The sequence below is a fragment of the Diospyros lotus genome, chromosome 3, assembly GCF_014633365.1.
Source record: "Diospyros lotus cultivar Yz01 chromosome 3, ASM1463336v1, whole genome shotgun sequence".
Taxonomy (NCBI): Eukaryota; Viridiplantae; Streptophyta; class Magnoliopsida; order Ericales; family Ebenaceae; genus Diospyros; species Diospyros lotus.
The window spans coordinates 19,846,380-19,918,468 of NC_068340.1; the positions used below are offsets into that span (position 1 = coordinate 19,846,380).

The 72,089-nt window shown below is 36.9% G+C and overlaps 1 protein-coding gene and 1 non-coding gene across 2 annotated transcripts; both read right to left on the minus strand.

Moving 5' to 3' along the window:
• Positions 1 to 8,127: 8,127 nt before the first annotated feature.
• On the minus strand, positions 8,128 to 8,234 carry LOC127798556 (small nucleolar RNA R71). The gene has a single exon (XR_008022420.1). It is a non-coding gene; the product is annotated as a small nucleolar RNA R71 (small nucleolar RNA).
• Positions 8,235 to 28,238: 20,004 nt separating this feature from the next.
• Positions 28,239 to 38,020, minus strand: LOC127796860 (uncharacterized). Its single transcript, XM_052329266.1, has 4 exons — positions 37,996 to 38,020; positions 36,488 to 36,714; positions 32,734 to 32,790; positions 28,239 to 28,457 (listed from the first exon to the last, which is right to left on the minus strand). Exons 1-4 carry the CDS (start codon positions 38,018 to 38,020, stop codon positions 28,449 to 28,451), a joined length of 318 nt encoding a protein of 105 aa, XP_052185226.1. The 3' UTR covers positions 28,239 to 28,448.
• Between the last annotated feature and the right edge of the window lie 34,069 nt (positions 38,021 to 72,089).

Consider the following 72,089-nt stretch of genomic DNA (forward strand, 5'->3'; position numbering starts at 1 on the left):
TGTACTCAAGATCTCAAGCGACGCTCATGTTGATTCCTTATGGAAAACATTCCATCCTGACAACCAACGAGGTTGCTCAATTAGTTGAAAATTATCGTATTCCCTCTTCTTATCATGTCAAATTGTCCGAGCTGGATGAATCTTATGCCCTTACTATGTCGAAAGGGTGCATAGTGATTCATGAAATAAGTTTTCTCCTAGGATTTCAGCTTTGACTCAACCCATTTGGCATCAAATTTCTCAATGGAAGTGGGATAACCCCAACCCAGCTGCATCCTAATGGTTAAGCCTAATTAGTGGGGTTTTTTTTTTTTTTTTATTCCGAGAAAGGGGGTACCCTCAACAATTGATCTCTTTTTCTACTTTTATCATTTTCAACTTGGATAGTCCCGCTGCCACTTGTATACTCTCTATAGGGAATGCGTCATGGATTGTTTGTTTGAGGGGATCCCACCTAGGGCACATTACTTTGATTCTCATTGGTTCATCATGAATCCCCTAGTAAGATGGTGGTTTACCCCTTGAGGTTAGTGTTCGAATGATAGAGTGGCTAAGCCAATTCTTTCCAAGCCAGTTCCTAACCTCCAAGAGCAATACAAGGATGAGCGGCACCAACTCTTGTGTAGAGGTATGGTGAACCTCCTAGACCTTCTCTCTAAGGACAATTTGAGGAGAGCTAGCTAGGTACTCCACGGAAGAGAATCATCAAGGTGTAAGGGTCCTTCGAAGCTTCCCCTATGACCCTCAGCTCCTCCTACAACTGATGTCTTCTAAAAAGGAGGGACCATCATGCCGCATGAGCGGCCTACTCCTAAGGGTTTGGATTCTCCTAACTGTTCTTCTTCCCTTTCTTTTTGATTCATAGGTTGTCCACCTTTATTTCTTTTTTTGCTCCATATATGTCCTTCCACGGGTTCAAATTTGGAGGTTTTTCTTTTTTGTAGGTATGAGCTAAATGCTACAAATCTCTCGCCAATAAGCTACCGAGGGAGGGGCCAATGTTGGGCCCCTACTACCTCCTATTGATCCTCCTGAAGTCCCCCATCCTCCTTCCAAATCCCCTACTGCTATTCATAAAGAATGTGTTGGGAAACAAGCGGGGCACATCATCACCAGAAGAGGAGTATACGCCACCAAGTAGAGGTTGATCCCAACACTATACCACTCATTACTAACCTTACTTTCCCGAAACTTGCACTGACTCACATATCCAACGCATTGCCACCTGTGGAGCCTACCCCATATATTGATTTATCTGTCAGGTGTGCCCCTACTACTGCCCTAAATGGAGTTGGCCATGGTGGGGTTAGGCAAGGTGCAATGGGATGTAGGGGAGCCGATAGTGGTTCAAGTCCTCCAGATAAGCAAAAGGTTGAGGTCACATCATGCCTAGACCAGGCGGCTATCAATGATGCCCAAGCTAGTAGCCGAGGGTAGTTTCATCGTGGAGCGATCAACCCTCAACGTATCAAGTGTTGAATCTTGCACACCAAATAGAGGGTTCAAGCGAGAGGGTTGGGTCCCTTGTTTCCTGTACCTCCTCATCCTCACCACAACGCCATTGATTGGGGAGACAGTCATTGGGCCAGCAGGGAAAACTTTAAGGTGCGTCCAGGGGTTCTGGATACTAATACGATAGACATGTCTAGCATCGATCGTGCCTTATCTATTGTACCATCCTTTCTTGTGACAAGGATCAATACTTTTAAAGCTTCTTAGCAGAGATGGATGAATTTAAGCGTTATCTTGCTATTGTAAGTTCTTCATCTTCAACATTTCTCATAATGCTAGTTGCTTATTTATTTGATCTTTTATTGGTAGGGAACTGAGGGTATAGTGGTTACCAACACCATGAATCAGTGCGTATGACTCGTTAAGAGGCAGAAATCCAGCAATGGATGCATTAATCCTGGAAGTGAAAAGAGAAGGAGCAAATCAAGGGTATGCAAGTCAGGAATTTGGAGTCGGATAAGTCATCTCTTGAGACTCAGGTTTAGTAACTCTAATTCCAGCTTAACAATCTATCCACCAAGTGTCAAGATGCTAAATTTGATCCTTAGGGGTGGAAGGAGAAATCAGAAGGCAAATTGAAAGCATATGAGGAGATGACTTTCTCCTTTTCAGAAGCCTGGGAAGATAATATCTATTTGACAAAATCCCTTGCGACTATTAAGAAGCAGGCAACGTAGGCTCAGTAAAAAACTGTATGAACTAGAGCTAAAGTTACACGTCTAGAGAGGGAAAGGTGGCGAGAGATTGATGAGGCTGTTTGAGCTTATCACCTCTCCAATGATTACTTCCGGCGCAAGGAAGCTTATGTGATTTGTTACTCCAAATTTGGTTTTTATCTTAGTTGTAGCCTTTTAGAGTCTCGACGGCTTGGAGAATTATTTTCGAAGATGGTTTTCTCAGAGACTACTTTAATTGATCTCCTCATAGGAGAAAATATGAACCCGATTCCCTCGGCCCTGACGAGATGGTGAAGTCTACCTTGGAGGATGACCTGGTTAACCCTTTTGGTCCTTGGAGTCAATAGGTGCCTGATCTTGAGGAATTTTTAGGGATGATCGAGGTCATTTAGAAGATTATGAATGGATTGGATGAGCCGTTGGGATACATGCCAGAGGATACCTCCCTGAGCCTGCTTTTTGAGCATTTAGAGAATTTTTTCGCCCCTCGGGTTATTAGAGACAAGTGATGTATTTTTTTGTCTTTTATAGATTTTGGATTTTGAAAATGCTTGTTATATTCTTGATTCAGGCTATGCTTACAGATGATTCATACATTTTGTATAATGGGCATATATTTCCTTTGGCTAATTTATTGGTCCTATGTCTTTTTTGAATGCACTGATGTTATATGGGAAGCATCAATTTGTTATTTACACATATGTGTTTCCTTTTTAGTAATATCCAAATGTGGCTTGTTCCTTATGTTTTCCAAGAGGTTGAGTGGCTAAATACACATTCTTATACCCTTTCCGAAGCTCAAGATCATCCTTATTACTAGAGTGAATCCTTCATGTTTTAGCTTTTTTCTCATAGCTCTCACCTCGGGTCTACTCGCCATAAGGAATTAGGTTAGCTATTGAACCTTTAGCTGGAGTGCATGGTCGGGTTTGCTAGGTATAGTACCAGATTTCTACCTTGAATCCAAGTTTACTTAGGGACTTGACATCGGATCAACCAAGGAGTTTGGGTTAACCCACAGGCTTAGCACTAGACTTTTGTAAGGAATCTAAGTTAGTTGTCGGGCATAGCATTGGGTTATCCTAGGGAATTTGCGCTTACCTTTGGGCATGGTGCTAGACCATTTCAATGGTCTTCTAAGGTCTAATGGCCTAACTCTAGATTCTAGAGACAAGTCTTATAACTTAGAGCTAAGGCTTTCAATTAAGTCATCTTAGGTCGCTGCACCGAATTTTCGTATGGGATCCAGGTTTACCACGAGACTTAGCTCGAATTTACTTTTGGGATCTAGGTTAACCCAAGGGCTTGGTACCAGACTCCTATGGGAGATCCATGTTAGCCTAGGGACATGGCACCAGATCGTCTTCAAGAATCTAGAATTGCTATCCTATTTAAGAGTCGTTTGCCTCATTATAACTTTATGTTATGCTTTGTTTACCCAAGTTTGTTCACTTCAGAGAATCCAAGTTTGTCCAAGGCCCTGGTGTTGGATTTCTATTGAGAGTCCAAGTTTGCCTAGAGGCTTGGTACCAGATCTACCATGGAGTCCAGGTTAGCCCATGGGCTTAGCATAAGACTTCTACGAGGGATCCAGGTTAGTCTCTTAGCATAGCATCAAAGCACTATAGGGAATGCAGGTTGGTCCAAGGTCATGGTTCCAAATTACTGCTGAGTGACCCTCTCCTTGGGACCATAGTCATAGTGTAGCTTAATTTTCAACTGATGGGCAGTGCATCCACCTTGCTCAGTTGGACTCAGGATACGACACCTACGTAAGGTTTACAAAAAACACATAGTGTCATAGTGCTAAGGACATTTTATGTGGTTCGGCTTATAATTCGCTTACATCCACAAAAATATATGGGGGTACTCTTTGAAGGGAAATGCCAACTATTGGTGTATCAATACAAGAGTTTAATTGGTTTTCAAAAACATTTTCTAAAAACTCAAATAAAGTAACATAAACAAACATCAAAATCAACTTGCAAGACTCGTTTCCAATAACCATATGCAATACAAGACTAAACCATTCCATAGGGGGTTTAGTATATATACCTCACAATAATTTAAAGGTTGATACGGAGGTTGGAATCCTTACTAGACAACAACACCTTGCTCCTAAATAGCTCCCAAACAAATCCTTTGGTTAAATCAAACCAACCCCCGAAAACATAGGGGGCCTAGTTAGTCTACACTCCTAGGGATGGATGAATCCTTCAAGTTACTCTATATGCTAGCTAGAGAGAGTGAAGGAGATTATGTTGAAAATGGGTTCAAAACATAAGTTCTCTCCTCACTCAATAGTCTCACTATTGAATGGAAATAGCTACTCTAGCAATGGGAATTAGGAGTAATGGAGAAAAGGGGCTAGGGCTCTGGCGATTAAGAAGAAAACGAGCAAGGCCGAGAGAAAATGTTATAACAATTGCAAGGAATTCATTCTTCTCATTTTTCTTCTCCCAAGCTTATATATGGAACATACAAAGCCCTAAAATAACCCAAGAAGGGGGAAAATGACAACGAACCAAGAGGGGGCAAAAGAGAGAAAGAGGAAGGCGCACCAAGGATGCACGTCGTCCTTCCGTCATCCTCTCTTCGTCTACCTTTGCCACACATACCCCTTTTTCGTTACAGATACAACAAATCAATAGACGATTCATGACCCTCTACAATAGAAACGGTCGACCATTTGGCTCAACTAGTTGATAGAATCGCTCAATAGCCTTCAAGGGTTGTTGACCGTTTTTCATCCCATCTGATCAAGTTTCCATAAATTGCATCTAGGATCGCCATTAACACTCAATGATTCTTTCACCATCCCATGAAGAAACCGAGACCCCCATTAACTTTTAATGGCGTGCTTCTTAACTCTTAACGGTGATGTCATTAACTCTTAATAACGATTTTAGCTTTGATCGCTTAGTCAACCACCATACTCAGATATGTGTGTAACCTTCTAGGTTCACTACTAAGTAGCAATCAGGACACATCAAACTCTTTAATGTAAACCAAATATTTTGGTCTACAATGAGGATCTCTCCATCCCCTGAATGTACCCCAAAAGACCATGAGGGACAACTAGCATTATGTTAAGATGATCCTACTAGTAATGAAGTCTTACTTCAGAATAGAACATATTTGGGCTTTCAATTCCCATGTACTATAATCCTCCATCGATTATCATCCCGATTGAGTGAGAGTCATGGACTAATCAAACTCACTAACTCGATAACTATGCCAAAATCAATGTGATAGGATTGAGATGACCAAAACTCCTTCCGATATTGGAACAGTTTCCAATCAAATGTACCATAGCCAAGGGTTTCTTCAATTAGAACCACCACTGATTGCATAGGATGTTCACCCCACATCGGAGGTCGAGGGATCCCATTAGCAATCACATGTCTCCATACGCTACTACACGGAGACCACACAATGCATTTCCCACCTGGCAACCAGATGGTTCTTAGTAACTGTAAATCCTTGACACTGACATATAAGACAACTGTGTTGCCACCAGTCTAAGGACCAGTAACACAATTGAAGCATGTGATAGATCATAGATTCTCTCATCCATATGATCTATCACGTGTGTCACATTCAGTAGATGTTCCACTAGCATTAGTCACATGTATACTATATCCATCTCATGGATTATGGCATCCGACTCACCATCCTTTATCATTAGCATCCCATACTAATCAACTATAGTATTCCATGTGACAGTTCGTACTCAACTAATCATAGTCCCTTTCTGAGAAGTCTAAGGACTAAGAATTAACACTTAAGAATAAGACCTTTAACAAGAAATCTAGGGACTCATTCACATATATAATTAATGATTGGAAAGTTATGAATGAAGATATGACCTTAAAATATGAAAACATATTTTATTATATTTGCAAAAATTACATCATTAGTCCCACTATTTCAATTGTTAGATGCCATCTAAATCTAGTATTAGGGCACTAACACTAACAATCTTTATTTATGAGGGAGGTAACATTACAAGAGAGATTCTAAAGAATTCCAGTCTCCAAGGGAGATGGGAAGTACTTTTTCAAGTGCATGGTGTTCCACGTCTTTCCAAGCGTCTTTCATTGCTATGTCTGTATAGCACATATGTTGGCCCCCAACATTTTCTGGATCATGTAGAGCCCCTTCCAGTTAGGTTATAACTTCCTTTCTTCCCCGAGGGCATTAGTAATGGTAGATTTCCTGAGTACTAGATCAGCTTCTTCAAGTGCCCTATGGTGAACCCTTTCATTGTAGTAGCTGGAGACCCTTATTTGGTATGTTGCCAACTGAATAACTACCTTTTTCCTTAACTCATCTATCATATCTAGGTTCTTCCTTAGCTGATTAGAATTCCATTCTTCTTGGAATGCCATAACTCTCGGTGATTTGAGATCTACCTCCATGGGGATGAGAGCTTTCATTCCATATACCAGACTAAATGGAGTCTCCCCTATAGGTACATGGCTGGTGGTCCGATATGCCCATAAGACATTGGGGATCTCGTCTGCCCATCAGCCCTTAGCCTTCTCCAATTGAGTTTTCAATCTGTGTAGGATGGTCTTGTTACTCGCCTTTGCTTGCCCATTTTCCTATGGGCAGGCTGCAGATGCCATCCTCAAACTGATTCCCCATCATTGGCAAAAAGTCTTAAACGCCCTAGAATCAAACTGTGTACCACGGTTGGTGTTAAGGATGTGGGGAATGTCGAAACGAAAAATGATATCCTTCCACACCATGTTTTCCACCTTCTTCTCTGTTATTGTAGCCAAAGGTTCAGCTTCCACCCATTTCGAGAAGTAGTTGGTGGTTACAAGTAGGAACTTCCTCTGAACTGAAGCTACTAGGAATAGGCCTAATTTGTCTAGCCCTCACTGGGCGAATAGTAATAGTTGGAATATAGGTTGGATAGAAGAAGGGGGTCTTACTGTTAGTGAGGTATACTGATAGGGTATTTGTGGTCTTGAATCTAGTTGAATAGATAATTACATAACCCATATTAAATGAAATCTAAACTCTAGTGCATTCATTAATTAATTTTTCTCATAAAGAATTCAGTTTTCCATTTATTTTTTTTATTTATGCGATTAATTATTTAGTTCAACTTAGGCTAATTAAAATTATTTTGGTATTGTGATCTAGTCCTCATGGGATCGACACTCTTTTCATCACTATATGAATATTTGACTAGGGTACACTTGCCCAATTTAATTGTGCATAAATCACACATCAAGTTTTTGGCACCGTTGCTGGGGACTAATTTATTGCATATCAAAATTGCACAAGTTAGCCTTAGATTGAACATCTTTTTGTTTTCTTTCAGGATTAGCAATTTTAATTTTATTTTATTTTTTATTATTTTTTTCATCTTTTAGAAATTTTATTTTTAATTTTAAATTTTTAGTATTTTTCTTTTTCTTTGTAGGTTTCATGGTGCATGACACACATTAGTGGTGGAGAATTGATATCCCTTGATCAAGAAATTGAAAAAACTTTGAAAAAGCAAAAGAAGAACAAAAAGAACAAGATGTAGTAAGAACAAACAACCCAAACTAATCCAAGGGCATTGAGCTCATATGCTACACCTACTTTGGATGGCACTACATCAAGCATTAGGAGGCCCAATGTGCAAGAAAACAACTTCGAGATCAAGCTTGCAATTATTTAGATGATCCATATGAGTGTACAATTTTCTGGCCCTAATGATGATCATAACTCTCATATTGCTAATTTTCTTGAAATATGGGATACTTTTAAGCATAATGGAGTTAGTGAGGATGCAGTTCGACTTAGATTGTTTCCCTTTTCCCTAAAAGATAGAGTAAAAGAATGGCTTAATTCTCTTCCTGCAAGTTCTATTACTACATGGAATGATTTAATACAAAAAAATTTATCTAAATATTTTCCACCTGTTAAAATGGCTAAATTAAGGAATGACATAACAACCTTTTCACAATTTGGTAATGAATCCTTATATGAGTCGTGGGAGAGATTTAAGGAATTGCTTAGGAAATGTCCTCACCATGGTTTACCTGTTTGGATGCAAGTGCAAACTTTTTATAGTGGCATTAATCAATCTTCTCGTTCAATGTTAGATGCAACTGTAGGTGGTACCTTTATGAGGAAAACTCTTGAAGAAGCATATAAACTTTTTGAGGAGATGGCAGGCAACAGTTATCAATGGGACAATGAGAGAGCAAATAAAAAGGGAGTTGGAATTTATAATGTTGATTCTATCACTACCTTATCTATTCAAATTGCTGAATTAAATAAGAATTTGGGTAATTTGGGGGTTTCAACTATGAATGCTTCTTCTTCTTCTTCTTCTTCTTCTTCTTCTCATTTTCTTTCTTTTGAGCTTTGTGGGCAAGGGGGACATGCTAGTGTAGATTGTCAAGTAGGAAATCCTTTTTTTTTCTTATTCTTTTTAACAAGCTAATTTTATTTCTTATGATGGCAACAGGTCAAATTTTAATCCCTACTCTAACACTTACAATCCAGGATGGAGGAGCCATCCTAATTTTTCTTGGAGTAATAATCAACAAAGAGTGCCCCCCCGGCTTTCAACAACAACAACATCAAATTCCACAAGAGAAGAAGCCGAATTGGAAGATATGATGGCAAACTTTATCAATAGTACAGAGGCAAGAATGCAAAGCTTGGAAACTCAAATTGGACAACTTGTCCAAGCAATTTCAGAAGACCACAAGAAGGGTTGGCTAGCAATACTGAGAAGAATCCAAGGGAGCATGTAAAAGCCATCACTTTGCGAAGTGGAAAAGAATTGGAAAGTAAAGAAAAAGATGAAGAGCATTCAAAAAGGAAGAAAGCCAAGAGCTTAAAGCCAAAGAAGAGGATCGTGAGTTATCAACAGAGAAAAAGGGAAATTCTTCTTCACTTAATTTAAAATCTTACAAACCGCCTCTTCCTTTTCCTAAAAAATTTTTGAAGGCTAACTTGGATAAACAATTTGCTAAATTTTTAGAGGTGTTTAAAAAGTTGCATATTGACATCCCTCTCCTTGATGCTATATCACAGATGCCAAATTATGCCAAATTTTTGAATACATAATTGCAAACAAAAGAAAGTTGGAGGAATTTGAGATGGTGAAACTTAATGAAGAATGCTCTGCAATTCTACAAAATAAATTGCCTCCAAAACTTAAGGATCCGGGGAGTTTTTCTATTCCTTGCACTATTGGTGAAATTAATTTTGATAAGGCTTTATGTGACCTTAGTGCAAGTATTAATTTGATGCCCTTTTCTGTTTTCAGGAAACTTGGATTAAAAGAACCAACACCCACCATTGTTTCTCTTCAGTTGGCTTATAGAAATATCAAATATCCAAGAGAAGTAGTGGAGGATGTTTTGGTAAAAGTAGATAAATTTATTTTTCCTATTGACTTTATTATTCTAGACATGGAAGAGGATCATGATATGCCCCTAATTTTGGGGAGATCTTTTCTCACCACCGAGAGAGCTTTAATTAATGTCCAATAAGGAGAACTTAGCCTTAGAATTAATGATGAAGAAGTTGTGTTTGATGTGTTTAAGGCTATGAAACATTCAAATGGAAATGAAAATGAAGTCTTAAGGATATATTGCATTGATGATTTGGTGGATAGGAAATTTCATGCATTTAGGTTAGATGACCCCATAGAAAATTGCATTGCTAACTCTTTTGATGTGAAGGATCAAATTTTAGATAAACAACACAAGGAGGCCGTGGGCTATTTGGGAGAAAAGCAAAAATTCAATCCATCTGTAACACCCGGTGTAACCGGTGTTAAGAGAACAGGAAATGAAGTAAGTAAACTTCCAAAAATGCCCTTGACGAAGTGATGATCCTTGAGATTGAGAATGCCCATGAGAAGGGTATTTTGGTAATTTGGATAGAGAAATCCAATAAAGGGTATTTTGATAAATTAAAAATAATTCCTATGTGGAATTAGGTGTGTAAGTGAATAAAAATCCCAATTTAGTATTTATGTGGAGATATATGGGATTAATAAATTCACGAAGAGTATTTGGGAAATTTGGAATTTAATTCCATAAAGGAAATTTAATTTTGAAAATAGGGAAAATGGTGGATATTAAATTATTTGAGGAGAATAATTATATTTTCCCTAAGTTGTGAATTAATGTGGTAATGCCACTTGAAGAGATGAGATTAAACTTGGAACCCAAGGTTAGTGTCTTGTTGTGACACTTGGCATTTTGTGGTTCAAGTATAAATGGGAGATTTAATTAAATGCAAAAGAAAAGTTAATTGGTCTTTCAAGCATTTAATGAGAGGCATAATTATATGGATTAAAGTAAATCCAAAAGAAAATGGTAAATGGTCACCATTAATGCCTTGGAAATTATGAGAATTAAATAAATCTAAAGCAAAATGGGAAAATGGTCACCCATTAATGCTTGGAAAATATGGTGATTTATATAAATGAAAAATGAGGGAATTATGTCTCTCAAGTGTGATGGATGTGAAATTAGTCCCATTAATTTAAATGGGAAAGAAATAGAAATTAGTCACTCATTTATGAGTGAAAATGGGAGGATTTATTTAAATGAGAAATAAATAGAAATCTCCAAGTGATCCAAGGGTTAGGATCAAGTCTTGAAAGGGGTGAAATATATCCAATGGCTTGGATTAAGTCTTGAAAATGACATATAATTGTCTCATTAAAGTAAATGAGAAAGAAAAGAAATGTCCAAGTGATCCAATGGTTATGCTTAAATCTTGAAAAGGCAAAATAATCCAATGGATGAGATTAATCAAGATGAAGAGCATGGATTGTGTTTTCTCCAAGAGAGGAAACTTGTTTATTTGAAATGAGTGGTGGAGATTTAATTCTCCTTAAGCACATGGATTGTGCTTTGAATGGATGGTGGAGATCCATTCTTGAAAATGGGAAAAGATAGTATAAAAAGGCAAGTGTGGGAGACTTGTCTCCCTTTTGGCCATTTGTAGAAATGAAGAAGGAAGGAAAGAAAGAAAGAGAAATAAGTCTTCCATGGAGGGAAGAGTGAAGAAAGAAAGAAGATAATGAAGAAATCAAGGTAAGTATGCTTTCTTCTCTTCATTTTTTTGGTATGCTTGTATGCAAAAATTTAGTGGCTTGTTGAAATACCATTTTAGATGGGAGCAAATGAAGAGGGAAGCTCTCTTGAGAAGAAGAATTAAAGCTTCAAAGAGAAGATTGTTAAGGTAAGGGATGGCCCCAAGTGGTGGAGGCCTTGCATTGCATTGTAAGTAGGTTGCATAAATCTTTATGTATCTCTTTGCATGTTTTATTTGTACATGAGACCTATGGCCATGGGGGTGGGAAAGAAGTGGTGGGTTAATGCCTCAAACCATGTTGGGTTGTGAGGATGGAATAACCTAACCATGCTTGCATGCATTTGCTATTACATAGACTTGTTATGCTTGTATCTACTTTGCATATGCACCCTTACTGAGCTTTTGAGCTCATGAGGTTTTATCCTCCCCTTGTAGGTTGTTCTTATGTCAAAAGAGAGAAGAAAAAGTGGCAAGCCTGTGGGTGGAAGCTCATGGTGTTTATTTATTTTTGTTGTAAATGTATGGCTTATGGAAGCCTATGTTATTGTGTCTGATTCATGAGATGGAAATTTTATTGGGTTGGTAATGGCTTGTTAAAGCCTAAGACTATGAGTGTATATTCCTTTGAAGTGTTGATTTTTTTTTAGTGAATGAGATTGAGGCTTATGGCATGTTGAAGCCTAGGCAAAAATCTCACTTTGGTATGAGTTGTTGTGGAAGCATCAAGAGCATAAATTTAAGCCTTAATTTTGGAGAAAAAGAGGCTAAAATTAAAGGAAAATGAAGTTTATTTATTCATTTTAATTTCTGAAAATTTTGGGGTTAGGAGGCCCCAAGAGGAAGAAAGAAAAAAAAAAAGAATAGAAGTGAAGGTGCAGCCAGCGGCCAGCAGCTGGCTGCTGTAGCAGGCCGCAAGGCGGCCGCGCCCGCAGCCAGCCGTGCGGGCGCGCACGCATGGGTGGCTGGGCGCGCAAGCGGCCACGTGCGGGCAGGCGCGCGGGCGGCCGTGCGTGGCATGGGCGGCCAGCCTGCGCGGCCAGCGGGGCCCTGCGCGGGCCAGCGGGCCCCGCCAGCCAATTTTTTATAAAAAATTGAAAAAATTGAGGAATTTTGGGGCATTTCTTAATTGAATTTGGGCCCTAGAGGAATTTTCAAAATAAAGGGAATTTTTGGGCATTTTGGAGATTAATGCCGAAATTTTGAAAAATTGAAAATGATGAGTTTTCCTCCAAAATTGGTGATCCATCAATGGATTGGTTTAAATGGTGATTTTTGGAGCCCGGTAAAATTCTTGGTCGGAAAAGAATTAAATTCAAATGAGAAAATAATGATTGGGCGTCTTCGCGAGGTTTCTTTTTAACCAAACGCGGTGTGGTTTAAAGCCCAATTCTGCTAGTAAATCCTGGGGTTTAAGGGAAGGGAAGGACGAGCCTAGTTCCCACCTAGGGCGTTTCTTCTTGAAACATGGTCCGCCCTTCATCAAAGACTGGGCAGGTGGACAATTCGGGTAATTGTTCACGAGTAACACCCGTAAGTGGGAGCGGGGCGTTACACCATCCAACAGAGACAAATTGCTACCTTTGGATGTTCCTCTTCTTCTTCTTCGAAAGCCAGACCATCAATTGAGAAGCCTCATATTCTTGAACTTAAACCTCTTCTTCCCATTTAAAATATGTTTATATGGGGGATTCATCTACCTTACCTATGATTATTTCTTCTTCTTTGATAGGTCTTGAGGAAGAAAAGTTGATGAGGGTGCTTAGGGAGCACAAAAAGGCATTTGGATGGAGCATTGCTAACATTCATGGAATAAGTCCATCAATTTGCATGCACAAAATCTTGATGGAAGAAGGATTCAAGCCTATGGTGCAACCCCAAAGGAGGTTAAATCCTAATATGCAAGAGGTAGTAAAGAAAGAGGTGATAAAATGACTTGATTCAGGTATTATCTTTCCTATCTCTGATTCTTCTTAGGTAAGTCCTGTGCAAGTTGTGCCTAAAAAGGGTGGGATTACTATGGTGAAAACTGAAAATATTGAATTAATTAATTCTCACAAGAACAGTAATAGGATGGAGGGTGTGTATTGATTATAGGAAATTAAATTATGTTACTAGAAAATGTCATTTTCCCCTCCTCTTTATTGATCAAATGATTGAAAAACTTGCGGGTCCAGAATTTTATTGTTTTCTTATTGGTTATTCTGGTTATCACCAAATTCCTATTGCTCCTGAAGACCAAGAGAAAACTACTTTTACATGTCCATATGGAACATTTGCATTTAGGAGAATGCCCTTTGGTTTGTGTAATACTCCTGCAACATTTCAAAGGTGCATGATCTCTCTCTTTTCAAACTTCATTGATGATTTTATGAAAATTGTTATGGATGATTTCTCTGTTTTTGGATCTTCATTTGATGCATGCTTGCATAATTTGTCTTTGGTGCTCAAAAGATGTGAGGAATCTAACCTCGTTCTTAATTGGGAAAAGTGTCACTTTATGGTTAGAAAAGGGATTGTTTTGGGCCACAAAGTGTCATCTAAAGGCATTGAAGTGGATCAAGCTAAAATTGAATTAATTGAAAAAATTCCTCTTCCTAAATCTGTAAAAGAAGTAGAGGTTTTTTGGGACACGTAGGTTTTTACAGGAGATTTATTAAGGACTTCTCTAAAATTGCCAAGCCTTTAACTAATCTTCTAGTAAAAGATGCATCTTTTCAAATCACTGATGATTGTATACATGCATTTAATTGTTTGAAAGAGAAATTGATCCAAGCTCCTATAATTTCAACCCCCACGTGGAATTTGCCTTTTGAGATCATGTGTGATACAAGTGATGATACTTTAGGTGCAATTTTAGGACAAAGAATAGACAAGAAATTTCGTACCATTTATTACGCAAGTAAAACTATGAATGATGGACAAAAACATTATTCAACAACTAAAAAGAAACTACTTTCCGTAATGTTTGCTATTGAAAAATTTAGACCTTATTTGATATTATCTAAAGTAATTGTCTATACTGGATATTCTACATTAAAGTATTTACTTGCTAAAACAGATGCTAAACCTAGGTTTTTAAGATGGATTTTATTGCTACAAGAATTTGACCTAGAAATTAAGGATAAAAAAGGCATTGAAAACTTAGTGGCTGATCACTTATCAAGATTAGATAGGGAGCATGTGGAAAGCATGGCTAAACAATCTTTGCATGATGAATTCCCTAATGAAAAATTATGCTTTGTGCGAGATAATGATGAACCTTGGTATGCTGATTTTGCAAATTTTCTTGTAGGTAATGAATTACTCATATGTCATTTTATCAAAAGAAGAAGTTTTTATAAGATGTAAGGTACTATCTTTGGGAGGAACCATACCTATACAAGATTTGTGGAGATGGCATGGTGAGGAGATGCGTACCACAGGAGGAAATGCATAGCATTCTCAGTTTTTGTCATGACAAAGAAGTGGGTGGACATCATGGACCTTCTAAGACAACGGCCAAGGTTTTGCAAAGTGGCTTTTATTGGCCTACCTTATTAAAGGATGCTTATGCCTATGTAAATGCTTGTGATCGATGCCAACAGATAGGTAATATCTCAAGGAAAAATGAGATGACCCTCAACAATATTCTTATTTGTGATATTTTTTATGTTTGGGGCTTGATTTCATGGGTCCTTTTCCCAAATCTTTCAATAATGAGTATATACTTGTTGCCATTGATTATGTGAGTAAATGGGTGGAAGCTAGTGCATGTCCCACTAATGATGCAAAGGTTGTCATCAAATTTTTGAAAAAAAATATTTTCACTAGATTTGGTACTCCTAGAGCTATCATTAGTGATGGAGGTACACATTTTTGCAATAAACAATTTGAAAATTTATTGGCTAAATATGCTATTACCCATAAGATGGCTACCCCTATCATCCTCAAACGAGTGGATAAGTGGAAATTTCAAATAGGGAATTGAAAAATATTTTGGAAAAGACTGTGAGCTTGTCTAGAAAGGATTGGTCGTTAAAATTGGATGATGCACTTTGAGCTTACAAGACAGCTTTCAAAACACCTATTGGAATGTCCCTTTATCGATTAGTTTTGGTAAGACTTGTCACATTCCTGTTGACCTAGAGCATAAAGCATATTGGGCTATCAAATTACTTAACTTTGATTTGCAAGCCATAGGTGCACAACGAAATATGACATTGAATGAGCTTGAAGAATGGCGACATGAAGCTTATGAAAATTCTAGGCTTTATAAAGAAAGAACCAAGGCATGGCATGATGTGCACATTAAAAAGAAGGAGTTCAAAGTTGGAGAGAAGGTTTTTCTCTATAATTCTAGATTGAAGCTTTTTCCTAGCAAGCTAAGGTCAAGATGGAGTCGTCCATACATTACAAGAAAAATAGTTCTAGCGACGGAATTTAGTGACGGAATTATTCCATCGCTAATTCTGTTGCTAAATTTAATGACAGGTTTTCTATCACTAATTCCATCGCTAAATTAAAAAAATATTTAAAAATATTAGCGATGAAAAAGCTTGGTAACGACATTTAAGCTCCACTCTAAATTTAGCTTTAAAGTGGAAATAGATTGTTGGAACGCAGTGTTTACGAGATTCTGGACAGCTCCAACACATTTTAGTAATTTGGCCATAACTCTCTCATATAAACTCCAATTGGGGGGATTCAGGATGCTATGGAAATCCAAGAGAAATATTTAAAACTTTCATGTTTTGGGTTTTAAGAAATTTTCGGGCTATATCAAGGTCAAAATTGGGTTACAATGCAAAAATCGCATACTGAAAATATAGGCAATCTGAATCACACACACCCAATTCGAATTGCTCTCTCCCAATTCGAATCAATCACTCTCAATTCAGATCACACTCACAAAACTCACAAAATTTCATCTAATTTTAGCCTTGATTCCAATCACTCACTATCCTATTCGAATCATACTCGCAAACACTTGGCTAAAATTTAATTTTGACTTCTTGCATCCGGATATTCCAAGCTCCTATTCAAATACAAATTAAATTCATTCGAATACTCCAAATATATACACAACACTTAATAAATACCAAAAATAACATATTAAACATCAAGCCTACCCAATTCAACCACAAGGCATGGCACAACATTAATTAACTAAATTCGGGTAATTACATAATATATTTTGAGAAAATTTCTATAAATTTTGAAAAATTACATAATATATAAATATCGGAATAGAAACTGAAATTGGGCTAGAAAAAGATTTGGCGATAGTTTTGTTATAATATATAAATATAGAAATTTGATAACATATGATAAATATAAATAGCCTATACAAATTAATAAATAATATGACAACATTTGATAAATTAGTAACATAAATAATAAAAATATAAAACATAATAAAATTTTCAAAAGAATTATGACAACATATGATAAATATAAATAGCCTATACAAAATATTAATTTTGTCAAAATAACTTAAATGACTTATTTAAAATAATCCAATTTTGCCTAATTAACTAATTTAACATAACCTACAAACTAATTATTTTTCAAAATTAAGTAATAACATAAACATATATAAGATTTGTACTTTTTTTTTGCATAGTTTTGAAACTAATTAAAGGTTTTAGAGTTTTGAGTGGTGGCTTTATTGAGAGAGAATAAGAGATAAATTATGGGAAATAAAATAAAAAATTAAATTTATTTTTTTAAAAAATTACTTGGCAGTCCATATTCAACAGTGTTACCTAATATCTCAAGATTTCTCTCGATTTAAAAAAGTCTCATTTTTTTGTAATTTATTTCAATTAAAATTTTATGTTAATATTTAAAAATTAATAATATGGATTAGATCTTGGCTCTTCATATCCCAGCATGCTTACACATTCTCCAAACACTATTCAACCATGAAAAAAATCATCTACATGTTCCAAGAACTACACGTTTTTCACAAATCTAGACTTATTTAATTACCTATAAAAATTTCATTTCGGGTAAGCAAAATAAATAAACAAAATATAATAAAATATGAAAATAGAAACTAGAAATGGGCGGAAAAAAGATTTGACGACTATTTTGTTATAATAATAATAATAATAATAATAATAATAATAATATATAGATATATAGATTAAGTCATAGAAAATTGTTCATTTGTATAAAATAAAAATAATTTGCATTTAGTACTTATTATTCCAAAGCAATTGGAACTTTTCACTATCAATTAATTAAATATTAGTAATAGGAAATTTGAATAGATAATTTTAATTAATAATTATTAATTAATAATTAGTCTTGAAGATATTTAAAATTATTCTTGAAGATATCACCATAAAATATGTAAATTATTCTTCTGAAAAATTATTAAAATTATTCTTTGTACCAAGAATCATAGAAAAATGAAACCTGGGAAAACACATTCGGGTAGTACACTAATGCGTTCGTTTATTTGGTTGTCCGACTTTTGGTATGCATTACACAGTACCAACTATATATATATATGCTCGTAACCTTCCCAATCCGAGGCCAGCAATATAGATATCTTTTCTCAAGCTTTTATGATTTCTCTACTAGTTCAAATTCTAAGTATATTGCTAATGCAAGGTGGTTTTCCGTTTGTTTTTCACTTATGTAGAAGTTCCAAAACAAAAGGCAAACCACCTTGCACTGGCAATGTACTTGGAATTTGAACTAGCAGAGCAATCCAGGAAAGTGATGTTTTATTGTTGGCCTTGGACTGGGAAGGTTACGAGCATTGCCATAGCAGAAGAGTATAGTAGAAGAGAGTTCTCCAACAGAAGGCAAACCACCTTGTTTTATTTTTTTGGATGACCCATAATCACAAGGGACCCCAACGCTCGGCCCCTTGAGTTTGCTGGAGGAGTAAAATCACGGGACCTTCTGGATTGACACCAACTATCCCATATGCCCTTCCTTTTCCATCCAAGCTATGCCCCGGGGGGCATACACCTTTTCTTTTTATAGTATTAATGATTTGTTATTCCAGTGTAATAGTTTTGTGTGAATAAATCGGAAGTTCATGTAAAGATTTTTTATTTTCTATACATGTTACAAGTTAAACTTTATGCCTACGTTGCATAACAAACGATCAAGTGTTTTATGGTACTATAGTACTAGAAATGGACATAGGACCAAGATGATGATATGAGATTTTTTATAACACAAACCAATCAACATGTAATGTTCAGAAATCAAGTTGATTACATGCCTCTTGAGTCGTTGAGATCCCCCCTAAACCCTCCACAAAAAAATTTACAATGAAAAATAGGATTTTTAACATCAATAGCTTTCTGGGTTTAAATGGACAATTCAACCCAGTATGTTCTATTTGTTTAATGTGCCAAGTAAACCCGGACCGAGTTTTATTAGTCATTCAAACCCATCACATGTAATTAAAATCGGTGAGTTATATTTGTCTTTGATAACATCGTTGGTGTTCTTGAGAGACATTGATGATGTGCAACTGATAATTCTTGATGATTGTGTGCCTCTTGAGTCGTTGGGATCCCCTAAACCCCCCCGGACCGAAAAAAATATTTTTTAAAAATGAAAAATAGGATTATTCAGAACAATAGCGTACCCGAGTTTAATTGGCCAATTAAACCCGGGATGGGTAATTAAACCTAATCGTCGGATTCCGTCGTAGATGGTTGCCAGTGACGTAATTTCAGAAACCACAGTTTCAGTTTTGGTTAGTTAGGTTTCAGGTAGTTGGGGTTAGTCGATCAGGTTCGTTGAGTTATTACATATGGTTTAGTTCGGTTCGATTATAACCAATTACACACCTAGGAAGTTAATGATGATAATGAAAGTTAAAATATAAAATGTTTAAATATATATATATAGAACTATTAAACTATATATAATTATAACTTAATAATATGATTTAAGATATAAAAAAAGATAAATTTTATTTTTTCATAAAATTGTATAATGATTATACATTTCATACATATGTTGAATTGAATTAGGTTTTGTAACACCCTGTTATTATGGGACGGTTATACTAGTATTTTGGGAAATTTCCTCTTATGTGAAATGGTATTAACTTGGGTTTAATTTGATAGGTATAAGAAGGAAAAGGCTAAAGAGGAACAAGAAGTCAAAGTGGAAGAGTTGAATTTTCCAAGTCAAGGGAAAAGAAAGCAAGTCAACTTAAGGGTAAGTTTGGAATGTTTAAAATGAGTTAAAAGGGTCATTAATTAAGGGGGGATTAAAGGAATAGAGTGAGAGGATTAAAGGACTTAAGTGGGTTGGAACTTTAGTAAGTAAATTAAAATATAAGGGAAGTATAAATAAGAGAGAAATTAAAGAAGGAGAGAGTAGTGAGGCGGTGGAGAGCTTTGGGAGAGCATTTTCCAGTCACTAGGGTTCCTTCTCTCTTCCATTCTCTTCTTCTAGCAGCAATTAAGGACCATTCGTAGGGGTTTAAAGGTAAGGAATTCAATTCCTAGCTCTTCTTTGGCCTAGAACTCTGTTTTCCCTATTTTGTAGCTAAAAAAAGAGTTGGAAATCTTCATGTAGAGGAGCTTACAAGAGGTGTTAAGGGTCAAGAAAGGCTAGAAAGTGTTAGACAAGGAATCTAACGCAAGTTCTAACTTTTGTTTAAGGTTTAAATCTGAAATTTCAGTTGTTAAAAAGGATTTCTATCAAAACCCTCTAATTTTGGGAAAAATCTTTACGTACTTGTAACATACTTGCTTTTCTTCGTTTATTCACTTCTTTAATGCTTCCAAGGGGATTTGTTCTCCCTAAACTTTGCTTGGGAATGATGTGTTTTGTTGGATTAAAGATTAGGCAAGAGTTTGAGCCATCTTGCCTAGATTTCGTGTGAGAAGAGCAGGGGGAGTCGGGTGCGATCGGGTTCTGTTGGTCGACAGATTGAAGGTAATTTGTTGATAGATTATCTTTTTAATGGTGATCTGTTGACAGATGCCAACGCATTTGTCGACCGACTACCCTCTTCAAGAATTCTCGGATTCTGCCAATCGACAAATTGGGGACAATCTATTGACAGGTCTCCTTTTTAAGGGCGATCTGTTAACAGATGCCAAGGCATCTGTCGACCGACAGCCCCCTATTTTGGCTTGAAAGCCTCCTACAAGCTTGGAGTGCCATTTCTTCCTCTTGGCTCGGGTTTCCTTGTACACAAACGCATCCCATGCATATTTCCCATAATTAAATGAGTGAGCTAGCCTTATACACCTAAAGTAAAGAGATCTTGTGCATGCCTTACCTTATTGAGCTTGGTTATGAGCATAAAGCATGTTATATGTGTGTAAATGTCCCCTACGGTGTTGCACCATCAAGCTCGGGTGGCTTGAGAGCCAAACTCATGTAAGCTCGAGTGGGCCGTTAGGCCAGACTCATGTGGGACCCAGATTACCTTGTTATACTTGTTATATGTGTTGTGATGCTAATGTAGAAGCATGCATCTTGCCTATGTATACATTATGATGGATGAAGCTTGCATGTATACATTTTCCCTGCTCATTCCGTGCTTCGATGAGATATTTATGGTTGTTTGTGGATGGTTTGCCATGGTTTTCTTGCCCTTTTATTCCATGTTACTTGCTGAGCTTTGTAGCTCATTTGTTTTTACATCATTCCAGGTAAGGGCAAGACTGTGACTGATGGGGAGCCTAGCCAGGTGGGGTCTAGCATTTAGATGTGTACAGAGTTGTCCATGACCGAAAGAACCTTAGGAGTTTTGGCGTGTGCCTGAACAATAGATATATATAGTCTTGTGGGCCTTATTTTATCCTTTGATGTGCTATGTATGACCCATTGTACATGGCAGGATGTTGCCTTGCTGTATATAAGTCATGTTATCTTTGCTAGTCTTGTGTGTGGGTGTCTCCTGTAACCCCAGCAGGTACCATTTTTTTTTTTTACACCTTTCCCTTGTTGTCTCAGCCGGGGTGTCCAAGGGCAAGGTCGTCATAGGTTTTACATACATAATTTTTAATAAAATTGAATATGATTATACATGGTGCATAAATTTATAAATTAAAAAACAAAAATCATGATGCGTAAATTTATAAATTATTAAGTTTTATTTAATTTTAAATTTTATAAAGCAAGTTTAATCATTAAATTATATTTTCAAAATAATTTTATTAAAACTTAATAATCACATGTAAAACATTGGAGTTTAATGAATTCATATAAATTATGAAGAGTCAAAATTTGACTACAACGTAACCCTAATTGGAACGATAAATAAGTAACAAACAATGTAATTAACCCTAATTCCAAAGTAATTTTGTATGTATGGAATATGGAATTACCCTATTCAAATTCCATTCCAAAAAAAATATATAAATTATTTTAAAATATGGTAATTAACAAACAATAAGCAAAACATTAAACATAACAAAAAAATTAAAAAGTTATATTTTGTAAGTTATGATTATACCAAATATAATCATAACTTACAAATTTTAATATAACATTCATCGAATAAACTATGTATTACTCAACTGATATATACAATTATTCGTGTATGTCTTTTTAATACTCGAGTCAAATATAATTTAACTCGAATAATATTTATTTTAATTACAAGTACAGAAACTTGTCATTTTAATCTATTAAATGCTATATATATAGTTACTCAACTAAAATAACATTTAATTGATTAACTATTTACTTATTCAAAAAATGTTATTCTATTATGTCGAAGTTCGGAGTTGGTCGACTGTGATTCTTAGACCCGCAATGAGAGAATATTGAGCCCAAAGGCCAAGAGGAGAAATGAAATAGAACAGATAATTAATCACACACAAGGAAGTTTTTACATAGTTCAGCCATAATGATGCCTAGTCCACGACTGTTATATGGTTATTCTGGCAGAGTAAAAGTATATCATTATTGTTGTTCGTCCTCTTTCTATAATGGTTTTTTACCCTTATTTATAGTATGGGATGTTTACAATTTACATAAAATCCAAAAGTGGAAGGATCACAACATGGGGGACAATGCGTTCTTATCGTCTCCATAAAATCGGGAGTGGATTCTGCATTACCAAGGATCTGGTTTACCTCAAATAAAGTGGGTAGGTCCCTGCCTCCAGTTGTTCCGCGGTCTTTGTGTTATGCGAGCTGAACGGTTTGACCAGTAAGTTGAAAGTATAGTTGGGAGCTCGCTTACTTTGGCGGCCTGAGCTCCAGTTTTGGCGAGATGTGACCTTGCTCTAACGACCTCAGCCTTGGGCCTATTGGGCTTCGGGAGATTGGGTCAGCCTGCTAGGTCGAGTCCAGCCCATAAGAAAGCTGGTCCGAAAAATACCCATAACACATTATATATTCAATTAATCTCTTAAATATTTAGGTCTTACTTGATTAAAATAAAAAATCAGCCAAGCACAATATTTATTAGTTGTTACTCAACTAAACATTTTATTACTCGATTAAAACGAGAATTGTCTTACTTGATTAAAATAAAAAATCAGCTGAGCACAATACTTATTAGTTGTTACTCAACTAAACATTTCATTACTCGATTAAAACGATAATTGTTCTATTAAGCCCATATATTAGTTAATAAATTTCTATATTAGAACAAAAAATTTATATTATCAATATTTTTTATTAATTACATTATTATAATAATTTAAAATTTTATAATTTAAAATTAAATTGTAAGGGCCCACTCTCAAATATTCCCGCTAGCATAGGATATTCGAAATGAGGTCGTCACAGAAATGATATAGAACAAACCATAAATAAATAGACAACTCATTTCATTCACTTGTAGCGAAAACTAAATTTAAGTTTAATTACACTTCCAATAGCTCAAGAGTTCGGGCTCGACAGCCATACAAAATAAATAAGAGACTCTAATGTTAACTAACAAAATAAGAATCATTTCATCTCAAGCCTCACCAAAATGCTAAACAGCAACTTTAAGTTAGGACGAGTCCCCGTACTCTACTATCATTTGGCCTTAGTCCCACTGGACTCACCCCCAATAATAGCTTTCCCTTTACCTGGAATGGCAAAGAACATCAAGTGAGCCATGAGGCTCAGCAAGTTCTAGGACAATAAACAATGAACAGGAACCAAGAATAAGGTGACACCAAAAGAGAGTAATCCAGAACTCGAAAGTTGTATACAAGATTCACGATTTAAGACTTGATCAATTCCAAGTTAAATGTATCATGCCACCATGTACTATTATGCAAATGTGCATATAGATTTAATATCAGTATCAAATCTCATAGGCTCGCAAACCATCAATCAACACATGCCAAAGTGTATCACATAAACAACCTCACAATAAATATGGAGCCAACCTACCGAGCTATGGCCACCTCGTCCCGCATCAGGTGCTCTAGGGTACCATTTCCCTCCGCGCAAAATATTAGGTGCGCAAAGATAAATAATACTATGTCTCATAATATGATCATACCGAATGTGTATGAAACATGTCATGCATTCACTTCCACATAAATATAAACATCATGAATTTCATCTTACAAGCTGTTGCCATACTTATATATATATATATATTATGCCCATCTCATAATACTAGATAGTTTTTCACTCATATCAAGTGTTGTTTGCTCAAAAGAAAACCAAATTATTTTCATTCTTATATATATATGAAGAGCTTCAAAGACATTTAAAGAATCTCCTAAAGTGAATTCCAAAAATTAGCTTTGAAATTGCTAGTCGAAATATACCTAGAATTTTTCTAAGGCTAAGGACCAACTAGAACATTTTTTGTAAATGTCTTCTTTTGAAAAACTAACTCCCGGTATTTTGATATCCAACATTCATTATTGTAAAAATGATTTTTAATGAATTTTTCAAGAAACAGAAACTATGTATTTCGAGGGTGGTAAAATCGCAATTTCTTGAGTTTGTACTAAAACCCAAATTCTATCTTTTTATTGTTATGGATTTTGATTTTTTTTTTTATATTTTTATTGAATCCAAATGAGGGTACTTTCTTATTTACATTTATGTATTAAAGTAAATGAAAGGTAAAATATAAATTAAAGAAAATGCAAACATTTACTTAAGTTAAGGAAAGGTAAATAGATAAGGTGTGAGTAGATAGCTCCCATCCAAAGGCTTATGGGACGAGCTCGCTGGCAAGGGCTCACAAAAAGAGATCGGGAGAGCTTGTTGTCAAGGCTTATGGGATAAGCTCAAGGTCGTGAGCGGCTTACGGAGAGAGAGCTCGAGGTTAGGAGGTGCACAGGAGTTCGCTAAACGAGCTTGTGGTCAAGGGAGTTGAGCAAGAGCTCGCAGGGCGAGCTCGTGCCATGAGCTTGAGGAATAAGCTCGCGAGAAAGAGCTTGCGGCTAAGGCTTACGGAGAGAGCTCGGAGGGAGCTCACGGAAAGAACTGGAGGGAAGAGCTTGCTGGAACAAAAACAAAGCTGAACGTGTATATATATATATATATAGGTGGGTTGGCCGAACAGAACAGGGGCATTCGAACGACTGTTTAAGCATGAATAAGATGGATTAACTAGGCAATGCATGGCTCAGATAAGATTTTCAAATCAGTGAAGGGTAACAGCTCGCTACGCATTTATGTATATGCGTATTTATAAATGGGTCTCATATATAGGCGAACAGTATATATATTTTCAGTTGAGGCTTTTGCTGTTTGCGCAAAACCTCCAAATACCTTAATGAAATCATTCAAAGGTGACTTAGCATTTTACATTCAGACTCAACACTTATATATATATATAAGAGGTATTTGGATGGATAAGGAACATTCAGCTATGGGTGAGAGCTTCCAAATATGATGCAACATATACATATATAAATGCCTGAACAGAGAGCAACGAGCTAATCAAAACTCTGTTGTAACAAAGGAGAAAATCCATTCACTGAACAAATATTAGAGTGAATCAAACCCCGCTTGAGACATCAAATGGACTTCACAACAACTAGGGAATTTATACACAAAATAGACATAGTGGAAAACACTAACAGTGAGGTGACACAATAAGCAACAGTTTGCAAATCAAGGAAGCTTGCATTATAATATAGAATATATCTAAGAGAGAGCACGCACTGAAAGATAACGTGGAAGTGCAAAAGAACTTCCCTGCTGAGAATGCAAAATAAGAGAGAAATTCCACCCTCCCACATGAAGCAAACAACAATAGCAAACAGAAGTGAGGGAATAGGATGGAGAAGGTGAAGAAGAACACGGAGAGGGATTAAAGAACCAATGGAATAGTGCATTTAAAAAGAAGGGATACGCCTTGCACTGAAATAAGATATTTGCGTATAGAGGTTGCTGGGAAAAATGAGTGCATACAGGTCTACATGCCAGCTCTAGAATTTATCGAAATTACCCTATTTTCATATTACAAACAAAAATATCCAGGGGCTTGATTGAAAAATGCTACTTAATTCATTTTCTTTTCCCCATTTTCTTATTACACCATCAAACCCATTATTTCCCAATTATTTCTCACCATGAGCCTAAGCCCAAATCACATGTATCCCATATACATAAATTCCAAGCCCACCAGGCTTAATTTTTCAACTTGGGTTAGACATCTCATTAACTATTTAATTGAGGCCCTTTCACTTAAATTTCGGATTCCATGCACCATAAAATAAAATTATGTAATCTAAAATTATTTGTATGCCACCAAGGAAGTTTAACATTGAGAATTTAAAAAAATACTTAGTCCTATATTTTAATTGTTGTTACACTGACGTCAAGTATTAAAACACCTAGACCCACTTTAGGGTCGTTACATAAATAATAATTTTTACAAAATAATGAATTAAATCTTGAACAAGCTATTCACAAGTTGCTCACGAACCAATACTCAAGCCTACTAGCGACCAACTTGAGAGCCTATGATTGAGCCTACTTGTGAGTCTTTAAGCAAGTTTACTCGTAAGATTATAATCGATAACAAATATTTGAAGTCTAAATGCACATCATAATTTACAAAATAATTACCAAAATAACAATTCAATCATCGATAAATTAAAATATAAATAAAAAGTTAAAATGTTGACAAATCTTAACAAAAAATAAATAAAAAGTTAAAATTTGTAGGTTATGATTATATCAAATTGTTCAATCTCTTATTATGATTCTTCATAATTTATATGAATTCATTTAAGTAAATATTAATTCATTTAACTCCAATGTTTTACATGTGATTATTAAGTTTTAATTAAATTATTTTGAAAATATAATTTAACCATTAAACTTAATAATTTTTAAGGTTACGCAGCATGATTTAATCATTGTTATACCAATTGTTAACTTATAATAAAATGATCAATTACTTATAATCATTAATTTTTTATTAATTTTTAAAATTCAATCTTATTAACATCCTACATGGTGATCATAAAATCTCATAAACCATGGTGATCAAAAATCAAAATCTCACATAAAATTATAAAACATTTTTAATTCAATTCAACATATGTATAAAATATATAATCACACAATTTTATTTAAAAATAAAATTTATCTTTTTTTTAAATCTTAAATCATATTATTAAGTTCTAATTATATATAGTTTAATAATTAGATATATTGTTTTTTAAATTTTATATTTTATCTTTCATCATCATCATTAACTGCCTCCATAACAAATTATTCATAACATCAATTAACTCTTAAAATTTATGCAAAAACAAAAATTCGGCTATGAACTTTGGCGACGACTTCATTACCATTCGAGCAGACTTCTTCAACGACAACTTGATGGATCAAACTGTTGGGGATTTTTGTTGGGAAGCATGATCCATGGGCTTACCTTGTCGAATCTCATTAGTGATTTTAGGGAGAATTGTTGTTTCGTTGAGGAAAACAGACTTGGGAGGGAGGGGAAGTGGCTCACCAAGTGGGAACTTTGGAGGATTGGTAAAGAGTTGAGAAAATAAAAACAGACTCACAATTGTACAATACACCAAGGGCTTGTATCATATTATTAAATTACAAGCTTCCTCTTGAGGTATTTTTAGTATTTTTGATGTTGTATGAATGTCGGTATGAATCGACAAATCCTGGTTTAAAGGCTTGTATCATATTATTAAGGGTATGCCTCTTGAGTAATTCGGATCCCCTAACCCCCCTCCCCCCCCCCCCCCACTCCCAACCAAAATAAAATATAATAATGAAACATATGATTTTCTGGATCAATATCGTTCTCGGGTTTAATTGCCCAATTAAACTCGAGACAGGTAACTAAACCCGGTGAATTCTATACTTCCAAATATCATTATTTTTTTTATTTTTGTAAATTTACTGCTACAAATCCTTGGTTTCCAATAGCACTTAAATGATCTATGGTGCAAGGAAATTACGTTAATTGTCACTACAAAAAAAAAAAAAAAAGTGTTTTAACGAGGGGAAAAGTGATCGTTAAAAGTCAATTTCCCTTCGCTAAAGAATTTTAACAACATGAAAAATCCCGTCATCACCCCTTCTTAAAACTTTTGTCGTTAAAAGTATTAATGATGGAAAAAAAGTATCGTCGTTAATATAAGTAGTGAGGGCATAAATCCCTTCGTTAAAACTCATAATAACGACGAATATTCCCATCGCTACAATAATGTGTGTGATCATTTATAATAATACATAACGATAGATATTCCCGTCGTTATTGCAATGTTTACCGATTACTAAATATAATATCAACGATGGATATTCCCGTCGTTATTGTAATATTTACCGGTCACTAAATATAATATCAATGATGAATAGTCCCATTGTTATAGCTATATTTACCAATCACTAAAAATAATATTAATGATCAATATTTTCATCATTATATATATATATATATTTATCTGTCATTATTATTATTATTATTATTATTATTATTATTATTATTATTATTATATAAGAATCTATTTTGTACCTATTAATTTTGGCAAGAGTGCCAAAAGATACTAATAATTAAAATGCCATCCCATTAATTTAGTAAACAATAAGATATATACAGAAAAACAATCATTGACATTCATTATATATTTATTACAATCATCATAAGAGCTTCTATACCCTCCACAATCATAAAAAATAAGAAAAAAAAATTATGAGTTTCATATTATTCTAATATGTCCTTATAATGAAAACCAAAGAATTATTACAAGTATGGATAGAATTCACGTATTATTCACAACTAATACCAAAAGTTTCCTGCTCAACTTGTATCTTAAAATACCTACAAATTGCAAAGAAACAAAATCATATTACTCGTCATTCTCCAACATTGTATGATGATCTAAACATAAATCTCATAAGTCATAATGTAATCAAATATAAAGGCAAACAAAAAATAGACTTGAATTCAAAAGCTAATATTTAACAACTTATAATGCATCAACTCTAAGAATAGATATGTTTGTTGTTCGTTGCTATATGATTTCATTAAACATATGGATCATGCCTAGTGCCCCTATGATCAACTTCATATATATATATATATATATTTGATTACATCATCAATTCATTTTTAAAACAATTTTGTTCACAACCAATACAATAATACTTACAGAAGTCAAGATGATCTTTCAGGTTCAGGACATGAATGAGATATACCATTACCATCCATCAATAATAATAATAATAATAATCAAAAGCAGACAGATTGATTGACAGATAATTTGTAATATCTTAAAATTTGAAAATAAATAATAATTGTTCAAACTGGTGTTTGAGGGCATTATTGAATATTTAGGAATTTAAGAGAAAGTATTTATTTATGTGATTTTGAAGAAAATAGGGAATTAAAGGTAATTGATTAAATTATTTGAAAATGGTTAATCATTATTAATTATTGTATTTGTGGTGATTAGTGAATATTTGTGGGTTAAAAGGAAATATTAATTTATTTGGGTATTTGGAGATTTAAGAAAAATGTATATTTATGTAATTTTGAGAAAATAATTGTTTATTGGGGAGTATTTAGGAAAATAGTAAACTAAATTAATTTAGTGTCATTTATGGAAATTTGGGGTGTAAGTGTAATAAGGGGAAAATCAGATATGGGCTGTATGTGGGATTCTCAAAAGTTTTGGGGGTGCTGGTGCGAATTTCAAAAATGGGCTAAGGTTCACCTTAAATTAAATATGAGACTCGTTGGGGTTTTATTTGCGATATGCCTACGTGGGTAAAAATTATTAGAAGTGGTATATGTTTAAGAATTTTATACGGCTAAATTATTTATATTACACAGTTAGATTTACTTAATGGAAGCTACGATTTTATTTATTGCGAGGAAACATTTTACTTCGCAGCGGGAGTACAAGAAAGGTAAGGAACAACCGTGTAAAGGCAAGTTCTAAACCCCCTTTGTAAACCCTACAATCTTTGTGTAAGTCCCCGTTGTTTCTTGAATTTTACCCCCTCCCTTACTCCAAATCGGCACCTAGCATTATTTATTGAGTTATTATTCATTTGGTATGATTTAAATTAAACCCGGGACTTCTAGAACTTTATTTTTTGTGAGCTTACGGGGGTTTGTACCCCCAAATTTCCATAAATGACACTAATTTAGAGCTATTGAGCAGTGGGGCAGGGGTCGACTGTTTGGTGACGTTAGAGTAGTCTATTGTACGGCCCTGATGTGGACCGTCAGCCAAACACTCCTAGACACTGACCGTTGATCAGTGTCGAACACTGCTGACTAGCTCTGCCATTATGTGTTTTATGTGGTTCTCTGCATTTTTGATATATTGTATTACCGTTCATGGTTTGATATGCACATGGATACGAATTGTATGTTGGGGTATTCATTTATTGAGTATGCTTGGAAATGGACATTCTAGCGTGGTTAGATTGCATCTGGCACTTGCATATGCATCACGTGTGATTTACTATGTAGGCGGAGCATGGCCTGATGCCTGGATGTATGAGCGTCAGTATATCACGTTGATGCTCACTACGCCATTGTTGTTTTATGTGCATTGCATGGTTACTGGCAGTTCGTAGGTCTCGGACGGGAGGACCGTTCCAAGGGAGTCTACGGCTCGGTTATTCTACAGCTTGGGTGTCGGGAGGACTGACGCAAGCATACGGGTGACGGGAGCACCAAACCAGGACGGCGCACACCGGTTTGTTGGAGACTTATGTTGCCTTTTAGGGCAGCGGTAGGTTAGTATGGGACTTGGGTGCCATGTGTCTTGTGTGGGCCCCAATGATCGGTATGTGCTTTCATTATGCTGTACTATTGCGTGGTAGCGTCTCATGGCTTGTGTGTGCTTGGGGATTGGTGATCTAGGGATAGTTTGTTGGATCTGTTCAGCCCTCAGCCTTTCTTTCTTTATGCTTGCTGAGTCTCTCGACTCAATTTGCTTTCTTTCCATCATTCCAGGTAATGGCAGCGTGGGTCAAGGGCAAGGGAATCAACTTCTAGCGGCAAAGTCGGTATGGTATACTAGCAGTCCCGTCAGTCCCTGTCAACTCTGATGGTTGAGTAGGATTTAATCTATTATTTTTACTGTGTCAGGTCATTACTCGAGTCTCGTGCATATCGGCATAGGAGTCTGTGTTCATTTATTTATCTTGTGACCGTTGTGCTAACGGCGTTCCCGTAGTGCATGCAGGTATATAACTTTGCTTTCGTTGATTTAATTCTTCTTTGTGCATGCCAGGGTAGTTTTTGTCTTGTGTTTCACTCTTTCTCTTTCCGTAGGCTGTAACGGCCTGCCTCCTGGAGCCCCCGTGCACCAAGAGGATCCGTGAAAGGGTCATTACTAAAGTGATACCGAACAATACATAACTACAACTCATGTAAAATCCTTATTAAAATCATATTCTTTTTATCATTTCACATCTCATAATCATTTTTACAAAACCATTCATCACTTAAGCCCACCTGGGCTTACATAACATACAACAATCTCGAAAACGTAAACATTAACCTTAACAAAGACATGATGACATGTAGGATCTAGTTTTGGGAGAGCTCTGCACTTGCTACCATGACACGATGGCCTGGACCCAAACCCTGCTGAATGTTCCTGCTATCACAGGCGTATCTCTTACCTGGAATGATGGAAAACAAATGTGAGTCGTGAGACTCAGCAAGCTCATGAAAGAAAGGCTATAGGTTTAGGATAAGACTCTTCCCATGACACCTCATGCAATTCATGCCAATGCAACCACACCATGTCATGATTCATACGGCCTTACTTCTACATGCATAACATAAAGTTAACTGCACATAAGGAACCAGGGGCCCACATAAGTCACACATTGGCACCCAGGTCCCGCATACAAACCTGTTGCAGCCTAACATAGGCTACCATTTCATCATTCTCTTAGACCTGCCTTTTCCTGACATGGTCGGCTTTTCCTGACATTCAACATTTGTCTTTTTCTGATACTCGTTACATGCTCTTCCTAATACCCATCATACTCTCATGTGTTCGTCATGTCATACATCACATAATCATATACTTTCGCGATCTTGGTCTTCCCTCGGGCCAACCCCGAGCTAATATCTAAGCCGAGCCGAAGCTCCCTTCAGCCAACCCCGAGCTAATATCTAAGCTAAGCCGAAGCTCCCTTGGGTCAACCCCGAGCTAATCTCTAAAGTCTTTCCTCAAGCTTGCATCACCCTCGCCATGTAATGCAACAAATAGGAAATGCAATGGCTTCTATAGCATAAACGTGATGACAAGGCCCCCATAAACCAAGCATCAAGCCCTGCTACGCCCACATAGGAATACATACATGCGGCATGCTCTAATGCATATGCTCACCTAAGATATCCAAGTTGGCTCTTGGACCAACCGGGTCATGCAAATGCTCACACATCCCATCACGCACAAAACATGTTCCCACGTGAATGTAACCCAACCCCCTATAGCACACACATCATGATATGCACAAACCAAGGCGGGAATCTGGAGTACCAGCTCTTCTGGCCGTCTAGCGCTTATCGTAGCAACCGATGACTGGCGCCCATACATCCAGCCATCAACTGCCACGACCTACGATCGACAATCAGTGGCTTTGTACCCAATACCCTTAAGACACACATAGACCACATTAAACTCAGTCTCTTAAGCTCAACATTTCTCTCACTTTATCCATAACAACATAGACACCATTATGTCATTCACATTCTCTTCTCTTCTCAAGCACAGAAAACCATTTTCATATTCATAACAAACTATTAACATAATCCCACGATCTTGACCACATTCATTTTCTAAAAATCTAGCCCCAACGAGTTCGGCATCATTCCCAAGGGAAGCAGAGTGGTACGAAGCTCCATGACGGTCGAAATGAAAGACACCAAGATATCTTTGCTTAACTCATTCCATCAACAATAACCTCATTAATAAAATATAAATCATAGGGTGGTTGTCACGCGGAGTATTATTATTAATGCGTGGAACCAAGTCAAGATGAAAGGGGGTTTAAAATACAAGAAACCTCGAAAACTTTCACGGGAAATAAATAACGCGAGGAGAGAGTTAGGAGCTTGCCTGTAAGGGGTTGATTCTTGACTTTTCTACGTTCCCGATGCGAAGTAAAACATTTTGCTGCAATTAATAGAGTTATGACTTAAATTAATTAAATCTAACAGCGTAATCCACATAATTTAGCTGTGAAAAATCCGTAATTTAAATGTATAACACCTTTAGTAATTTAACCCACTTACCGAAATATTTTAAACACCGAATAACCTCAAAAATTTCTTAATTTTCTCACTTTTCTTCCATTTCCTAGCTGTCGTGCGCCTCCCCAATTCTTCTCTCCTTCCTTTCCCTTTGTTGCTCGCGGCCTCCCTCTTCTCCAAGCTCTACTCACGGCCTCCCTCTTCTCCAAGCTTTCTTTAGCAAATTTTTATCCCTATTTATACTGCTTCGAGCACCATCACCACTAAGCTTTTCCCCAACCCCAATGGCCATCATTTAAGCTATCAAATCCCATTTAATTGCCTCACAGCATCTTGACTTTTGAACCAACTTTAGCCACATTTAAGCCATTTTGATTGACCATTTTGCATAAAAATAAGGAATACAAAAGCTGTGAAAATAAATGAAGGTAGCACATGCTACCAACGCGCCACACATCCCACACACACACACACACACACCATATTATATATATATAATGCTATCTCAAGGCTTATATATTTTATGTAATATAATATACTAACTTAAGATTATATATTACCTCACATACAATTATGTGTACTTCCTTCCAAATTACTATAATATTTTATTTATCTTAATCACTTAATAATCTAAGTCCTATAAATTCTGCAGACTTCTGATCACTTCCCCATTTAAAAATATAATAAATTTAATATTCTCATTTAAATTTCTTTAACTCAGAAGTATTCTATAAGTCATCAATCACTCTAAAACATCGAAATTAGTAATTATTATTTATCTTCAAAATTTCGAATGCTATATAGGCGCTCCCGTTAAGGTAGTCCGGGTGGTTGGGATATCCGAGCAGGGTGCTTACAAAATTTGTTAAATTGTATCCAATTAAACTGTCCTCGTCCCTCTCATCTGGGGAACTCATTCACTCACATATTATCTAATGATTTGTTTGACTCTATAATTATAAAGATTAATTAATTATACTCCAATCGAAAGGGCTGTGGCTAATAGCTATGCTCAATATATATATGATACAATTTAATGCCATTCATTCAACGGAGAGGGCCTAAATGAGACCCAACAGAGAAGGCCCAAGTGAAGACTAAGATTTAAATCATTTTTAAAAAAAATTGAACTTAATTATATATGTGTCCTTTTGCATTATGTTTCCTTAATTTTCCATCTTGCATCTTCCTTGAACTTTCTCTCTTCTTTTTTTTTCCCTTTCTTTCTTCTTGTATTGGATTCTTATGAATATGAATATGTAGTCATACTTACAGAAGTACAGAAAATGGTGTAGAGGTGCACAGCAAATAAAAATGTTACCATATTCAACTAGATTTCTACCTTTTTAGTATTTACACCAAACTACCTCATTTTAGTATCTTAAATTATGTTAATGAAGTGTTTGGAATGTAATAGACTACCACATATTATTATTATTTGAATATAATAGTATTTTAAAATCTTAATTCTACTAAAATTGAAAAAAAAAAAAAAAAAAACTTTTAGATTGAGAATGTGAAATTGGAAACATGTGGGGCTAGGAGTCACCTAAGGCTTGTTTATTTGTATCCAATAAATTAAGCAGAGCATATATTGAAGATGTTTTTAGCCCAATTCATTTTTAACAGAGTCTACATCATCAATTCATATTTCAACTTCTTAACAGAGTCACCTATGATAAACTTCTTAACAGAGTCTACATCATCAATTCATTTTTCAAACAATTTTGTTCACAACTCCCCACCATTGCAACACACAAAATTTCAGCATATATCAAGACATATATACCATCATCATAAAACTGTCAACTCATTCAAAATTCCAACATACTTTCAATCACCCAAACTCTCAATAATCATCAAATAAGCTCAATCAACCAAACTCTCAACTATATATATACCATCATAAGTATTCTCCCCTTTTTTTTCATTATCAAAATAAATAGGCAGCAAACCAAACTTATTTTTCCCAACAAATAAACAGTAATTTCACCCAACTAATTCAAATTTCAGCAACACTATGATGACACTTTATTTCAGTAAAAGTATTAGAAGCAAATACACAAAACCAAAGATTAATTAGGAGGTTTAAGAATGTAATACTTGTTTAGTAAAAAGTTACCAAAAAACTGTCATATGGTCTAGCTTTGAACATTGTCCTGCAAAAAATTTAAACCATTTAGTTAAAAAAAAAAAAACTTTACGATCAAAACTATGAAGTGAAAAGAACCTCCTGAACATCTTCATCAAGAGTAGATGGCTTTTGCATAAAAGATTCAAACCTTTGCAATCTGTCTTCAAACTTTAGGAGTGAAATTGTAAAGAATGGGAATGGCCCATCCCATCCCATCACCCACCCACACCTATGCAAACTTCTCAATCAAATTTGTTATTTGGCAGCAGCAGCAACTACTACCCCCAGTTATTTCATTTTAACCCACAAATTACAACAATAACTTTAATTCATGTTTTAAACTAACTTAGTCCACACATTATGATCAATTTTATAAGTATTTATTCAATAATTAAAAGAAAGAAAAAAAATAATTAATGTTTGTATGCATTATATCACAATAAGCCTATCAATCGTCTGCCCATTTAACTACGTACACTGACTTTTAAGCTGTGGCAGGAGTTGGGGGGGGGGGGTGTTGAGCTTTGTGGGTTTGTAATTTGGAAGAGCTAGACATGCATATCTCTTTCACTCCTTTTAAATTGCTGATACACAGCCAAATTGGTGACCCATTTGGCGATGGGAAATGAAATGTTCCTTCAAGTTCAAGGTACGTAAAACCCTATATATATCTTAATTAATGTGTTACATATTTATTTTTAAAATAAATAATTATAAATAATAATATATCAGTCTTGATAAATATCAAAGCAAATTAAATTGGTTAACAATATATTTACAAATAAATAGCATTTTTTATTACAGATTAAGCCTAGCTATATATATAATTATTTTCTTTTGGCAAAAACTTGTAGCAGAGAGGCAGGACGGACGGACAGTGAGGTTGATATATGAACCACTCTTTCATATTCCCAAGGGTTCCCTCTTAGCTCAATGATTCGTCTCACCACCACGTGATCGACATTTGTTTGCTTCATGGGATATTGTGATTGTAAAAGAAAATAAGTTGCGAAGAAAAAGAGGCACAGCACAGTGCAAAGGCATATTGGGTTGCAATGTCTAATGTATTCTTCAAGCTACAGATCCATTGATTGTCTTTCTTTCTATTCTTTTCTAGTTATATATGGCAAGTGAGGACATTATAGCAAGTGAGAGCAATTTCTCTGTGTGTTTAACGTTTGGGGCCTTTATTCAAACATGTTTAAGACAATTCTTATTTGGCTAGAGTTTTAACTTGCAAAGATTTAACCACCCCTTACTGTAAAATCGAGATCAACACTTACAGAATACAGAAACTTAAAGATTTCATAAACTTACAACAATTGATTTCATATTTTAATTGACACTTACATAAACTCATAGAAACCGAGATCGATAGATGATAGAAACTTACAGAAACTACCTAGATATAAACATACAGAAACTTATAGAAATAGAGAAACTTACAGAAATCGATAGAGTTTTAGGCAGTGATAAAGAAACTTACAGAAACTGAGATTGAGGACTTCAACACAGGAACAGCAATATGCAGGTCTTTGATCGCCGATGGTATAGAAGAAGAGTTCACAACAATGACGGGAAGAAGAGGCGAATTTGGATTAATGGGAAAGGTGATTTTGGATTGACGGGAGAGGCGACTTCGGATTCGGATTTGGTAGCTAGGGATTTGGAATTGATCACAAGAAGAGGCAAGAAGGAAGATTATGTTGTTTTCTCATAACCTAATGAAGATTATGAAAAAATAATATTAAGTGTAAAAAGAAAAATTAATAAAAAATATTACTTAATTAGAATTATAGATATATATTTGGAGAGAAATATTTTTGTTGATATTCTAAACTCAATAACGACAGGAATTTTAATTAATAGTGAGAAATTTAGAAACCGTCGTTAAAAAACTAATTTTACACCATATTTAACGAGAGTATAAATAAGTCCTCATTATAATCATGAAAATTATGCTTTTAATGATGGGGTATTTATCCTCTCACTAATTTTCCCTCATTAAAAGCCTTTTTTTTTGTGGTGTGTTAATTGAGCCTACATTTCACCATGATGATAATAGCATATTAAACGATCAAATGATCATTAACTTCTCAAAAAAAACAATGAATTATGTTCAATAAACATTGTATCAAGATGATGATATGAGAATTCTGATAACACAAATGATTGGTCGTCCAATTATTAAAAAAAATATTTAATTTTGTGCCTCTCATTGTTAGTAATTAAATGTCCTTCCATTTTTTGGATATGTGAACACAATTATATTTAAAGAATTTAAAAGAAAACGACAATAGGCTAAACTTCATCGAGACTCTCCTTAAACCCGAATTCTTGTGTCTCTACTAAGCCCAATCTCTCCATCTATAAACCCGACCGTTGTTGTGAAGCCATCACCACCGAATCTTACCGCTGACGGTCGAAATGTTAGATCTCCTCTCATTTTGTGTGATATTTTGTGGAGGGGATGGATGTGTTTCATTGCGATGGGTTTCATCTCGATGCGTTGGGTTACCTGGCTAGAGGAAGCCGCAAGGCAGGCCGATGGGCATCCTTGCCGATGGGGGTTTCTTGCACGAGGAAGCCTCATCGATGAGGGTGCCCATTGGCCTTCCTAGCAGCGCTCCTAGCTAGAGGAGGAGAGGAAGGCTGATGGTCGCTTAATGCCCTATCGAGCTTAATCAGCCTTTTATGCCCGGTAAAAAATCAGGCAATAAAGGTCGGGCGTATGTTTCCGAGCTTCCTCACTCCTGATGAAGGCCATTGAAGCCCGGGCTTCATCAGGCTTCAAAAGGGCATGAGGAAGGCTGACCTCCCGGGCTTCATCAGACAATTAAGCTCGAGAACATGCCTCTCGGGCTTAATAGCCCTATGAAGCCCAATGAAACCATAGACCCCATTTCAATCTACTTCATGATCCAATTGTTGTTCTTATATGGTTTTATATTTTCCCTACAAATGACTTGCCATTAGTCTGAGCAATTTACCTACGTTCACGCTCAATGGGTAATTCCATTAGGGAGATGGGTCACTACACACTGTGGAATCAACCAGCTTTCGGCAATTCATGATGCTCTTAGACATCATGGGGTATTGGAAAGATTTACTCAAGGCTCACTTGGAAATTTCCTACAGATCCCTATGTTCGATCATTTATCTGCACCACAATTGATATATGAAGTCTTAGTGAGGGAAGTGACATTTTTAGGTGCCCGCCACGATGAGATGTGGTTCGAGATTGGCAGCATGCTAAATAGGTACGACAAGTAGGAGTTCATCCTTATCAGTGGGCTCCAATTTGAGCCAATTGACAAAGAAAGATTTGAAGCTACGCCCATTGAGCCAGGTAGTTTACAGGCGCGTCTATTCCCCCAGAAATGAGTGGTAACTATGGCCCAAATTAAAGTAGTACTTGGTAGCATGGATCTAAATGCAAAGGATGTCCTCAAGCTGGGTAATATTGTTGTGGTGAACATGATCTTGCTTGGCCATGATGAGCGTGCACCCATGGAGGATTTCGTATGGACTATAGCCGAGGACCTAGGGGCATTTGAGGTGTTCCCGTGGGGGACATACGTCTATAGCCAGAGTCTACATTACCTCCGACTGGCCACAAGCAAGAGGAAGTTGAATGGTGAAGTGGGGAAGAAAGTCAACATTTATGGTTTTGTTGGGCATTTCAGGTATAATTACTTACTCTCTCTGTATTATATTACATCAAATTATTATATATGATTTGTATATACTAACTGAACGTTTTGCTTGTTTTTGTTTACTATTGTAAAATTATTTGCTATCTACAGTGGTGGCTGGTTGACACATTCCCATGGGTGGAGAATAAGTAGGCCATAAGACTACCCATCGCAATCACCATTCCTAGGTGTAGAAAATGGTTATCCAACAAAAGGCCTCACAAAATAAATTACGATGAATGCCTTAGGGATGTAAGTGTCTAACCTAACTTCAAATTTAGTTTATTTTGTTATATATAATATCTGACCAAACAATTCAATATTTTGTAGGCACGAAGATCGAGCACGATGCTCAAGCCCACCGTAGCGGAGTGCGAGACAGATTTTTGGCAGACCTTTAACCCTTTATACTCAGTTAGCGTCGATGTGTACAAAAATAGGGGCGGGGGGGTTGACAATAATGTGAAGGTACATCAACCGGAGATAAGGATGAAATTAGGTGGTCCAACGAGGTGGGAGATGGGGGTGAAGAGGAGGACGACGACGACGAAGCTGAGGCTCAACATAGAGAAAGGAAGTCAAAGTCTCGACATGAGGTACAACCCCCTCCTAGTACCCACCTTGGACAGTATGTTAGGGTATGATTTTTATTATAAAAATATTTTTTTCATTTGTAATTATTTTTAAGTGTTTGCAATTGTTTTTCACTGTTGTAATTTTTTTTTCCTTTTGCAGATCACCGAGATGCTGACCCTCATGCTAGAGATGTTACATAGGATAGATGGGGGAGATTAGGCAAATTAGCACTCGGCTGGATGGGTTTGACTATGAAATGAGTCAAATGAGCTCACAAATGACACAGGTAGAGAGGAGACTAAGGCAAGTACGTAGGGTGTAGACAACACTACCTACTTATCTAAGCATCCCGCCTATTAACGATTCCCCAAAACACATCAAGGATGGTGATGAGGAGCAGCGAGGTGGTCATCAGTTAGATCCAGCTCATGATGATATGGAGGATCGAACATCTCAATCCAGAGAAAGCTCTAACTTCACTTTCATTTAGATTTCATTATGAAATATGTACTATTATGTAACGAATAGTATTTGTATAGTTTCAAGAGAAAGTGGTTATGGGCAGTGAACGAATTATGAGCGACTGATTGCCATTGCAGTGTCATCACCCACCATACACTGAATACACTCAGCGACGGAAGAAGAGCAAGGTTGATGTCGTGGTGGACATGGCAGACGAAAATAAATCGTAGTCGGTGGAGGGTGAGAAGATAGTGTCACCCTTGACATCAGCTAGAACAGGAGAGAATGTTCATGTTCCTAGCCTAAACAATGTAGGGGGCATGGTGATGCAGATAGCGACTAAAATAGCCGAGCATCACCTGGACCAACAGGGGGTCAATGATCTTAAGCCCCTTGAGGGCTACACTGACTACATACAATCATAGAAAGACATTAAGTAAGTATAAAATGTCAAGAAAAATTTTAATTATTATTCTATTTACATTGGTAATACAATCTCAAGCTTATAATAATTATTGGTTATTGTAGGTGTGACACAGGTTACATTGCCTATCTATTACCTAGTGACTGACATTCAATAGAGGATGCTAAAACCTGGATGGAGGGGACTCACATTGACAGCTACTTGTGTTGCGTCTGACGAATAAGAGATACGCAGGCTCATACTATATATGATATGAAATATGCTATCATGCCCACTATCCTATTTGTGAGTGCTAAACACAAATCTTAGGTTAAACCTTTTTTTTGTTGCATCTATATTTGGTCCATAGCAAATATAACATTTTCCTCCTCTCCAGGCACTTCTGAACAAATGGTGGACTGAGAAATTCACAGGCAAGCATGTCGTGCTGCCTACTAAGGCAAAGGTCTCAGACGGAATATGTGATCATATTCATGGTGTTAGTGATGAGACTAGGCCTTGGTGGATAGTGGACTTCGTAAGTGTTCACTTATGTTATTAATGGATTAACTCCCCACTAATGTATTCTCAAAATATGAAGGTCTTGATCCCATAGAATCTGGGAAATAATTCCCACTAGGTCATAGCCATGATTTTCCTGAAAGAGGGAAAGGTTGTTATGTACGACTCCATGGCAACTAAGGAGGAAAGCAGGAGGGCCAAGGCCAATACCATCAAGCCATTAGTGAAACTCCTACCCATTCTCCTGATTCGCAGTGGATATTATAACCATATCTCCACAGCTACCACTCCACACAAAAAATAGGCGTTGGAGCAACTCGATCCCAGCATAGTGAACCTGCCTCAGCAACTGGACGAGTACTAAATTAAAATAGAATGTTCAATTTAGTGAAATGTTTGTTGTTGTCATTTGAAGTTTGACATAATTTGGTTATTTCTAATACAGGCACAGCTGCGGAGTGTACGTTATTAAGTAAATTGATGACATCATGAGCCAAACCAAGGATTGGTGGGTGACAAATCAGAGCGAGGATGAAATGCGTACCCTCCACAGGCAGGTTGCCATGTATTTATATAGACATAGCAAAGTAGTTGATACTTGACTGTATATGTAATTCGTAATTTGTTCATATGTTTTTGTATAGGCATAGCAGTGTAGTTGGTATATGTAATTTGTTCATATGTAAAATGTACATCATGTTGATATGTAATCAAAATATGTAGCAAGCTCTTGTCCAAAATGCTGATTTTTGTACACATACCTGTGGATGAACTGTACATGTACAAAATGATTTGTGATCTTGATTTCATTAACTTGCATTGGTGTATAACATATTTATTAACAAACATGAAGTTTGTTGTGCATTTTAGGCCCAATTTTGTTTGTTTCGGGCTGATTTGGGATGTTAAACCCGAAGGTATTATACTTATAGTGGGTTTAATAGGTCATTTAAGCCCGATCAGGGTTTAACCGACCTTTATATACATAATATAGTATTAACCCGGTACGGGTTTTATAGGCCTATTAAGCCCAGTCAGTGTTTAACCCGCCTTTATATGTATAATATAGTATTCAACCCGGTACGGTACGGGTTTAACCTGCCTTTATACGTATAATATATGTATAATAGGCCTATTAAGCCTGGTACGGATTTAACTCGCCTTTATATATTATATATAATATAGTGAGCTTATATTTATTGCTAAATGTTTTAGCCAAAAATTATTCCATAGAGTGTAAACAAATTGATAATAAATTTATATAGAGAGAGAATCCAAACTTTTGTTGAAAATTTCATCTGTTGCTAACCCTTAAATCTGTTACATTTGATTTGAACATTAATTAAAACTATTTTTATTTATTTATTTATAATGTTTTTGGGTGAGGGAGCTCAAAATAATAATAAATTAATATTTTATGCAATAATGTAAAATATTACTTAATATAATTATATTTTAAAATAAATATTAATTTGATGCAATACAGTAAAATATTTTATTATCATCATAAATTATTTAATAACTGAATTATTTTATCTTTATGAATGTATATTATTTACTAATATTATTTTCATAAATTTCTTTATTTTAATTTAACAACTAATTCGATGTTTCAACAAAAAAAAAAAAAAACAGACGGAAAAGTCGATAGCAAATTCGGTTCGTAATTACCGACCGACGTATTTTAGTGGCAAAGTTAGTCGGAAATCCACTAACCGAACATTCAGTCTCAAAATTTGTGGTCAAAATCGGTCGCACAATTAGCAACGACAGTTTCCATTGTTGAATCGGTTGGGAAAAAAATCAGTCGCAAATTTTGTGGTCAAAATCGATCGCATAATTATCGACTGAAGTTTACGTTGCTGAATTGGTTGAAAAATAATTTGGTCGCTAATTTTAAAAATTGGTCGTTAATCCGTCACTAATTACCGATTGATTAACTCGGTCGCAAAACCTCATTTTTCTGGTAGTGAGAGTCCAATGGTGAATCCTAAATAGTACTAATTCCATTGGGCCTAACCCAATGGTAAGCTCATACGTCAGTACTAGGCTCGGTCCCTAGGCCCAATCTCGGTCCAATGCAAGCCCAACAGTGCCCCCATCCCGTCAACTTTAACTCAACAGCATCCTCCATCCCATCAACGCCATACTAAGATCCCCGCACCCACAACAGACCTCAACTACCCTGAGATCCTCTGCTCCTGATCCTCGGAGATGGATGGCAACACGCAAGGGCCTTTCCCCTTCTCTCCTATATAAGCTAATCAGCCACTGGTCAAGGTATGTTCTTTTCAGTTTGACAAAAACTCTACCACCTTGAGTTCTTACTTACTTGAGCATTGGAGTGTTTGCAAGTGCCCACTGTAAGGCTTGGTAACACTTGTCTGCCCCATAAACTCACCAAAGCATCCCAAGCCATACTCGACAATTTTCCATGGCTAAAACCAAAAGCCAGAACAACATGACCCTCAACCAACAAAACCAAAACACCCATCCTCACCAACCAGAAAACCCCGCACCATGGAGATCCTTCTCCAGATCATTTGGCAACTTGAGAACCAAGTTATCGAACTAGCCCGCAATCAATAGCGCAACCAGTGTAATGGGCGGGCCGACGATAACGAAGAAACCAACAATCACCACCAGCCCAAAGCAACCCATACCACCGCACCTTCTACAACTCTATACACCCCCACCCACCCTTTTTTGGAGTTTATCATGTCCGTACCCCTACCAGATGGTTTCTATCTCCTCAGCACCCTAGAGTTATATGATGAACCACCAATCCTCAAGAGCACTTAACCATGCTTAATTCCTTGATGTTGTTGAGCAGGGGCATTGATCCTATCATATGTTGAGCATTCCCCAACACCCTCAAGAAATCCACTCTACTGTGGTTCTCTACGCTCGAGCCGGATTTCATCAATGACTTCTCCGAGCTTGCTACCCGCTTCCTCACCCATTTCTCCACCAACCAAGCTCACCACAAGACCTCAGCCAGCCTCATCAACCTGAAATAGGGTGAAAACGAGCCGTTAGAGGCTTTCTTGAACCAGTTCAATTTGGAGGCCATCCAGATCTAGGACCTCAACCCCGTAGTCTCCTTACACACCATCATGGAAGGGTTAAAGCCCAAGCCCTTTCGCCGACTCCCTGGCAAGGAAGCCCTCCACTGACCTTAACGACCTCAGACTACGGGCAATAGGTTTCATAAATGTAGATGAGGTCTCAGCCACTAGATGTAGCGACTCTCAATGAAGAGCTCAGCCCCAGTCGAGCCAGTAAAAGGGTCGTCGATTGAATATCAACATATACCAAATATGGACTTTGGTTAAAGAAAAGAAAATCAGAAAGAACAAGCTAGGAAAATGAGGCAATGGGAGCAGGTGCCCGAACCACCCCAATTGAGATATGACACATACACCCTGCTAACGACTATGAGAGATCGGATCCTCAGAGAAGTTTATAACTCAAGGTTTATTCAACTCCACAACAATTAAGGACAACAAAACCCCGACTCCTATGTCGATACAAGTAAGCACTATGACTACCACTAGATGTACAGTCACACAACCAAGGAGTATACCACTCCAAAAGACCAGATCGAGCAGCTGGTCAAATAAGACCACCTCGACTAGTATGTTTATAGAAGAAGAAGTTGGAGTAGTGAGTCGTGGGGAGACCAGGGTCAAAGAAGAAGCCGCAGCCCACAGAGGATGCCGAGAATTAAAGAGGGCCAAGACAACAGGATATCTCTAGTTGGTCAGATAAGGGGAGTCATAGACACCATTTCTGGAGGCTTTGTAGGGGGACACTACAAGAATTTGAGGGATTTACCCACACATATTATACGTGGGTATTTACCCATACATAATTGTAATATGTGTGGGTAATTAAATTAGACAAACTTGTTAAATTATCCACATTTATTATGTGTGGATAAATTGATATACCCATACTTATTTTGGCAAAAAAAATTCCCTACACTTTTAGATTTTGGTGGAATTTTTCTCAATAAAATTTTAGTTAATGTGGCATTTTTTTGAATTATATTACCCACACATATTAATAAATATTACGCATGTGTGAGTAATTATTTATAAACGTACCCATACATAATTACAAATGTTATATATATGTGGGTATCCATGTATTTATGATTTTATACTTAAATTATAGAACTAGTTTATTTATTTATTTTAATTTTTGTAATTTAAAATATTTTATTTTATTTTATTTTATTTACAAATACAAATAATAAACCTAAAACTAAATCCTTGCACTAAAATTCCCCAATTTCCTCCCCAATTTCCCATTTCCATCTTCCCCACCACCTAAACCCTAACTCACCCCCTCTCCGCTCTTTCTCTCTCTCTCTCTCTCTGAACTCACTCCTGCTATAGACCCATCTACCTTGGCCTCCACTTCGGCCTCCAATCATCGTCTCTTCCTCGAGATCTGCCGCCAATCATCATATCCACCTACAGATCGGCCTCCAATCATCATCGCCATTCCACAAGGTTTGGTTATCTCTTTTTCTCTCTCTTCCTGACTTGTTACCTCCATTCCTCCTCCTCTAGCTTCACAGACTCGTTGCCGGCAACCATCTGTCGTAATGAAGGTATGTACGAAATGAAGGTTTGTCAAGTTTTTCCCCAAACTAAACCCGTACCAGACTTATGACATCTGAATCCATTTGAAATGGACTTGACTAAGCCCATTGAAACCCAAGTTGTGAAGCTTGCAATTTTGTTCTTCTATATATATATATATCAAGCGTGGATGCAAACAGTAAGTTTTGTTCCTCCATATCTATCGCTCTCTCATCTATACCTCTTCCCAAGGTTTCTCGTTTCTCCAAGTTCTATTTGTTTAATAATGTGTATGGGTGTTTAATTCATTGTCCATTTTTGAATCTTCCTGCATCAAGGTATCCATCCACCTTTTTGTGGGTTTTTGCTTACCGGATGGGTAAGCAAAAACACACGCTTACCCATTTGCTTACCGGATGGGTATGCTTCCAACATCAATCGATGTGTGACAGACTCTCATACGCTTAGAGGGATGAAAATACACAATTGTTATGTATTGCTCAAAAAAATACTACTAGTGGTCATTCTCCCATACTTAGACAAGAAAATACGTTCCATGTTGATTGAGTTTTGCCAATTCTTTCAAAAATTAAGTGCCAAGACTCTATATGTCAACGAACTTGAGAATATGAAGACAAGGAATTTTATCATACTATGCAAACTTGAAAAGATATTTCCTTTGGGATTCTTTACAATTATGGCTCACTTATGTGTGCATTTACCTGAACAAGCATTGTGGGGCGGACCAGTCAATCCAAGATGGATGTTTGGCATTGAACATCACATGGGTACATACAAGGGATACGTTCATAACTTTTCACACCCTGATGGTTCCATTACTAAAGCATATGTTGTTGATGAGGCTGTGACATTTCTATCTCGATATTTGCATAATATTGAGACAAGATTCACACATCTAGAACCTAATTGGGATGTACCTAGTACTCAACATAAGATGGAGTTATTCAACAATATGGTTCGTACGATGGAGGGCTCTAAATTTGGTAAGCTAGGGGTTTATGGCCATGTGGTGCAATGGTACCTTTTGAATAACTGCGGAGATGAACTTGATGGTTACATAAAGTGAGTTGGGCACATATTAAATATTTTTAAAATGTGATTAATGGTTCATTCTAAAATAAGTACTCACCCGTTGTTTCATTATAGTGAGCATAAAGAAGAATTGTGTTTGAGAAATGTGCAGGAAGAAGATTTCGAAGCCGTACGAAAACATGAATTTCCTTATATCATATATATATATATTTATTAATTTTTTATAATTTTTCTTAAATTATTATCTCTAATATTAGCTATCTACAGACGACTAATCTTAGAGTCAATGGTGATCTTAAAGCAACTAATGATTTGTACTCATTATCACAATATGTGGATGATTGTTACATAATTTGTCATAATTGCATTGTCGATGGCACTAGATTTTGCTGCAAAGAACGTAATGACAAGTTCAAGACACAATGTAGTGGAGTTTGTACAAGAGGTGATAATGAGAGTGACGATATCACATATTATAGTGTTCTACTTGAAATTTTAGAATTGGATTTCATCCATCAACGTATTGTATTCATGTTTCGTTGCAAGTGGTACAATACTGATCCAAACAGAAAAAGAATAATGGTTAATAATATTTGACATCACTTGACATTACATCTAATTGGTATGTTGAAGATCCATTTATTTTGGCCACACAAGCTCAACAAGTTTTTTATCTGAATGACCAGAGTCGGAGAAATAATTGGATGGTTGTACAAAAGGTAAATCATTTGAACATATATGATATAGTTGAGCATGACGATGATGAAGAGAGGGTGAACGATGGTATCTTTCAAAAGGAAAAATCTAGTGAGTTACCGCCTTTTTAGCCAATGGAAGACGTAGTCGACACGTTTGTAATAGGCTCTATTGATAGAGATGTAGTGGGGGAAACAATAGGCTATGTTTTTCCTCCAACCTGTACTTTTATATAAAAATGAATATGCATGTAAGCACCAAAGATAAGTGTTGGCAAAATAATGAAATCAACAATAAATCTAAATGCAGCAAACCAAAATGTGATATAGTGGGGGCAACAATAGGCTCTGTCTATCCTCCAACATATCCTCGTATATAAAAATGAATATGCATGTAAGCACCAAAGATAAGTGTTGGCAAAATAATGAAATCATTAATAAATCTAAATGTAACAAACTAGAATGTGATGTAGTGGGGGCAAAAATAGGCTTTGTTTGTCCTCTAACCCGTCCTCCTCTTCGTCCACCCCTACCCCTTCACCCACCAGTAGCCATGCAAGAACTGTATACTAATAAAAATTAGTACATAATCAAACTGAAAATAATAAATTTATTTTAAGACATTGTTAATTTTTAATAACCTAATCAAACAAGGCAATCATGCATCATCAAGATCTGGGTCATCGGAGTCATCATCAATCTCAGATTCTAAAGTTACTTCATCGATAATAAAAAAATCTATCATCATCATCATAGTCCTCAATATCTTCCAAGTTCTGTTATCAATCATTAAGAAAGGCTTGTACACTACATAGTTTAACCAACAACTCATGAGGCAGAGTTATTGGTTCTTCATTTTGTTGAACAATCCCATCTCCATCAATTGTTGCACATTCTGGTTTGCCAACTATCACAATCTGGTTTGCTTCATTTAGATTTATTGTTGATTTTATTTGCTTATAATGTTAGGTTTCATATAATAAAATGGTAGATGCACTTGTTTTTCATTTTTTCTTTCCTTAGCAATCTAATGGTGGAAAGATAAATTGCATAATGTCCTTGAAATTACTTGCATGGATGCTAATTCATGGGATTCATGGGTATCTATTTGGAAGAACTTATTCTTTAAATGCCATTCTTTTGGCTTTATGAGTGAAGACAAGTTCAACCAGTCATTCTGGAAGACTGCAAAACTTTCTGCACTTTGTGGGCGCAGCATGTGGAAATTTGATAGTTTTATTTATCATTTAAAGAATCTTAAAAGAATCATTTATTATTTTAGTGAATCTCTATTGTATATTGTTGCAATCATCCCAAAACAAAGCGTTATTAGGTGAGTTTGGTATTGCTACGCAATGTATTTATGTCTTACGCAGTTAAGGTTAGCTGTGTGATTCTTCCACTACAGTTTTGAAGGATGTTTTAGTGGACTTACATTACTCTAAACCCCACCATTCTCTTGGAGGATAAAGATATTTAATTAATCCCATAGATGGCATCATACTAGTAGTTTTTCCTTTGTGTGATTCATTACTTCACATATAGTTGGTCTTGCAATTCACTTGTTTTAAAGTCATGTGCAATATTTCACCTTACCAGGAATTAAAGTTGTTCAATTTGTGAACAAAATTTAGGGAGTTTGGTAGATGTTGGTGTTGCTAGGAAGGGGTAAAAGTGACTGATTATAATTTTAGATAAGTAACGCATTCTTTATAAAAAAGGAAAATTGTAGACAACTTAGTGATAGAAGAGTTTGTCGAAGAATTAATGGAGGAAAATAAAAGCACAAGGGGAATGAATGTGTCCTATGCTTCATTTCTTAGGTTAATAGCATAAATATTATAATACAAATATGTGCGTGTGTATATGTGCTAAGAGAAAAACTACTTAATTTTTACATCATTATAGCATTACACATATATATTCAACTTAAGTAACCCACTCTTAAGCTTTCTAGTTTAATAACAAATCTGATCAACTCTAGAATTCGATCATTTAAGCATACAATATCAAGTCAATTTTGTGTTTGCTCATCTCAATTAACAGTTGCAAATGTGGATGTGGACACACTTGAAAGTTCAAATGTACGCAAGAGTATTTATGGACAATGTGCTCAGAAGGTAAAGAAACATGCTAAGAGAAGATTGACTGCGGAGTTCAATTTTACTCTTATGCAAGCTATTTGTGACAATGTAGAGATGTTTAATAATGAAATTGGGTATATTGTATCGTAAGAATTGCAACTTTCGATATAAGGAGTGGAGGTGTGTACCTTTGATAGTTAGAGCACCGCTTTGTTACAAACTTCTTGTAAGTAAATTATAATTTTATTACTTTTACTTTGTATATTTATATGTTTTCTTATTCCTAACATTATATGATTTCTTTTCTTTTGTAGATTGTTTTTATATCAACATTGAGGATAAGAATGTCCAAAAGGTCATCAATAAACAAATGCAACGATCTTGGAGAGGCCACAAATATAAACTTCATGCTTACTTCAAAGAAATTAGAGGAAATGAAGTCCAATTAAGGCCAAGAGTAAGCGCCATGAGGAAGTGAGCCAAAAAGATTGGGATTACCTTTGTGATCTTTGGACGAATCTTGTTTTTATGGTAATGCTTATAACTATTTTTCAGGATTCCTCTTTCTTATTAATGAAAATATATATTTATTAGTGAACTGTTAATTTTAAGGGAACAAGTACAAAAAAATGGTTTGAGGAGTACAGCGCATCATCACGTTGTTCGTGGAGCTAACTTGGATGCTCTGATAGGACATATTGAGACTTGGTATCTTTGACATTAGCATTCCGAACACGATTGGTTGTCTCTAGAGTTAGAGGCTAAATATGTAAGTATATTATTTTTTTTCTAAGTTAAAGCTTCTAATATAAGGGTTAGTTGGCAGATTTTTGTCCTTGTTTCATTTCACTTTGTTTTAGACATATGTAACAAGTTACATTTAGCTAGCAGCAAGTTGTTGATTAATTTTGTATTATTTTGGGTCATCCATTATTGTTGGTTATAATGAATTGAAATTTTCAAATAATGTTCTGCATTTGCTATTCAGCAAAACAGTTGATTAAGAAAATGTTGCATATTTTTTACAAGAACAAATGATGCAACTAAGACGAGATAATCCTCTAGATAAAATGACTGATAAAGATATTCTAGGTTTGGTTGGGGGCAATCTCCTAGTACTTCCGGGGTAACATGCACTAGTGAGAAGTCTAGTCGTCCAATCTACAATTAATTAGTTGAAGATTTGAACCAGTAAAGTCTTTTTTTCAAGAACTCCAAGGAGATGTAAACATATTGTGATAAGTATTGATTGAGAAGAATATTATGCCTTCTTCGTCTATTTCTCATGTACCATCAAATCATAGTTCAGGACAATCCAACCTTAGCTTATCCTGCCTCGACCCATTTGACTCCAACCCTTCCCTCCATTCTGTTGAACAAGAGTTTGATAACGAGATTTAATAATTTGTTTTATATTTTTTTTTCATATATGTTTGAATTTTTTAGGTGACTTTATGCTTATTTTGTGACTTTATGACTTTTTAGATATTTATATGTTTGAACTATATAGTAATAGATATTGCAACAAATGAAATTTTAAATATAAAATTTTAGCTTTACCCACACATAATATGTTTTTTAGCCACACATAGAAATTATCCTCTCATACAAAAATTATTTTTAATACTATTGCCCACATAATATATGTTTGTTACCCACATTATATTTTTTTATCCACACATATGAAAATTATTTTCATATTATTATCCACACATAATATTTTTTTTACCCACACATATTGAAATTTTTTTATATTACCAACACAAAATATTTTTTTTACCCACACATTTGAAAATTATTTTTTATATTATTACACACAAATAATATTTTTTACCCACACATCTGGAAAAAAAAATTTATATTATTACCCACACATAATATTGACTTTACCTACATATAAACAAATACATATCTTATGTCACATTATCATCCAATTAAAGTCACATCACTAGTCACGCCACTATTACAATTTCTTGACATAGAAATACCTACGCATACAAAAATATTTACCTACACATATATGTGTGGGTAATATATTAAGCTTTACCCGCACATAAATATATGTGGGGGTAAAAATTATTATATAACACCCCTTTATCCACACATATTGACATTTGCATTATGTGTGAGGAAAAATTATAGTTAACACATAAGATAATTTTTACTCACATTTACGTGTGTGGATAAATCCCTCACATTCTTATAGTGGAAAGAAACTCCAGCTTGGCAAGAAAGTGACATCTCAGAGCGATGATATCACTCAGCAATACTGAGCAAAAAAAGATGGCTCCAACACCCAGCGATCTCTTTCGCCGACAATGACTTCAAGCGAATCGACTAAAACCTAGACAATCCCATGGTGATATCCGTCATAGCCGTCAACTATGTTATCAAGAAGGTACTCGTCGACCAAGGAAGTTCAGTCGACGTATTATACCTATCGACTTTAAAAAGGCTGAAAATCCCTGAAGAAGAGCTTAAATCATTCCATGGGAATTTTTTCGAGGCAACAGGTGCACGTCAAGGGATACATCGAGTTGCTAACCACATTTGCGATAGCTCCCTTCCTCAGGACCATCAACATCAAGTATCTAGTTGTCAACTGCCAGACTCCATACAATGCCCTGCTCGGTCGCTCATCCCTCAATGCTTTAGGCGCAGTCGTCTCCACTCTTCATTTGACGATGAAGTTCTCAATATCAACCACCGAGGTCAGAGTTGTCCATGCCGATTAAAAAGAAGGTCGGCAATGTTACAATGACAGCGTGAAGGTCCAAACTCCTAAGCCTAACAGAGGCACCGATAGCCGATCTCCTAGCCACAATGTCAACATGGCCGAGTTGGACCCTTAAAGTGAGCTCCCAGATAATCGACCATAGGTCACAAAGGACCTACACCCTGTGAGCCTAAGACCATTACTAGGGCAGGTCACTAAGATCGGCTCCACACTCCCTCTCGACTTAAGGGAACGACTAGTTTCCCTACTCTAGCAAAATACTGATCTTTTCGCCTAGGCACCTGCAGACATGACCGAGATCCACCCATCCTTCATATGCCATAAGTTGGTGCTAGATCCAAGTGTCAAACTGGTAGCTTAGAGAAAAAAGAAGCTAGGGGAAGAGCGACAGAAAGTAGTGGCCGAGGAGACAGCGAAGCTCCTTAAGGCCAGGTTCATTAGGTAAGTACCATACACCACTTAGTTGGCTAATGTGGTTATGGTAAAGAAACCATCAGGCAAGTGACAAATCTACGTCAATTTTATAAATTTGAACAAGACATGCCCGAAAGATTCTTACCATTGATTGATGTTTAACTCCTACCCTTGCATAAAAATTAACCATCCTAAAAACACACTCATAAGGGGGTCACACTCGCCAGCGTACGAAATTTATGTAGTACAAAATTTAAAACTGGTAAATCTAGGTCATATCTACAGGAAAGTCAATTATTAAAAGAAAAGTAGAGACAATACATGAAAATAAATTGTGAAGTAATATGGTGTGATATAGGGAAAATTGGGATAGTAAATTAACACTAAAAATAAAATGTCTTGGGACAAGACAATTTCAATGTCGATCTATTCATTCCCCAAGTAAGCATAAAATCATAGTATCATTTGATTTGAAAATTAGATTATAGAATTTTGTTATTAATTACACTTTGGGATGATGATGGTTCTATTTTTGACATCTTCCATATATAACATGAGAAGATCTAACTTAAGCAACCATCACAAATCAAAATGTATATATATTACACTTAAACTTGGGTATGGTATAACGGTATTTTTAATTTGGGTAACTCACATACTCGACATGAGAGTTCCGAGTTAGGCATATACCCTAATCCAAATCTAAATGTTTTGGCAAAAATTATTAATTTAATTTCAAAAATCTCAACTAAGCAATGGAGTTCGGCTTGTTTGGGTTATTCATGGCATCGAACACTGCCCTTGGCTTGACCTAAGACTTACTTAACCACACGCCTCCATTTAAAAATTAATTGACAGAAATTAAATAACAAGAAATAAAAGTTGCAGAAATTAAAATGCTGAAATTTAAATACTAAAAGTAAATTATAGAAATTAAAGGCAGAATTTAAAGAACAGAAACTAATTACGGTGAATTAAAATGGTAAGCATCGACAGAATTTATTAACAGCATATAGTAGATGACAGAAATTAAAAACATCAACTAATAATACAGAAATTTATAACAGTATATAAATAACAATAGAAAAATAAAAGGAGACAGTAATAAAGTTGATGAACAGTATCATAATTTTGCAGAACAGAGGATTGAAAAGAGCATAAATCTTAATACAGCAACTAATAATAAAAACTAAAGAACAACAATCTTAAAGCTGGAAAAAATTAAATCTAATGGCTACTACTGTGCGTAATTTAAAAGACCTCCCAGCTGTGCGAAGCTCTTCTCCAGCGCACTGTGTCCGTCTTCTCCCAGCTGTGCGACGCCTTCTTGCTGTGCTGCTGTTCGGCCCCCTTATTTTGGTGCAGAAAATGAAGAATGGGGGCTCTCCACTTTTCTGTGCTGTGCGTCCTCGCAGCATATATATGTATATCCTCACACTTTGCTTCCCCTTGCACTTGAATAAAACTACAGGAGGATGGACCGCGTTTCTGCTGCTATGCGCCTATTGTTCCGAGAGACTCCACCTGCTGGGCCTTTTAATTCTTCAAATGGGTTGCTATCTGTTGGGCCTTCAATTGCTGGGTATGGCTGCATCTTCAATTGGTCAGTGGCTGGCCCTTAATTTGACTTTCAAATTGGGCTTTAATTCCATGGGTGGCTGCAATACTCAATTAGCCTCCAAGTTCACTTCATTGAATTGAGCTTCACGCATGGCTGCCAAGACATTATAATATGTTATCATATTATATATTATATATATGTATATGATATGCACGCAAAAATTATATGCATGAAATATATATTTATGTATTATATTATATATGTATTATAATATATTATATATTATATATATTTATAGATATTATAGATTCTTTTCAATTTCTTTTGTTAAAAATTAAAGGGAAATATTCTTTTTTTTCTAAAATTTCTAATTCACCCTTAATTTCTCTTTAAATTTTATTTTTCTATAATTTTTTATATAATCACAAAATATTCAATTAAGTCCAATTTTAAAATTAAAATAGGAGTATAATTATAACAAAATTTTACAGATACCTCAATTTTATAAAATTGACCACTAATAAATCGATTTGTGGATGGAACCTCCAACTACAGATACCTCAATTTCATAAATGCATATTCTAGGTACAACCAAATCCAAATGCATCCTAACGACAATTTCATAAATGCATATTCTAGGTACAATCAAATCCAAATGCATCCTAACAACGAAGAGAAAACAGCCTTCATCACGAAGAATGCAAATTTTTGCTATAGAGTCATGCCATTCGGATTAAAGAATGCAAGGGCAACTTATGAACAGCTGATAAATAAAATGTTTGTAGAACAGATAGGTTGGAATATCGAGGTGTGTGTGGATGATATAGTGGCCAAGACGTCGAAAGACAGAGATCACTGCTCGAACCTGACCGAGGTCTTCGAACAACTCCGACGACTCAACATGAGGCTCAACCCAGAGAAGTGCGCATTCGGAGTACAAGCTAGAAAATTCCTCGACTTCCTGCTAAGAAGCCTTGGGCATCAAAGCAAATCCCAACAAATGCAAGGCCATCCTTGACATGCGCAGCCCTTATATTATTAGAGAGGTTTAATGGTTAACTGGTCGAATTATAGCCCTGTCTCGATTCCTATCCAAGTCAGTAGATCGAGCTTTTCCATTTTTCCAATGTTTGAAAAAATCGACAATGTTCCAGTGGACAAAACAATGTGAAATTGCCTTCTAAGAGCTGAAGCGCTTCCTGGTGACCCCTCCCATCTTAACAAAGCCAAAGCCAGGTGAAGAGCTTTTGCTCTATCTTTTTGTAATTGAGAATGCATTGAGCTCCGTTTTGGTCAAAGAGGAAGGCATTGAGTTCTACAGAGGCCTAAAGTCTGGTACCAAAAGATAGAAAAGTTGGCCCCTCACCCTAGTGACAATAGCCTGAAAACTCATACCATACTTCTAGAGTCATTAGATCACGGTCCAAACCAACCAACCAATCTGGCATGTGCCCTAGAAACCTAAGCTCTCACGTAGGATAATTGCATGGTCGGTGGAGCTCTTTAAGTTCGGCATATAGTACCATCCCTGTAAACACATCAAATCCCAAGAACTATCTGACTTCTATGATGAATTGTCCTCTCCTGCCCCTAGTTCAGATAAAAATCCTTAGATCCTACATGTGGACGGAGCTTCCAATATCAAGGGAAGTGGGGCTGGTGTCATCCTTCAGGGACCAGATAGGCTGATGATTGAACAATCCCTCCTCTTTGGCTTCAAAGCGAGCAACAATTAAGCTGAGTATGAAGCCCTCATAGGCGAACTAAATCTGGCATAAAAAATAGGAGCTACTCAGTTGATCGCAAGAACTGACTCCTAGCTGGTGACAAATCAAGTGAAAGCCAAATTCTATACAAAAGATCCTCAGCTTGGACGGTACCTCGGCAAAGTCAAAACCTTGGCTGAGGCATTTGAATCCTTCGACGTCGAGAACATTCCAAGGGAGTAGAATTCAAGAGCCAACCTACTTTTGAAGCTCGCCAACACCAAGAGACCGAAGAATAACCAGTCTGTTATACAGGAGACCCTGGACTCACCTACCATTCATCTGGTCGATGTGCAAGCCATAAAAACAGGTCCCAATTTTTGGGGATTCCCCATCATCTAGTTCATAGAGAAAGGGGTGCTACCCCTAATGCCAAGGAGGCTAAGAAACTATGAAGGTTGGCCAGCTTCTATGTCTTGGTCAAGAACTAGCTATATAGAAGAAGCCTTGTAATGCTGCTCTTGAAATGTGTGGATACTGACCAATCCACCTACATCATGTCCAAGGTACATGAAGGAGTTTGCGGAAGTCATTTGGGAGGCCGGTCCCTAGCAGGAAAGATTTGAGAGCCGGCTACTGTTGGATGACCATGAGGAGTGACTACCTGAAACACGTGTAGAGGTGCAAAAAGTAACAAAAGTTTACAAATGCGCACCACTCCCCGCTGGAAGAGTTGTACAACCTAGGCACTTTATGGCCTTTCTATAAGTGGGGGATAGACCTGCTCAGGCCCTTCCCGACCACCCCTTGACAGCTCAAGTTCATCATCGTGACCATCGACTACTTCACTAAATGGATTGAAATGGAACCCCTAACTACTATCACGGCTAAAAAGGTCAGGAAGTTTATCTGAAAGAATGTCATTTGTAGATATAGTTTATCCAAAGTACTTATCTCGGACAATGTCACTCAATTCACCAATAAAAAAACTCTAAGAATCTTATAAAGAGCTCAGCATTCACCAAATCTTCATCTCGATCGAACACCCCCAAACAAATGGACAAGCTGAAGCTGCCAACAAGATCATCCTCGCCGGGCTCAAGAAGCAGCTCGATCAGCCTAAAGGAACGTGGGCAAAAGAACTTTTGATGGTGTTATGGTCGTATCACACCATGACACAATCTTCAACAATGGAAACCCCTTTCAAGCTCACCTATGGGGCTAAAGCCATGATTCCAATGGAGATCAAAGAACCGATTCCTTGAAGACAGCACTTCTAGGAGAACACCAACAAAGCCAGGCGAAGGGTCAACTTTGACCTTATCCAAGAGGTGCACGACATGGCACACATCCGAGAGAAAGCGGCTAAGCAAAAAACAGGCCAGAAATACAACACAAAGGTCTTGCCCTAGAGCTTCCAAGAAGGAGACCTAGTTTTGACGAAGGTCAAACTAGCAAGGCAACAACCTGGAGAACGGCCTCTATCGAGTCACCCACAACCTCGACAGCAGAGCATACCACCTGGCCGAGCTCTCAGGATAACCCCTACTGCGAGCATGGAATGTGACCAGCCTATGAAAGTACTACAGCTAAGTGACCATCTCAAATTCATTTGATACGTTATTTATTGATTTATTGGATTTGTACATCTATTCTATTCAAGGATTAGTTATGTCCATATTTATGACAACACGGGTTCAAGCCCGATTTTGTGTATTTGCCTTGTTTTAGTGTTCATTACTTCCATAATTACGCCACCATTGGCTTATTATGCATTCTCCAACTTCATGTTGACGCATCGCCCATTATCAATAAAATATCAAATTTCACTCATCTCTTCTTATTTCAATACACAGTTGCTCTAAGCTCATCCCAATCTCCTAAGCCATGCCCTAGTCAGTCAGGCTCGGTCAATCCACCCCCAAGCATCCGGGTTAATCCCGACGAGTGGATCTTGGGTCATCTTGATCTCCTAAGTTATGCCTGAATCAAACAAGCTCGATCAATCCACCCCCAAGCACCCGGGTCAATCCCGACAAGTAGACCTAGAGTCATCCCGGTCTCTTAACTCATGCCCTGGGTCAGACAAGCTCAGTCAATCCACCTTCAAACGCCCAGGTTAATCCCGACGGGTGGACCTTGGGTCATCTCAATCTCCTAAGTTATGCCCTGGATCAGACAAGCTCAATCAATCCACCCCCCAGCACTCAAGTCAATCCCAACAGGTGGACCTCAGGTCATCCCGGTCCTCTAAGTCGTGCCTTGGATCAAATAGGCTCGATACAAATATGTAAAGTCAAAATCACAAAAGATGAAAGCAAATACAGAAGATGTGTTGACCTATACTATGACGAACAGTACAAATAACTGAGCAAAATGTCCTTTAATTTCATCAAGAGTCAAAATTACAGAAAGATGTGTCGACCTACACTATGAAGATAAAAAATACAAGTCTATTGCAAAAAGAAAGGAAACAAAAAGAAGAGTCAAGGCCCAGTGGGTCCAAGAGTAGGTTCGGATGCGGTCTCAACAATCACTCTAGAAGTGAGGTCAACAACCGCAAGCTCACAGGGCTAAGTGGCGTCCTCCACAAGATGACCTCACTCAGCCTCCGACACCTCCACCAAGGCCTCGGCCTGACCAACTAGGTTTGCCAAAGGAAAATCCACAAGCTGACCAACCACGACTTCTCTAAAAGCATCGTAGGCTAAGAAGTCGACCTCAGGGAAGAGCACTTGAGCTTGGGATAAGGCCTTTGCGAAGCCCTTTAAAAGTTTGTCAACGGCCTCATCCTTCAAGCCCTTAACCTTGGCCTGCACCTTGATAGCCTCACTCTTTAGCTAGGCAGCCTCGAGCTTCGCCTGACCGGCTTAAAGGATAGCAATTGCAAGATTCATTGTAACCTTCGCCACCTTCTCCGCCCTCTCCTAGGCAGTAGCTTTGGAAACATGGACCTCCCCCTTCAGTAACGTGAGTTCCTCCAAGCCTTGTTCCCGTTGTTGCAATAGCTTCCTAGAGCAATCTTCAACTCGGAGGGCCATAGTCTCCGCCTTTGCCACCTGCTTCCGTAGATCCCCCATTTTAGCAGCCACTTCCCCCTTGCCCACTTGACTACCTCCTCGCGGGCTTGGCTAACCCTCTTTGACTGGGCTCGACACTCTAACTCTAGCATCCAGCAAGTGCTGGCAAGATGAAAGGACTGCATCTCTGCCTAACGACACATCCCCTTAAGCCTAAGGTCCAGCTCCCTTTGCTGGTCAACTAGGAGGAAGAGATACTTCTTAACAAACGCCCCAGGACAGAAATCTTTACTCCAAAGGCTCTTTAGGTCAGACTCAACATCATCACAGCCCCATAAGACATGCCTTGATAAAGTTGGCTCGCGCCTAATGAGTGATCGGCGGCTGAGCTCGGGGCCCTAAATGACCCCGACTCTTCTTCCAACTCAACTCTCAATCGCTTTCGCTACAACGAAGTCTCCTTGGCATCAGTTTGCTCCTCGAACTGCCGGAGGACCAAATCTTTAACCAAAGCAGGTTGCAAAGCTGACCAAGGAATCAGCGCAGGACCCTTAGTCGACACAGGGGCCTTGGACGATTGGGCACCCCTTTCCAAGGCAGAGGCCTCCTCGACGACCTTATGGACCAACTCAATGCTTAGCTCAGCACTCGCCATGCAAAGTGCGCGCTGCCTCACCTCCTTAGTGATCATTTTAGGGTCCATCTCGCCTGAAACATAAAACAAACAGTATGAGTAATGGCAAATAATAACTGGGAAAATAAGACGAGGAAAAAGCTAACCCATATATGCAGCCTGGCCCTCTCATTCATTCCCATACTTGACAAGAACCGAGCTCTCCAACACTAGGCAATCCCCAAGGTGATCCACCATCAGTTAGTCCTCCGAGCTTAAGCTCTGATATTCCACTCCTATGATGGAGATCGATTCCTTGCTCCAACCTAATGGGAATTTGACAATCACGTTCCTATCCAAGAAGAAGGCGAGCTCATCCTTCCGAGAAGCCACTTTGAAGTAGCCGGCCTTGAAATTCTTGTAAGAACTATCAAAGGCCTTAAGCAATTCCTTTCTCGAAAGCCTTCTCAAAGAGACCTAGTTGCCCTTGCCGACTCCCTTTGATTGAAAGAAAGAGAAAAAGACCCCCATATTTGCTTCCCAACCTAAGAAGTTCAATAACACTTCAAAGGCCTTCATGAAGGCACAACTGTTTGGGTGCAGCTGGGTATAGGTGACGTCCAACATTGCCAACACCGAGCAGCTGTGTAATACTCGAGATTTTTTAGAATCAAATATGATGTAATGCCTGAAACTATTAGGTTCTGATACTTGAGGAAATAGATCATTTCAAAGGATTATTGAAGCCTGAGACAAAAGTTCATTTTCTGAGCCAGAGGCAAAGTCGTAATTATTGAAGTTTGGATAAAAGTGCAATTGACCAAAAGTCTTGAGAATTAGTGTAAAAGATATGAACTTCAAAATATCTTTAGATTTCAAACTTCAATCAAAATGTAGTTTTGGATCATTTTGAAATCCAAGACTTAGTCTCCAAATCTTATCCTCAAAAACACATGGCAAACAATCATTGGCCACTTGGAAGATAAAATAAGGTCACATGATGATTCATAATGACCCCCTGATATGGCATCGCGTGATTGGCCCGAGAATGTTACTTAGCCTCCAAGTTTGCTAAAACCTTATCATTAACGACAAATGGCAATAAACTATTAGGCCACTTGGGAGTCATGATGACGCCTCATAATAACTCCTTTGAGGTGGAGGATAAGACTCATGATGACCCTTAAGGTGGCGAGACACGTGGTGAAATATGATTGGCCAAAGGGGTTCATAAAATGAGACACTTGGCACCTTAGGGATGTGCCACATGGTGAAGCAATGACAAGTCATGATTTTGAGACACTTGGAACCGTGGGGATGTGCTGCACGATGGAGCAATGATGAGTCAAGATTATAATCAAATTTTCAAAATCTAAGTAATGATGAAGGATAATCTAGATGACACTTGGCATTATGAGATTGGGACACATGGAAAAGCAATTATTAGACTTAAATCTCAAGGCTAAGTGGCCTAATCTTGTGGCACCAAGTGGCAAAGAATGGTAAGAATAATGATGAGTTATGATTAAGGGCAACACATGGCCAAATGGGATTAGCCGAGCACCTCTATAAATAGGCCACTAGGGGAAGGAATTTGGCCAAACCAAAAAGAGATAAGGGAGGTCATTTTTAGAGGTTTCTAAGTGAGGATTCTGTTCTTAAAAGAGATGGGGAGGTTCTGCAAAAAATGGGAGTGAACTTGGTGGAGAAATGAAGGAGATACGAAGGTTCGATGAAAAATCACACCTCTTTGAAGTTTAGGCCAAAACAGACAGAAAACTGTGAGGTAAGTCCCATTTTTTTGTTATAATCCTATAGAGCATGGGAAAAATGGAGTTATAGAAAAAAATAGGGGTTAATTTGGGGTTAAAACGACCGAGTTATGTCCGAAAAATGAAAGAAATTAGAAGCTGGCCGAGAAGCAGATGCGACACGTGAGCTTCATGCGTCAGGTGGGGGCTACGCATGGCAACTCGTGAGGCCCCTTCCCGGGGTGCGTGAAGGCGCATGCGGCCTTTTTTTTCTTGAAATTTTCCAGCAATTACCTTGGATTCAATCCCCTACACTTTTATGTAAAAATATTTTACATTTACCTTATGAAAACTCATGTTTTAGCAATAAATAGCCTCAGTTTGCATGTAAATGGCACTTTCTGGTGAACCCAAAGATGAGTGGTTCTTATGCATGTTTTTTGCTTCCTCTTGATCACTTTTGATTTCATTTGTGGATGGTTCGTTGCCTACGTCTTATGTTCCATTTGTTTCGAGCATATCCTTTCTACTTTGTTGCATCGATTTTAACCATGATAGCTTTTGTGCGTGGCTTGTGGTTTACATATCATATTCCTTCTGTTTTGTCATATATCATGTCATTTTGGTGATTATGGCTAGTTGATGGCTTGTTGTGTGTGAACTACCACGGGAGCCTGTGTAAGAGGGCTGACCATGTGGGCCCGTGTAAGGGGCTACCTCGAGCTTGTGTAAAGGGGCCGAGGGGTTCATACATGGCAATTAAGGAGGATACCTCGTGCCTGTGTAAGGGGGCCAAGAGGTTACATCTCAAGTTTTATTGCTTTAAGCATATCTTGCCTATTTTATATGCATCTCGGTATTTGTATTTGTGGCTAGTTATTAGGACATCATGGGGGGATCTCGTGTTCTTGTAGTGAGCCTATATCTCGTACTCTTGCGGTGAGTTACCATGATGATTGTGGGACATCATAGGGGATCTCATGCTCTTGTGGTGAGTCATGATCTAATGCTCTTGCGATGAGCTACCCTGATAACTGTGAGGGTGATTGCAACACCCTAACCTTGCTACCACATTGGAGGTTTTTATATTAACATGATCTTGGGAGATTTCATTCTTATTTCTGCATATTTCTTGGCATAACTGCATATTACTCTTGCATGCATTGTTCATGTCTTATACCACTCACTTAGATGTAACTGTCTAAATCGGGTGTTTCATACCCCTGAAACATTCAATATTCCAAGTATGTCAAATGTGACAGGTATCCCAGGTTCCAGTCTGGGTAAAGGCGAGGAGGTGGTGTTGGGCTAGCTTTTAAGTTTTAGATTATTTTTTTTTTACAAAATCGCTATTTATATTTGTAAACCAAGCGTAGTATTTTTATTTCCAATATTGTATTGTAAATAGCAGCTAAGATACTTAAGGATGTATGGTGTTTATGTGCGGTTCTATGGCTGTACTGCAAATTCATGTATTCATAAGGCTGCTATAGTTTTCTAGTATATTGGTGCGTGGCGGATTTTTATTAAACTTGTGGAAATCTTCCCCCAGGGCACAAGCCCAGCGGTTCCAAGGGCATACTCTGCATGCCTATGTCGTCAGGTAGCGTGAGTTCGATTCCTGGGCCATGCGGGTGCATATTCTGATTTATCTCCCGCGTGATGGCCCGGGGACAAGCTGGCGAGGGACGCTCGTGATGGTGCATAATCCAAAAAAAAAAAACTTGTGGAAATCCTAGTTATTTAGCATACTCAAGTTCAATCCTTGCTTTTGTTAATAAAGGATTTTCAATAACGCCCGTGTGTTATAAATAATCTGATTAGCTTGTATTTAGCTTCATTGTATATTTGAAAAGTAGGGTGTTACAAGTTGGGTCTAGGAGTCCAAGACGAAGATGCATGAAAAACATCTTGTACATAAAGATCGACCCCGAGTCTGCAGCCAAGATAGGATCCATGAAGACTCGCTCCTCTTTCCCATATGATCAACACTCAAACAGACTTTCATACCTTGTTATTGACAAGGAGATCCATGATCTCAACATGGCGACACTGCCTGGGGAGTCGCATATCGAGGCAATCTTAGCTACATCCTCACTAACCCAGTTATAATTGCCACTCGCACCAAAAGGCGAACTTGAAGGTGACCGAACCATGGATGCAACACCTACACTATCCCTAGGCGAACTAGAGAAAACAGAACTATCAGAAATTGATACCCCATGCCTACTTTGAACTACATTTTGAATGCCCTGATCTATACTTTGAATGACTCCCCTAAGCTCAACCAGCAAAGCCCGACAACTAGCCTTCTACATAGGTGTCAGATTCCTCGCCGAGAGCTATCCTACAACAATCACGGAATCACTCCCCTCCCCAGATTTGCTCCTCAAACTAGCCATAACACTCCATAACTGGCTGACAATAACAACAAAAAGAGAAAGAGAGAAAAATCAAAAGAATTAGATTCGAGGAGTTACCTGTGAAGTAAGCAAAATTTGTAGAAGGGGTTGAAAGGAAAACTTGACCCAAGCCGGAAGCACACGAGCGATCCAAGGCAGGAAAATGCAAAAGCTCTCAGAGAACCAGAGTTTAAAAATAAAAAGCAAATGCAAAAAGTGAGGTAGAGAAGTGAGAAAAGAAACCTTTATATCGATATCGCTCAACGACCTTGACTTAGGACCATATGTGAAGATGAATTAAGGTCGTACAGTGCATCTGATGGATAGGATTCAAGTGTCACCAATCATCCGCTATAATCACACCACTTGTTGCACACTGAAGGCGGAAAGATGCCTCTCTGACCTGCAACATGCCGTCTCATCTCATAGGCCTAGCATTTCGAATTTCGAGACTACACGTGCCATCTGTCCAAACATTGAAATTGTCCCCCAAAGCTATTAAGCTCAACCCAAGCCTAAGGCACATCAAAATGTTTAGAGCACTATCACCATCTGATAAGTGCATAATTCCATATATTTATTTCCCTTACATATGGTCTCTTGGGTGAGCTTTATGCCTTATTGTGTTGATTTATACTTATTTTTATGGTTAAGGAAATTTTAGATAGGTTAGAATAAATTGGGCTTTTATTTACAAAATTTTAGCTTTTTAATATTTTGACCTTTTGGGCTTCTTGCAGATTTTCGAACATGTTAGAGTTCAAGAACATGAATAAGGTCTTTAGAGATTTTGTATAGTACTTCTTGGGCTTTCCATAATGGTATGATTTTTCCAAATCCGAGTTCATTTGGGCCTCCAAACATTGCTTCAAGTTAGGGTCAAAAAGCTGGGCCAAATCCTAATTGGATTAGAATTCTACACAAACATGGAATTTTTAAAAGGCCATAACTTGAGCTTCTGATGTCCAAATTGAGTGATTCAAAAGCATAAATTCCTCTAAACATTCTTAAATACAATTCTTAAGCAGGGGACGAAGCCCAAAACGCTCGTTATACTACCCAAAATGGGCTCACAAGTTAAGGGAGTCTAGGAGCCCTAATTCCTTAGCTAATTTGGATTATTTGTTGGGGGATATTTAAAGTCTTGATCCAAGCTCGAGAGGGGGGATGTCCAGGAAGAAAAAGAGGCAGAGAAGCACATCCAAGAGGAGGAAGAAGCATCCTTTTCATATTTTTCTCTTTTATCTTGAATATTCATGTATCTTCTGGTTTTATTATTTATGATTATGTGTTTTGATTGCATAGACAGCCGCTATTCAATTCTTGATGCATGATCAATTGCTAGCTTGAATACCAAATTCGTAATTGTTTGGGCTTTCTTGCATAAGTAGCAACTAGGGTTGATGATTATGGACAAGTTTTCATTCAATTCCTAGGGAGTACATGTGTTGAATTAAATAAACCGAGCTTGTGTGTTTATTGTTCAGATTTGGTCTCGTTTCCACAAAGTTTAATGCTTCCATTGAATTAAATTCTAGAGAGCTTGTTCTAGGGTTGTTTGAAGGTAAAGGTTAATTGAAGAGGTTGTTTTAATTAACTAAGAAGTAAGGGAAACATTGAATGAACAGAGCTTGTTGTTCTTTCTAAGGCCAAGTATTCAAGGAAAATTAGTGATTTTGGTATCAATGATCAGTGTTATAACCATTGGTGGATAAATCCCTTCTACCGGAAGCGTTTCTATTGATTACTTTAATTTCTTTTACATTCTGATTTGTCTTATTAATTTAGAATAATATTTTATTTTTAATTGTTTAAATTTTAGAATACAAACCCCCCAATCGTTTCTTCTATTTATTCTAATTTTTCAAAGGAATAGATCTAACCAATCCCTGTGGATACGACCTTGCTTATCACTATCACAATTCATATTTTTAAGAGTAATAATTTATTATTTGTTGGATTCGACACCCATCACCATCTCATCTAAACATCCCAACCTCAAATGCTCACCCTTACGAACATTTGACCTAGGGGGCTATGGACCGTATTAATTCCATTGGGCCCAACCCAACGGTAAGCCCGTAGCCCGTTACTAGGCCCGATCCCTAGGCCTAATCTTGGTCCAACTCCAGCCCAATAACATCCATATCCCATTAGTACCATATCAAGATCCTTAATCTCACAACAAGTCTCAATTGCCCTGAAATCCTTGGCTCTTGATCCTCAAAGAATAGCTGGCGACACTCAAGGGGCTCTCCCCATATCTCCTATATAAGCTAGTTGGCCATCGATCAAGGTATGTTCTTTTTAATCAATATGAACTCTACCACCTTGAACTCTTACTTACTTGAGCATCAGAGTGCTTGCAGGTGCCACACCCCTCCCCCCCCCCCCCTCCTCACCATGCGAATCGTCGTTGCCCCAAGCTATCCATCCAATCATCCTCTTGGGACAGAATGAACAAATCCAATTCTAGTATCATGCTTGTATGAGAGTAACCTTTTTTGGTTTTAATCGTTTCCAATGGACATGTTATTAAAATTGAGTAAAATGGATGTAAATACAATTACGATTAAAGAAATAGAAAAATCACTAGTTATGGTTAAAATTATAATTATGATAAAAAAATTGTAATCTCAATCGATATATAACCTAACCAAAAATTGTAATCATAACTATGACTCATAATTATATGTATGGTAAGTACTAGTTTTTATTTATAATATAGTGTTAGTTTATATTTTAGTAATAGGTTACCTCAAGAGCTTCACAGGTTTAGCCGAATTTCATATGAGAGTATCAATACTCATCCTCATCAAGTCCATAACATCCCATGAAAGCCTCAGTTGCCTTCATGTCTTGATGGGTAACCTCTTTAGTCAAGGGGGCATTTGAGTCTAAGGAAAAGCTCTCGAAACTCTCCATCTACCTTTTAGAAGACACAGGTACGCCTCTATAAACAATGACATTAGATGGTTCCTGAAGTTGGAAGAGTTTGTGCTTGATAAAGCGTTTGAGCTCTAGCTCGAGCTTGCCCAACTGCTTAAGCTCATTCTCTTTATATTTGTAGACACAAAAAAATTGACATACCTAATTTGTTTGAGAAGAGGAAGCAGAGGAAGAAAACGTAGAACTTTGAATGTTGGAAGATAGGAAAGGGAAATGACAAGTATGGGATAGGATGGGACCATCCCCTTTTATATAAGCCTCAAGGGAAGTCCAACCACCACATTTTCCTTTAACACCAATTTGGTGGCACCCTCTCATTCATCCTCTTTTAGAAACAAAAAATGTGGGAATAGTTCCCTTTCCCCTTATTGGAGTAGGCCACCTAATGGCCAACTCGACATTAAATACTAAAGAGGGATGGCCAAAAGTTGAGTTCACCTTCAACCTCTAAAGTGAGGGCTAGGAGCTAAATAATTTCAACCTCGGTATTGATCATGAAATACTTGACAAAAATGGAAAAGACCATCTACATTATTCCATAGTTTAACTCAAATTATTTAGGCTAGGGAGTGGGAAACAAGTGATAGGGGCATTATTACAAAGCCCAAAATAGCCCACACCTGAAAGTTGGGCCCCAAGACAGAAAAGACCCAATAAGAACTCGACCTACCTTCAAGCCTCACCACCACAAGCCCAAGACTGGCCTAAGGCTCGAGTAGAGGCCCATAACTAGTCCTCTTAACCCATCTAATAGATCTCATAATTGGTTTTCTTAGCCATTCTTTTAGCACAAACCATTTATATAAAGGTACAATGTCTAACAAGTGAGATACATTATTAATTGGGCTCTTATTGCATCATTACCGTGTTATTCTTGAATATACTGACTAACTTAAGCATCAAAGAATCTATCGAGGGACGAGACCCCTACCTTTCTTTTTTTTACAGAAAGAGTTAGCTTAGGATGCACTCGAGCTTGAAGACTACCAGGATAATCTCAGGTCTAAAAAGTACATAAAAACTATTGGCCCTTCAACTCTCATCAAAAATCAATCAGGGGTATCTAATAGAAAAAAAATATCTTTTTTTTTTAACATAGATGTTTCATCTCTTTATACCGTCCACAGTTAGCTTATTTTTAATTGTGGCCTTTTAAGCAAGATCTGTGCACCTTTTGTGCAAAAGTTTTGAATCTTCATACATTTAAATACTTCTAAGCATTGTGGAATCATTTTTCAATATATCTTTCATACGATAGGAGCATTACATAGATATTTAATAGGTGAAGAATTGAGTTTGGAAGCAGAGGATTTAGTGGCAAAAGAGGCACTCCTGGTGGCTGATCTTCATAATCTTAGTGTGCCTTTAGATGATCCAAATGAGGTTCATGTCTACTTATTGTTGATTTCTTGATCTTGACATAGACAAGAAGATACTATTGGGTTAATGCCATTATGCAGCCTACAAACGTGGAGCAGTCTTTTTCTTTTTTTTCTTATTCCATCATTTTTTTCCTTGTGATATGTACTTAATAATGTTGTTGCTTAAACATGTCATTCTATACAAAGGCTTTTGTAAATCCATTACAACTTAATATATACAAATAAACATATTTTTGTAAATAGACTTCTCCTTTTTTGCTTAGTAAATCATTTAAAAACAAAACAGCCTTGCCAGCGGCATACAAGGCAAAGATCCTAGGGGGCGCAAACTATAGGACCCAACATTAAAGGGAAAGAGAAACAACAATAATCACCATATCAAGAGAAATAAAAAAAAACAAATGCATTTGACTGGAAAATCTTATTGGATAATATTTTATTATCAACAATAATAATAGCTCCACCAGGCCCAAGGAAACATACCATATTAGAAGAGTTCAAGCATTGTAACTAAAGGATCCTCAACAATCAAAAGAATTAATCTGACAAACTTATCATGAGGTTATGATAACCTTTGCTCCAGGAGCAAATCCATTTGGCAAATGGAGTACACATCCTAGGAACCCAGTAGAAACTCAATCGAGAAAGTTTCGATGGATGGCCTTTAAGGTCTTCGCACTCTCAATGAAAGGCCAAAACAACTATTCTTACATCTGTCTCAAAGAGAGTTGTGAGCACTTGGAGAGACTAAGTAAAAACAATAGCAAAATGGAAATAACCTTGGATCACAAAGATGGAAATGAGGGGGATGATAAAGGTTATACTTGAGGAAAAACTAACAATCTCTTCCAATGAATCTGTTGGTCGCGGGAACTCTATTGCAATTGTAGATCTACTATGACGAAATTGTTATATTGTTTGCGCAGAGCAACATAAAATTTATCCGAAGCGGAGGGGAGGCGTGACACATCCCCCAACGCAGGCAATAGAACACTGCTCTCTTACTATGAATGGGAAGAGTTGTTGCTACGACTCTAAGGATTTGAAGGTCTATAATTAAGATCATAATATGATCTGGAGAATAGAAGGGTAGAGCTAAGCTTCCATCGATGTGTCCTGGGATCCCATGGGTGAATTGCCAACATGATGACTGCGATGTTATTAGAGTTTCCCTTGATGGGACTGCAAACACCAGGATAGGGATCAATGAGAGATCATTGTCAAAGCTTATCCAGTGAGATCTGGAGCAGGGTCAATGATACGGGAGAAACAGAGATAGAGGGGCCAGAATTGGGTAAAGTGTTGGAGCAATGAATTGGGAGCGACATGGAGAGAAATTAATGCAATAGGAGAACTTAGGAGAGGGTAACTACAACTGTAACTGAGGGTGTCACCGCAATGAAATTGGAAAGAGGGAGCAGAGATGAAGATTGGTGGCTAGGGATAATCCTAGGGGTAATTTTTTTATATTATCTTTGCTTCTATAGCTAATATAAAAAAAAAAATAGAAAAGATTATATTTTCATATTAAGATGACTTTCATGCTGGTATGACTCAATAACACTTGTTTTTTTTTTAAAAAAAAAAATAAAGTGAGGATTTTATTAATTAGAAGGAAATAACATGCAAAAGATGTGGTAATAGTGTTAATCGCTACTAAGAGCAAGGACGACTCTTCTTAACATCAATTTTTCATCTCCTTGTACCCTTCAACTGGTAGCTAACAGGAAGCAGAGGCTTTAGTGGCTAAAGTGGCACTATTAGTGGCTAATCTCCATAACCTTATTCACAGTTTTTGTTGATTTCTTAAACTGTCTAGAGCCTCTACATGATCCAAATGAGGTTCATGTATGTTTTTGTTGATTTGTTGGATCCCAGACACTGACAAGACGATATTAAAAGTTTATGTAAAATTATAATATAATTGCATGTATTGTAACGGTAAGATTTTAACATATTAATTATTTTTGTAATGATAGATATTACATAATAAGAGTGCATTTTCTTTACTATTTTTAAGTTATTTTTAATTTTTAATTTTTTAAAATAATAAAAACGCGTTCTCTTTACTGTTTTTAAAAATATATTTTTTAAAATAAAAAAAATTATAAAGAAAAATCAAAACAGCAAAAAATTATTTTAAGTGTTTTCATTCAAAACAAACTCTAAATTCAAAATACATTTATTTATTTATTTATTCATATTTTATTATTGTAATTAAAAAAATATTACAAAATTTATTAATTTTAAAATATATATTTTTTTAATAATATATTAACATTAAATATTTTTAATTTACTGAATAATCAAATTTATTAAATAAAATATTATTAAAAAATTATTTTCAAAATTTCAAAAAAAACACGTTTTCTAAATTTTTTATTTTGAGAAATAATTTTTCAAAATGACAAAAAAATGCGTTTTTAATTTCATAAAAATAGACTATTAAAACTGAAAATGAATTCAAAATTTAAAATTAAAAGGCAATGAGAACATTCGTGCTTTTATATTATTTAAATAACTTTTAATTTATTTAATTAATATTCCCATAACCTATAGTACGTGGTATTGATTCTAATGAACAATGGATATTTAATTTAATATGTTCCATATATGAATTTGTAAACTAGTAGCTCGAGTCATGACCACCATAACCAATTAGTTCGATTTTAATAACTATAATCCCTACCTTAAAAAGCTCATTCCGGCTGGAACCATGAAATCTCTGCAGAGAAGCAAGTTAATTTTAATTGCATGCATATATATATATATATATATTTGCAGTGCTTTGACAACTCATTCTTTCCATGAATAAAGTAAAATAACATCAAGTTTTCACAAAGATCATTAATTATATTTCGTAACATTATCATCCAAAAGCTTCAACCAGATAACTGAACAGTACGTGATTTTCATATATATATATATGTCTGTGTGCACCAGCTGGCAGGCATACATGTATTTTGTTGGATCCCAGACACTGACAAGACGATGGAGTCAACGGCCGGTGGGAGGTCTGGGAGGGGGTGGCAGACATTCACTGAAACACACCCCTTGAAGGCAGTTACAAGTTATGCACATTCGACAGATTGGCCAGCACTCCTTGTTCTCATGGCAGTGTGGCAGCTTCTCCGGCCGATCTCCCCGGTCACCCACCTTCCCCAACCGACCTGAAATCGCACCTTTCATATATGAAAACTATAGCGAAAGAAAACTTACCAAAACAGAGAGTTAGAACAAAATATAAGCAAACCAAAGAGATATCGAAAAACAGTCAAGAACACAAAAGAGTAAAAGAGATGAAACTCCCTGTAAAATAGCTTTTCAAGGCTCAGATCTGAATCTGTCCAGTGTGTACCACCCAAGCCTTACGGAAGCACACAAGAACCAAGCCACGAAAACCCCTAAATCGGAGCCCAAACCCTCTCGACCAGAACACCAAATCTTCTCCCCAAAACCACACAGGTTCCATTCACAGCAAGATCCACCAAGGAACAAGAACGATCACAAAGATATGGGACGAAGAGTAGTATCAGAAAGCTTCCCTCTAAGGGATCTGCCGAACAGAATAAATAATCGCTACTCACCGATCGCCCAAGGGATTCCAAAGGAAAGGAAGACCACTGCCATGGAAAGGGAGATCTGGCTAAAAAAGGAAGAACCGATTCACAGAGATCGGTCATCAAAAGGAAAATATCGGGAGAGCAAAGAGAGAAAGAGAGTTTGGCCATCAAATAAGTGCAAAAGAAAGCAAAAAATGGGCCTTTTATATGACAGTGCTAGGGCACGACTGGGAGCCATTTGGCTTTGGCTTGGGCTTGGTCTCCCTTAAACTTTGAACAAATGGGCTAAGCCCATTTCTCTTTCAAAGACTTAATTAAGGGCTTATGGCCCGATTTTTTAATGGGCTGCCAATGGGTAGTATGTTTTGGACTATACTTCAATCCCGGGGCCGAAATCTATAAAGATAAACCCGAATCTTCATCATAGCCTTGTGCCTCATTCAAAAACACAAATCAACAAAAACTGATATTTGATCCTACCAAGTGAGCCGACTAGATAAGTTTACTCTGCAAAGTGGTGTTTCTTTCTTTTGCTTTCTTTTATTAAGGGCTAAAAAAAGAATAATTCACCAGATAGGACTGTCTAATGAGATAAAAAAAAAAAAATTATTCAACAAATATATAGATATCTGGAAACTGATATGGAAATGAATGATTTGGCTCAGATACGTACAATGCATGGAGGAAGAGAGAAAAACCTGCAGAAGCAAGGGCTAGAAGCACCATTATAGTTAGCACAGTGAAGTTGCTGGATGAAGGCTTTCCAATCCCCATCTCTTTGAGATATGGCCATATGTAAATTCCCATCTCTTCAACACACACACATATATATAGGCCAAGCTGGTGAAATTGGAAAGAAATTCAATAGGGGCATGATACATAACTAACTTCCAACATCGAAGTTCATA

Excerpts from the sequence above, each read along its gene's own strand:
- LOC127796860 (XM_052329266.1), bottom strand. The coding sequence starts at position 38,020 with ATGGAATTACCCATTGAGCGTGAAC. Across the intron at positions 36,715-37,995 it reads ATTACCCATTGAGCGTGAAC|AAAACAACATAATCTTCCTT; the intron begins GTAGGTAAATTG and ends TTAGGTTATGAG. Across the intron at positions 32,791-36,487 it reads AGTCCTCAATCTCAGTTTCT|CAAAATGTTTTACTTCGCAT; the intron begins GTAAGTTTCTTT and ends TATTAATTGCAG.